General features: G+C 43.5%; 1 protein-coding gene across 1 annotated transcript; it reads left to right on the top strand.

Moving 5' to 3' along the window:
* The first annotated feature begins 14,362 nt into the window (after positions 1-14,362).
* znf330 (zinc finger protein 330) lies at positions 14,363-39,555 on the top strand. The gene is made up of 9 exons (XM_070872122.1): positions 14,363-14,647; positions 25,702-25,721; positions 26,075-26,145; positions 31,729-31,808; positions 32,331-32,457; positions 35,517-35,621; positions 36,500-36,546; positions 36,770-36,887; positions 39,078-39,555. Exons 1-9 carry the CDS (start codon positions 14,528-14,530, stop codon positions 39,362-39,364), a joined length of 975 nt encoding a protein of 324 aa, XP_070728223.1. The 5' UTR covers positions 14,363-14,527; the 3' UTR covers positions 39,365-39,555.
* Positions 39,556-72,089: the final 32,534 nt, after the last annotated feature.

Raw genomic sequence — 72,089 nt, 5'->3', positions numbered from 1 at the left:
ACGACTTTGGGTGAAATTGATCCTCGGGTTTCTCGACAATGTCTTCAAACAATGCATCCTTCGCTTTCCCTGGCACGAGTAGGTTTGTCAATGTTCCGTAGACATCTGGCCCGATCTCCATTAAAAAAATTGCTTTCTTTCATTTGCAAATGACTTCATTTTGAGCTTGAACATTCTCATCTGCACCGTCAGTCTCATGATTATTATTGGCCCTAAAAAACATCTCCATCCGCTCAATGTAAGAACTGAATGGTTCTCGAGCTCGGTCATACATGCCAAAGCTTCCAATGAATCTTGTAGGTATGGCCATGCTTATCCCAATCCCATTGAACAGTGACTTAGCACACTAACTGTGTATTATGAGAATCAACGCCGCTGTTGCTGTGTATACATACACACGAAGGCGAAGCACAGATGATTCTGCACGAGCATTAACAGTAAAACATCGCAAAAATTCAGTTTAGGTGTCACAATTTCACCTTAAACTTGTCCGCTCGAAGGTTGAACACTGTGTCCTTCCCTAAAAATGGCTTTAGGATCCCATCCTCATAAATATAATGTACTTGGGTAGAACAAGTGAAGGACAGAGACACATGTGCTTGTTTTAATAGGCCAGATCAAAGTGAGCATGCTCATACTAAACCACGAGACAAACCATGTGATAATACATTAAAATAACTTAATGGTTTTAGTATAACAAACCTTTAATTCAGTTCTGGAAGTGCTCCCAGGTCAAGCTGTCACTCTCGACTATTTCACACATCAGGGAGATGGATCTGTGCTGCAGTGATGTGGAAACATACAGCTGCAACATCTCTGCACTGCTGTGTTTCCACATGACTAGGTTGCCACTCCAGATTTGATCTATAATATTTCTACGGGGGCATGAGAGGCTATCTTGTTTTAATTATATTGAATTATTTATATTGAAAAGAATTTGGTGAGGAAAGATTTAACTCTGCTGAGTAAGCACAAAAACAATATCATACTCAATTGCTTATGTTACTGTATTCTTTCACTTATACTGTTATTTAATCTTCAGAACCATTTAATATTTTCAATACTTCGGAAAGAAAGAAAGACAGAAAGAAAGACTTACATTTATATAGCACCTTTCATGACCTCAGCACATCCCAAAGTGTTTTACTACCAATGAAGTACTTTTTGAAATGTAGCCCCTGGTGGATTGTAGTAAACATGCAACTAATTTGAGGACAGCAAGGTCACACAAAGAGCAGTGTGATAATCTGAGGTAGATCTATGCACCTCCCATCAGCTGCTCTCTATCTTTATAAAAGTTTTGAACGTGTCCGCCATAAGTGAGATGTAACACTGCAAAATGTCAAAAGTATCAAAAAAGAAAAAGAAAGGCGGATATTTTCTGATCTGGAACCAGAAATTTGTAACCACCTTCCAGTTCTCCCTTGTCCATAAGCAATGCCATCAGAAAGACACTAGTAATAGAACAGTCTTAACTTTGCCAGGAAAAAAGGGTGAACTAATAGGAAGATTCAAGCTCTACAATTTAGAAAGTAGAGGATTAAGCATGAACAAAAGCAAAATACTGCGGATGCTGGAAATCTGAAATAAAAACAGAAAATGCTGGGAAACACTCAGCAGGTCAGGGAGCATCTGCGGAGAGAGAAACAGAGTTAATAAGAGGAACTTTAACCCCCCAAAATGTATGGGTCGGGTGGAATGTTTTGAATCTCAAACCCGAACCCAATCCACCTAAAACCCGCCCGTTTCCAGTTTTAATGGCGTCAGGACAGGGGCGGGCGACCAACCCACTCCCAGGAGGTAGGTCTCTCATTTAAATATTTTACTGAGGCTGTGTGCCTCATATTTTATTCCATTTCAGCTTTAACTGGCTGGCCAGGTTTCCTGGGCCTTGGCGAAACCCAGCAGCTGAAGGGAAGTGAAGACCGCTGTGTGGATGATATAAGTATCTTTCCAGTACTGCTTATGGGCCAGCAAGAGCAGGAGTGTTTCCCCCCAGCCCCCCCAAGCTAACCTGCTTCCCTCCTTGCGATCAGGCCCAAGATCGAAACCTCCCCCCTCCCGTAATCCGGCCCCCCCATGATAACACCGACCCCCCCCCCGCGAGCAGTGACCCCCCCCCCCCCCAACCCCTCATCTCGGCCCTCGATCAGACTCTGACCCATTGTGATCACCCCCAACCCTACAAGCCACCTCTCCCCATTACAATCTCTACCCTCAGCAGCAGTGCAATATTGAGTGAGAGCTGCATTGGTGGAGGTTCGTTCTTTCAGATGAAATGTTAAACCAAGACCCCATTCTCCTCATGTGAATGTCAAAGATCCCACTACTTGAAGAAGAACAGGGGAGTTCTCCCAGTGTCTTGCCCAACATTAATCCCCCATTCCCCATCCTCCAGCCAACACTAGCAAAACAGATTATCATGTAATTTATCACATTGCTGAATGTGCGACTCTGCTGTGTGCAAATTGGCTACCATATTTAACTACATAACAACAATGACTAAACTTCAAAAAGTGCTTTGGGACATCCTGTACTCGTGAAAGGTGCTATATAAGTGCAAGTTCTTTTTTTCTTTAGATAAAATAAAACTTCAAGGAAAGTCAAGGAAGTAGGACATTAAATTAAATTAATAGTAGAAAGTAAATTTAAAATTGATATAAGGAAGAACTTGATGGTTCGAGGGTGATAAATGTTTGGAATAATTTGCCAGCCATTGCAGTAAACACAAAAACATTAGAGGTGTTCAAACTGTAGTTGGATGTTAGGACAGCTTTCTAAAGCACATCAGCATCATGAAAATGGAGGAGTAATGTTTAGTATTTTCATTATTTTGATTAATTTGGTACAATTTTATGGTCTTATGACATCAGGCATCCTTGCATTAACCACAAATAATCCTTCTGATTAGCCTTATATAATAAAATAAAAGTACAAATGTAATCCTTTCTAAAGTTTCTGAAAATACAACATTAAAAATTAGTGATGCCAGCAGGCAGAATAATTGCATTTGCACTGCATTCAGGATCCTGATTTTTCCAGCAGATTAATCTTATCAGAGCTGCCAGATCATGATCAATGAACTATGCCAAACCACTGCATTAGATGTTAAACATGCAGAACCAACAACTTGCACATTCTCAATGAATGGAATTGTCCAGTTGCCCAGCAATTTGCTCTGCATTTCTCATAGTGCTGTTCATCTCCCTTGCTGACAGGGTCCCATCTGACTGCCAGGAGCAGTGACATTCAGGTGTTTAAATATTGCAGAGAATCCAGAATCATAACACGGGCATCTCAGGCTGTGAGCTTTTACCAGCATTAACAGGAGCAACAGATTCTAGGCTCCTCACCAAGGGCTCATGGGATTGGGGGTAATATATTAGCATGAAACATCCGTGCCTTTGTTACCTCTAGACTTGACTACTCCAACACACTCGTGGCTGGCCTCCCACATTCTACCCTACGTAAACTTCAGGTCATCCAAAACACGGCAGCCCATGTACTATCTAGCACCAAGTCCCGCTCACCCATCATTCCCGTGCTTGCTGACCTACATTGGCTCCCGGATAAGCAACACCTCAATTTCAAAATTCTCATCCTTGTTTACAAATCCCTCCATGGCGTTGCCCCTCCCTATCTCTGTAACCTTCAGCCTCACAACCCCCCGAAATGTCTGCCTGCACTCTTCAAATTCTGCCCTCTTGAACATCCCTGATTATAACTGCTCAGCCATTGGTGGCTGTGCCTTCAGCTGCCCAGGCCCCAAGCTCTGGAACTCCCTCCCTAAACCTCTCTGCCTCTCTTTCCTCCTTTAAGACGCTCCTTAAAACCTACCTCTTTAGCCAAGCTTTTGGTTATCAGCTGTAATTTCTTCTTATGTGGCTCGGTGTCAAATTTATTTGTTTTGTCTTAAAACACTCCTGTGAAGCATCTTGGGACGTTTTACTACGTTAAAGGTGCTATATAAATACAAGTTGTTGTAGTTGGATTGAGGATTGGTTAACGAACAGGAAACAGAGAGTAGGAATAAATGGATCATTTTCAGGTTGGTGGGTTGTACTTAGTGAAGTGCCACAAGGATCAGTGCTTGGCCTCACCTATTTACAATCTATATCAATGACTGAGATGAGGGGACCGAGTGCCTTATATTCATGGCCCCTAGTGTTTGACGTCCCCAGAAGTGGAAACATCATCTTTACGTCTACCTTATCGAATTCCTTCATAATTTTAAAAACGTCTATCAGGTCACCTCTCAGTTTTCTCTTTTCTGGAGAAGAACCCCAATTTGTTAAAATGTTCCTTATAGTTGTACCCTTTCAATTCTGTATCATCATTATAAATCTATTTTGTACTTTCTCCAGTGCTTCTGTTTCCTTTTGGAATATGGCACAGTACTCTAAGTTCATTAAGTATTCTAAGTATGCTAAGTATTCTATTGGTATTAAAACATGTTAGTATCCACAAAGTAAACATTTTGGCTATTAATGACTTTTTAAAAGTTATGTTAAAACAGTTGTATGGTTTTAATTTGTGACATTCATATAGGCCAGTGTGATATACATTGGGTTGGCATGGTTGTAGTAGACATCACAGCCACAATTTGCTTTTGTAGATTAAACAATTATAGAATCATACAGCACAGGAGACGACCAATCGGCTCATCATATCTGTTCTGGCTCTTTGAAAGAGCTATACAATAAGTCCCACTCCTTTGCTCTTTCTCTAAAGCCCTGCATTTTTTTAATACAGTATATCCAACTCCTTTTTCAAAGTTACTATTGAATCTGCTTCCACCGCCCTTTCAGGCAGTCTATTCCAGATCCTAATAACTCACTGCATAAAAAAAATGCTCCTCATCTTTCCTCTGGTTCTTTTGACAACTATCTTAAATCGGTGTCCTCTGATTATTGACCCTCCTGCCAGTGGAAACAATTTCCCCTTATCTACTTTATCAAAACCTTTCATAACTTTGAACACCTCTACTAAATCTCACCTTAACCTTCTCTGCTCTAAAGAGAACAATCCCAGCTTTTGTAGTCTTTCCACATAACTTAAGTTCCTGATCCCCGGTTCCAGTCGAGGAAATCTCCTCTGCACCAATGTTCCCTTTAAGCTGTGTGGCCATGCAGTGCTCTGGACCTCCCGTGCAGCTGGCTCACCAGCTTTTCAATGGGAAAATCGCGCATAGACAGTATTTTGAAGAGACCATGCAGCCCCTTAAAAGGGGCTGTGCACTCAAAAAAAATTGAAGGGAGCATTGCTCTGCATCCTCTCTGTAGTGTACACCCGGTTACCCTCCTTATCTGTAACATTGCCCAGGAGCCACTTGGGCCCTTGACCTTGGTTAAGTACATACACTGGGTCATTTACAGATATGTCGCGTGACAGTGCAGCACAGTTGTGATACCATTGCTGGCGTTGACGTCGGGTTTCGACATGATCGTTAAGGTCAGGATGGACTGGAGAGAGCCTGGTTTTGAGGCTTCTCTTCATCAATAGTTCCGCAGGCGGGACCCCAGTGAGCTGGTGAGGCCTGTAACTGAGCAGTATGCATGACAGGTATGTCTGCAAGGAACTGTGAGTTACGCGTTTCAGGCTTTGCTTGATGGTTTAAACTTGACCATTGGACGCGGGTTTGAACAGGGTTGACCTCACGTGTTTTATGCCATTGAGTTTCATGAACTCTTGAAACTCCAGGCTCGTGAAACACGGTCCGTTGTCGCTGACAACGCTGTCTGGCAGACCATGTGTGGCAAACATGGCTCTCAGGTTCTCAATAGTGGCAGTGGAAGTGCTGGATGACATGATCACACATTCTATCCAGTTGGAGTATGCATCCACCACCACAAAAAACATTTTACCTAGGAAGAGGCCCACAAAGTCGATGCGGATTCTAGACCACGGTTTGGATGGCCATGACCACAGACTGAGCGGAGCTTCCTTTGGGGCATTGCTTAACTGCATGCAAGTGCTACACTGATGCACGCTTAACTCGAAGTCCGAGTCAATGCCAGGCCACAAAACATGTGACAATACCATGATGCGCACTATGTAACTCCCGTACAAATCTCGCCCTGCCTTTCTTGGGCATTACAACACAATTACTCCACAATAAACAGTCGGACTGGATAGAAAGCTCATCTTTGCGATGGCTGTAAGGGTGGGTTTCATTACCCATTTCCTTGGGGATGGTTGACCAGTCCCCGTTAAGAACAGAACGTTTTACAACCGATAGGGTCGGATCCTGGCTGGTCCAGGTCTTAACTTGTTGAGCAGTGACAGGCTTCACTCTCAAAGGCATCCATGACCATGAGTAGCTCTGCGGGCATTGGTGTTTCCACCTCTGGTGTGGATAACGGTAACTGGCTCAATGCATCAGCGCAGTTGTCGGTGCCTGGTCGATGGCGAATGACATAATCATAAGCAGATAATGTCAGCGCCCACCTCTGGATGCGGGATGACGCGTTGGTATTGCTATCTTTATGTTCCGAGAACAACGATATAAGTGGCTTGTGATTGGTTTCCAGCTCGAAGCAAAGCTCAAACAGGGACTGGTGCATTTTTTTTTACCCCACAAACACATGCTAAAGCCTCTTTCTCTACCATGCCGTAGGCTCTTTCCACCTTGGACAGGCTTTGAGATGCATTTGCAACTGGTTGTAGTTTGCCTGACTCATTGGCTTGCTGGAGTACTTAGCCGACCCCATAGGATGACGCATCACAGGTCAAAACTAGATGATTGCATGGGTTATACAGTACCAGTAGCTTGTGGGAATACAACAGATTTCTAGACTTCTCAAAGGCTCTGTCTTGAAGTTCACCCCACACCCAATCATCTCCTTTCCTGAGCAGCTTGTGCAAAGGCTCTAATACTGTGCTCAATTTGGGTAAGAAGTTACCGAAGTAGTTGAGAAGACCCAGGAACGAACGCAGCTCTGTCACATTCTGGGGCCTGGGCTCATTTTTGATGGCCTCTGTTTTCACCTCTGTAGGCCTGATTCCGTCTGCAGCAATCTTTCGTCCAAGGAATTCTACCTCTGATGCCATGAAAACGCACTTCGAACATTTCAGCCTGAGTCCCACTTTGTCCAGATGATGCAGAACCTCTTCCAGATTGTGCAGATGCTCGGCGGTGTCACGACCTGTGACTCGGATGGCGTCTTGGAATACCACGGTCCTGGGGACAGATTTCAATAGGCTCTCCATGTTTCTCTGAAATATGGCTGCCGCTGAACGAATGCTAAAAGGGCACCTGTTGTAAATAAACAGTCCTTTGTGCGTGTTGATGCACGTAAGTTTCTTTGATGATTCAACCAGTTCCTATGTCATGTCGGCCGATGTTAGATCCAATTTGGTGAATGATTTTCCCCCGACTAGCTTTGCAAACAGGTCATCAGCTTTCGGTAGCAAGTACTGATCTTGTATCGAAACTCGGTTAATCATGACCTTGCAGTCTCCACAAATCCTAACCGTGCCGTCTCTCTTTAACACCGGGGCTGGCTCATTTATTAAGTTCGACCGGTGAGATGACCCCCTCGCATTGTAGCCTATCCAATTTGAGCTCGACCTTTTCACTCATCATGTGCGGGACCACCCTGGCTTTGTGATGGAATGGCCTTGCGTCTGGGCCTAGGTGAATCAACACCTTGGCTTCCTTGAAGCTGCCAATTTCTGATTCATACAGAGAGGGAAATTTGCGCAGGACTTGAGCACACAAATCATCATTTGCTGATAACAAAGCTTTGATATCGTACCATTTCCATTTTATTTTCTCGAGCCAATTCCTGCCAAATAACGATGGGCCGTTGCCCAGGATAATCCATAACAGTAGATCATGAACCGCTCCCTCGTACGACACTCTTACTGCTGCACTACCGATCACTAGTATGAACTCTTTGGTGTAGGTACACAACTTCACATTTATTGGACTCAGCTTGGGTCTCTCTGCCTTGGTCTCCCACAGCTTTTTGAAAGTTCTCTGGCTTATTATTGATTGACTTGCACCCGTGTCTAATTCCATGGATACCGGCACGCTTTTTAAATTAAAAAGATGGACCTCAAAGGTAGTAATCTCAGGATTGCTAACCGTGCCATGTGCTAGTCAGAGTAGGAATCACAGGATAACTCAGATGAATTCGTGGCTTGAGGAGTGGTGCAGAGGGGAGGAATTCAAATTCCTGGGACATTGGAACCGGTTCTGGGGGAGGTGGGACCAGTACAAACCGGACAGTCTGCACCTGGGCAGGACCGGAACCAATGTCCTAGGGGGAGTGTTTGCTAGTGCTGTTGCGGAGGGGTTATACTAATATGGCAGGGGGATGGGAACTTATGCAGGGAGACAGAGGGAAGTAGAATGGGGGCAGAAGCAAAAGATAGAAAGAAGAAAAGTAAAAGTGGAGGGCAGAGAAACCCAGGGCAAAAAGCAAAAAGGGCCACATTACAGCCAAATTCTAAAGGGGCAAAGTGTGTTCAAAAGACAAGCCTGAAGGCTCTGTGCCTCAATGCGAGGAGTATTCATAATAAAGTGGACGAATTAACTGCACAGATAGCTGTTAACGAATACGATGTAATTGGCATCACGGAGACATGGCTCCAGGGTGACCAAGGCTGGGAACTCAACATCCAGGGGTATTCAACATTCAGGAAGGATAGACAGAAAGGAAAAGGAATGGGGTGACGTTGCTGGTTAAAGAGGAAATTAATGCAATAGTAAGGAAGGACATTAGCCTGGATGATGTGGAATCGGTATGAGTGGAGCTATGGAATACCAAAGGGCAGAAAACGTTAGTGGGAGTTGTGTACAGACCACCAAACAGTAGTAGTGAGGTTGGGGACAGCATCAAACAAGAAATTAGGGATATGTGCAATAAAGGTACAGCAGTTATCATGGGCGACTTTAACCTACATATTGATTGGGCTAACCAAACTGGTAGCAATGCGGTGGAGAAGGATTTCCTGAAGTGCATTGGGGATGGTTTTCTAGACCAATATTTCGAGGAACCAACTCGAGGGCTGGCATCCTAGACTGGGTGATGTGTAATGAGAAGGGACTAATTAGCAATCTTGTTGTGCGAGGCCCCTTGGGGAAGAGTGACCATAATATGGCAGAATTCTTTATTAAGATGGAGAGCGACTCGGTTAATTCAACGACTAGGGTCCTGAACTTAAGGAAAGGTAACTTTGATGGTATGAGACGTGAATTGGCTAGAATAGACTGGTGAATGATACTTAAAGGGTTGACGGTGGATAGACAATGGCAAACATTTACAGATCACATGGATGAACTTCAACAATTGTACATCCCTGTCTGGAGTAAAAATAAAACGGGGAAGGTGGCTCAACCGTGGCTAACAAGGGAAATTAAGGATAGTGTTAAATCCAAGGAAGAGGCATATAAATTGGCCAGAAAAAGCAGCAAAACCTGAGGACTGGGAGAATTTTATAAAACAGCAGAGGACAAAGGGTTTAATTAGGAGGGGGAAAGTAGGATATGAGAGGAAGCTTGCTGGGAATATAAAAACTGACAGCAAAAGCTTCTATAGATATGTGAAGAGAAAAAGATTAGTGAAGACAAACATAGGTTCCTTGCAGTCAGATTCTGGTGAATTTATAATGGGGAACAACGACATGGCGGACCAGTTGAACAAATACTTTTGTTCTGTCTTCATGAAGGAAGACACAAATAACCTTGCGGAAATATTAGTGGACCGAGGATCTAGTGAGAAGAAGGAACTGAAGGAAATCCTTATTAGGTGGGAAATTGTGTTTGGGAAATTGATGGGATTGAAGGCTGATAAATCCCCGGGGCCTGATAGTCAGCATCCCAGAGTATTTAAGGAAGTGGCCCTAGAAATAGTGGATGCATTGGTGATCATTTTCCAACAGTCTATCGACTCTGGATCAGTTCCTAGGGACTGGAGGATAACTAATGTAACACCACTTTTTAAGAAAGGAGGGAGAGAGAAAATGGGTAATTATAGACCGGTTAGCCTGACATCGGTAGTGCGGAAAATGTTGGAATCAATTCGTAAAGATGAAATAGCAGCGCATTTGGAAAGCAGTGACAGGATCGGTCTGAGTCAGCATGGATTTATGAAAGGGAAATCATGCTTGACAAATCTTCTGGAAATTTTTGAGGATGTAACTGGTAGAGTAGACAAGGGAGAACTAGTGGATGTGTTGTATTTGGACTTTCAAAAGGCTTTTGACAAGGTCCCACACAAGAGATTGGTGTGCAAAATTAAAGCACATGGTATTGGGGGTAATGTACATACGTGGATAGAGAACTGGTTGGCAGACAGGAAGCAGAGATTCGGAATAAACGGGTCCTTTTCAGAATGGCAGGCAGTGACTAGTGGGGTGCCGCAGGGCTTAGTGCTGGGACAATATACATTAATGATTTAGATGAAGGAATTGCGTGTAATATCTCCAAGTTTGCAGATGACACTAAGCTGGGTGGCAATGTGAGCTGTGAGGAGGACACTAAAAGGCTGCATGGTGACTTGGACAGGTTAGGTGAGTGGGCAAATGCATGGCAGATGCAGTATAATGTGGATAAATGTGAGGTTATCCACTTTGGTGGCAAAAACACGAAGGCAGAATATTATCTGAATGGCGGCAGATTAGGAAAAGGGAAGATGCAACGAGACCTGGGTGTCATGGTACATCAGTCATTGAAAGTTGGCATGCAAGTACAGCAGGCGGTGAAGAAGGCAAATGGTATGTTGGCCTTCATAGCTAGGGGATTTGCGTATAGGAGCAGGGAGGTCTTACTTCAGTTGTACAGGGCCTTAGTGAGGCCTCACCTGGAATATTGTGTTCAGTTTTGGTCTCCTAATCTGAGGAAGGACGTTCTTGCTATTGAGGGAGTGCAGCGAAGGTTCACCAAACTGATTCCCGGGATGGCAGGATTACATATGAGGAGAGACTGAATCGACTGGGCCTGTATTCACTGGAGTTTAGAAGGATGAAAGGGGATCTCATAGAAACATATAAAATTCTGACGGACTGGACAGGTTAGATGCAGGAAGAATGTTCCTGATGTTGGGGAAGTCCAGAACCAGGGGACATAGTCTAAGGGGTAAGCCATTTAGGACTGAGATAAGGAGAAACTTCTTCACTCAGAGAGTTGTTAACCTGTGGAATTCCCTACCGCAGAGAGTTGTTGATGCCATTTCATTTGATATATTCAAGAGGGAATTAGATATGGCCCTTACGGCTAAAGGGATCAAGGGATATGGAGAGAAAGCAGGAAAGGGGTACTGAAGTGAATGACCAGCCATGATCTTATTGAATGGTGATGCAGGCTCAAAGGGCCGAATGGCCTACTCCTGCACCTATTTTCCATGTTTCTATGTTTATCTCTATCATTATCAGTTGGCTCTTTGTTAGTATTTTACCTCCATCATTATCGGTTGTCTCTTTGTTAGGAACGCACGTACGCTATACACTTCCTCCTCGGAGTTCTCAAATGCCTCGGGGTGCATCGCCCAATCCACGCTAAATTGATCATCATCCACGTGGTGTGTCGCAGCTCGCTTGCTCTGCTGTGGGCACGTCTGCTGAAGATGCCCCGTCTTCGCACACCCTCTGCATACATAGTGCCTGAAGCGGCACTGATGGGGTCGGTGATTGCCCTCGCAACGCCAACATGTTGAGCTCGGATTTGCGCCTGATGGCGGGCTTTGAGCGGCTCCCGTTCTCGCATACGCAATCGAGTAGGCCATCAATGGCGAACTTTGAACGGCTCCCTGTCTTGCAGACGCAGTCACGTAAGCCCTGCCGGCCGTCGATACAATTTTGTGCACAGTACTTACTGTGGAGTTCCTGTTTTGTCGCGATATCTGGTTTGTGTGATTTTCTGCGTGGACATGCAAGCCTGGGCGATGGTGATGTCATTGCTGAGGTCCGGCGTCTCCGCAGCCAGCATCTTACTTAAGATCGCCTCGTGGTTGACCCCGATCACGAAAAAGTCAGGCAGCTTGTCTTCCAACGCAGGCCCAAATTTGCAAGGCTCTGCAAGACAGCTCAGGTCGGCAACAAATGCCGCAACGTCCTGGCCTTTTGGACGAACGTGCACATAGAATCGATATCTGGATATGAGGATTCCTTCTGTGGGCTAAAGGTGTTCCCGAACTAGAGCACACAGTTGTTTGTAATCCTTTTCAATAGGAATAGTGGGTAAGAGCAGATTCTTGATGAGTGCATAGATCGTGGGACCACAGACAGTAAGAAGAACTGCCCTGTGCTTCTCTGCATCCTTGTCTTTGTTTAGGTCGTTTGCCACGAAAAACTGGTCAAGACGATCCGTGAAATTTCCCCAATCCTCTCCCTCATTGAATCTCTCGAGAATTCCAACATTGCCCGATCGTGCTGTGCTCGCCATACTTTTGCGTGGGTTCGTAATTGCCTCGTCGGCAGTTATTATGTATGAAATGATACAATGAACTCCGTACTGTGAGCCAGTGAATAGGTGTAACCTGATCAGTCTTTAATGGCTTCCAGAAGTGAAGATACAAAGGTGAAGTTCAGGTTATATATCAGGTCCAGCACGTGTGTACCTATGACCCTAGGACCTCTGACGGTAGTGCCCCCTGTTGGTGGGCAGACCTTATGTACATACATTACACTCTCCAAGGCCTTCACATTCTTCCTAAAGTGTGATGCCCAGAATTCCATATAATATTCCGGCTGAGGTCTAACCAATGATTTCGCGCATCCTCGATTTTAATCGTGCCACCATCAGTAGCCATGCCTTCAGCTGCCGAGGCCCTGTGCTCTGGAATTACCTCCCTAAACCTCACCTCCTCTCTATCTCTTTCCTCCTTTAAGATGCTCCTTAAAACCTACCTCATCTGCCCTAACAACTCCTGTGACTTGGTGTCAGATTTGTTTGATAACGCTCCAGTGAATGCCTTGGGACATTTTACTATGTTAAAGGCGCTTATATAAATGCAGGTTGTTGTTGATTTTATAAAGGTTTAGCACAACTTCCTCACTTTTATACTCTGTCTATATTTATAAAGCCCAGGATCCTGTACGCTTTTTTAAAGTCTTATCACCTTGTCCTGCCACCTTTGAAGATTTGTGTATGAGAACCCCGATGTCTCTCTATTCTTGCACCCCTTTATAATTGTACCATTTACTTTTATATTGCCTCTTTTTTTTTATCCCTCCAAAAAGCATCACTTCACACTTCTCTGTATTAAATGTAATCTGCCATGTGTTTACCCATTTCACCAGTCTGCTCATCTCTTCCTGAAGTCTGCGACTGTGCTCTTCACTCTGTACTTACTACATTTCCAAGTAAACAATTCACAATATAAATGCTTGCAGCAGTGTCCAGATTTACATTTAATTCCTGGAAACTCCAGGACAATTCTGGAACGTTAGCAATGCCAAGTGCAACAGCATAGGTAATCAGAACAGATCCATTCTAAATAGTGTTGCCAACTCTGGTTGAACATATTCCTGGAGGTTTCATCACATGACCTCCTGTCTCCAACTGCCCCACCCGGTCAAACAGCTGTCTTCCCCCATCTGTAATAGTTTTATAAATAATAAATGAAAGTGTTCCAAAAAAAACTTTGTTTTTAATGCCCCCTATGATGTTTACCTTCAGCAGTGAATGGGAGATTAAACATTAATTCCTGGCAATGCCAGGACAATTCTGGAAATTTGGCAACCCTAAATCTGAAATGACACAATTCACCACACCAGAGCCTGGCCAAGGTTGCCATCTATAAGCCCAAGTTGGAGGCAGCTCATTAGGGTGGTTGCTCTGGTTGTCCTCTGCGGCCGGAGCAGGAGAAGGTGGTGTTTGCTGATACGCTGGGCACCGCAGGGACAGGAGTGCAGGGTGGATAATAATATTTAAGTTTATGTTTCCCTCTGTGTGTAATCTCCTTCAGCTTTACCCCCCTCCCCGCCCGAGATATCTGCGCTCCTCCAATTCTGCCCTCTTGAGCATCTCTGATTATAATCACTCAACCATCGGTGACCGCCCCTTCAGCTGCCTCGGCCCTAAGCTCTGGAACTCCCTCCCTAAACCTCTCCGCCTCTCTTTCCTCCTTTAAGATGCCCCTTAAAACCTACTTTGACCAAGCTTTTAGTCATCTGCCGTAATTTCTTCTTATGTGGCTCGGTGTTAAAATTTTTGTCTGATAATCCTCCTGTAAAGCACCTTGGGGGTGTTTTACCATGTTAAAGGCGCTATATAAATACTAGTTGTAGTTGTTTCCTTTGGTTTTGTGGTTAAGTTCTTGCACTTAGTTTCTATGTTTCTATGACCTGGAGCTCAGTGAGGTGTCACGAGCGCGCCGGAAGCACGAGTGTTGGCTGCGCGCGGTGACGAAACGCGCGACGTCATAATCGCGTGTGTTGAGGGTGGGATGTAGTGCTGTGTGCCGCGAGCTCCGGGGGCGCTGGCCGAGGTGTGCGTGTGCCTGGGACTCTGAGCTGCACCGACCCTCTCCGCTAACTCTCACAGCTCCCCCTCCATCCTCTTCCCACCCCCCTCTACAAGATGCCGAAAAAGAAGACCGGGGCGCGAAAGAAGGCGGAAAGTCGCAAAGAACGCGAAAAGTTAACCCGGGCGGCCAGAGACAACGTGGATGTGGCGAAACAGCCCTGCAATGCCTCCATGGTGAGCAAGTCCTGCAGCAAACAGACTGTCAACCTGCAGTGACACATTGAAATAGAGCAGGCGCGGCCCAAGCATTAACCAACCTTTGAAGCAGTTTCTTGTTTTTCACTCAGTTTTTAATTTCAGCCTCTTGTGTCGTGCATCGTTTTCATTTTGTTTGAGGTTTTTGGATAGAAACTCATTCTCAGACTTTTCACGAGTGTGTTTCCCTGTATTTGACTACTGGGATCTGTCATGACGAAGAATAATTTCCTTTCCACTGGGCCTTCCTGACCATTAGCCTGTTAAGTCGTAACAGTAGTGATTGTCATTATGTGTAAACAGTTAACTCGGGTATTGCAGCAGCGAAAAGTGCATAAAGTGAGATGTCTTTAGCGACGATTTTGCGTGCATTATGTAATTATTTGCAAAAGTGTAAATACTTGGGACTTGCAATGATCCGTTATCTCTGCTCTACTATTCCAATGATGTCTGGCACGCCTCCCACCTTACTCTCTGTAAACTTGAGCTCGTCCAAAACTCTGTTGCCCCTATCTTAACCCGCACCAAATCCTGTTCATCTCTCCGATGTTCGCTGACCTGCTCCTGGTCCGTTAATGCCTCAATTAAAAAATTATTTTCAAATCGCTCCATGTCCTCGTCCCTCCCTATTTCTGTAACATCCTATAACCCTCCAAGATTTCTGACCTGTTGAGCATCCCTGATTTTCATCGTTCCATTATTGACAGCTGTGCCTTCAAGCCCTAAGCTCTGGATATCTGTCCCTAAACCTGTGTTTCTCCTACTTTAAGCCACTTCTGAAAACCTACCTCTTTGAACCAAGCTTTTGATCACCTATCCTAATATCTCCTTATGTGGCTAAGTGTCTTTTTTTTTTTGATAACACTCCTGTGAAGTGCCTTTTAAGATGTTTACTACATTAAGGATGCTATATAAATGCAAGTTGTTTGTCAGAAAATGAGTTCAGAGATCGCTTGACATTTACTTTATACAGTTTGATAGCAAAGGACCAGACTATGCAGCACAAGTGCTGGGATATAAACCACTTGGTTTTCTGTTGCCACTTTTATGTTGAATTCTTGTTTCTCTCATTTTCTAGGGCAGTGCTGATAAGGGTACTGACTTTTATATTGGCCTGGAATTTCCTATAACAGCGAGATCGGTAGCATATGCCATAAATGTCATTTTACTTGCCGATCTTGCCATTGTGAACTTACTCCAAAATTTCCTAGATTTCTAATTAATTAGAATATGCTGTAGTGAGCATAGTGCCGGATCTGAAGCAATGCAGCCAACGGCCAATTCACTAACATTATAGAAAAAAAACTTAATCTGTGAAACTGACAAGGCCAGTTTTTAAAGGACACTGCAGGTTCATGTGCAATTACACACACTTGTACAATCACTATCTTTCAACAACTGGTACTGTGTATAATTTTTTACCATTGCTGAATTTCTGAACACTTTGGAACAATGCTGATTCGCATTCAGATTCAAGCTAAAGGAGAGCGCACAAACAGAAGATGTGTGACAACAACAACTTGTATTTATATAATGCCTTTAACATAGTGAAATGTCCCAAGGTGATACACAGGAGTATTGAGATGACAATTTGACAGTCACATAAGGAGAAATTAGGGCAGGTGACTAAAAGCTTGGTCAAAGAGGTAGGTTTTAAGGAGTGTCTTGAAGGAGGAATGAGAGGCGGAGAGGTTTAGGCAGGGAATTTCAGAGCTTAGGGGCCTAGGCAACAGATGGCATGGTCACCAATGGTTGAGTGATTATAATCAGGGATGCTCAAGAGGGCAGAATTAGAGGAGTGCAGATATCTCTGGGAGGGTTGTGGGGCTGGAGGTGATTAGAGATAGGGAGGGGCAAGACCATGGATGGATTTGAAGACAAGAATGCGAATTTTGAAATCGAGGCATTGCTTAATCGGGAGCCAATGTCAGTCAGTGAGCACAGGGGTGATGGGTGAGTGGGACTTGGTGCGCGTTTTGGATCACCTCTAGTTTACGTAGGGTAGAATATGGGAGGGCATTGGAATAGTCAAGTCTAGAGGTAACAAAGGCATGGAGCGCTTCAGCAGCAGGTGAGCTGAGGCAAGGGTGGAGACGGGCGATGTTATGGGGGTGAAAAAAGGCAGTTTTGCTGCGGATATGTAGTCGAAAGCTCATTTCAGGATCAAATACGACACCAAGGTTGCAAACATTGACACTTAATTGTTGGATGCATCTTGAGTAAACGGCCTGCATATTCCGAAAGTGAGTTACAATGCCAAATGCATCCCCGGTGTCCTTGATATGGACTTCCAGAAGGCATTTGATAAAGTCTCATAAAAAATTGTTAACTAAGGTTAAAGCCCTTGGGACTGAAGGCAAATTATTGACCTGGTTATGAAATTGGCTGAGCAGCAGGAGGCAGAGAGTAGGGATAAAGAGCAAGGACTCTAATTGGCAGGATTTGATTTGCGGTGTCCCGCAGTGATCTGTTTTGGGACCTCAATTATTCACTATGTTTATTAACGACTTAGATGATGGGATAGAAAACCACATACCCAAATTTGCTGATGCCGCAAAGATAGATGACATTGTAGGCAGTGTAGAGGGAAGCATAACATTTTAGAGATGTTGATAGATTTGCAAAACTGTGGCAAATTTAATTTCCGTGTAGACAAATGTGAGGTCATCCACTTTGGACCTAAAAAAGATAGAACGGTATTTTCTAAATGGTGAAATGCTTAAAAACAGTGACCTCCAACTCCCAATCCCCATATCCCTTGATTCCCCTAGAGTCCAAAAATTTATTGATCCCAGCCTTGAGTAGAGAATTCCAAAGATTCACAACCCTAGTGAAGAAATTCTGCCTCATCTCAGTCTTAAATGGCTGACCCATTGTCCTGAGACTATGCCCCCTAGTTCGAGACTGTCCAGCCAGAGGAAGCAGCCTCTCAGCATCTACCCTGTCAATCCCCCTCAGAATCTTATATGTTTCAATGAGATCACCCCTCATTCTTCTAAACTCCAGAGAGTATAGGCCCAATCTACCCGATCTTTCCTCGTAAGACAGCCCTCATCCCAGGGATCAATCTAGTGAACCTTCGTTATGCCGTCTTTAAGGCATGTATGTCCTTTCTCAGATAAAAGACTAAAACTGCATAGTACTTCAAGTGTGGTCTCACCAAAGCCCTGTACAATTGTAGTAAGACTTCCTTACTCTTGAACTCCAACCCCCTTTAAAGGCCAAATTAGCATTTGCTTTCCTAACTGCTTGCTGTACCTGCATGCTAACTTTCTGTGCTTCCTGTACGAGGACATCTAAATTGCTCAACACCGACATTTAATAGTTTCTCACCATTTAAAAAAAAAAATACTTTTTAAAAAATTCTTCCTACCAAAGCATTTCCCCACATTATACACCATTTGCCACCTTATACCCACTCACTTAACTGGTCTATATCCCTTTGCAAGCTCTTTTTGTGTTCTCACAGCTTACTTTCCCACCTAGATTTGTATCGTCAGCAAACTTGGATACATTGCACTAGGTCCCTTCATCTAAGTCATTAATATAAATGGTAACTAGCTGAAGCCCAAACACTGATTGATAGAATCATGGAATGGTTACAGCACGGAAGAAGGTCATTCGGCCCGTCAAGCCCATGCCGACTCAGCTAGTCCCTTTCCCCGTGACCCTGCAAATCTTTTTTCTTCAGATACTTGCCCAACTCCCTGTTGAAAGATAAAATTGAGTCTGCCGCCGCCTTCACCACCCTTTCAGGCAGTACATTCCAGATCTTAACCACTCGCTGCGTAATAAAGTTTTTTCTTGTCAACATTGGTTCATTTGCCAATCACCTTTAATCTGTGTCCTCGGTCTCTTAACCCTTCTGCCAATGGGAACACTTTCTCTACCTACTCTATCCAGACCCCTCATGCTTTTCAAATCTTCTCTGCTCCAAGGAGAACAACCCCAGCTTCTCCGGTTTATCAACGATACTGAAGTCCCTCCTTCCTGGAATCATTCTTGTAAATCTTTTCTGCACCATCTCTAAGGCCTTCACATCCTTCTAAAATGTGGTGCTCAGAATTGGACACAATAGTCCAGTTGGGGCCGAACCAGTGTTTTGTACAGGTTCATAATTTTTTTTTTGTATTCTATACAGTTTGAGCATCCGAAATCCAGAGTTCCAAAATTTGGAATGTTCCAGAATCCGGATACCAGGCCGATCCGTGGTGGGATCGTCCGGAAACCGGAAAATGTTCTGAAATCCGGACTCCCCCGCCTCGGCGGCCCGACTTCGCCGCCCCCTTACCTCGGCTGCCCGACGCCACCTACCTCGGCCCAGGCAAAGACGTTCCAAAATCCGGAACGGCCTCAGTCCCAAGGTTTCTGGATTTCGGATGCTCAACCTGTACACTTCAGGCGGTAAAGAAGGCAAATGGTATGTTGGCCTTCATAGCTAGGGGATTTGAGAATAGGAGCATGGAGGTCTTACTGCAGTTGTACAGGGCCTTGGTGAGGCCTCGCCTGGAATATTGTGTTCAGTTTTGGTCTCCTAATCTGAGGAAGGACGTTCTTGCTATTGAGAGTGCAGCGAAGGTTCACCAGACTGATTCCCGGGATGGCAGGACTGACATATGAGGAGAGACTGGATCAACTGGGCCTTTATACATTGGAGTTTAGAAGAATGAGAGGGGATCTCATAGAAACATACAAGATTCTGACCGGATGGGACAGGTTAGATGCGGGTAGATTGTTCCCGATGTTGGGGAAGTCCAGAACCAGGAGACACAGTCTTGGGTTAAGGGGTAGGGCATTTAGGACTGAGATCAGGAGAAACTTCTTCACTCAGAGTTGTTAAGCTGTGGAATTTCCTGCTGCATAGAGTTGTTGATGCTAGTTCTTGAATATATTCAAGAGGGAGTTAGATATGACCCTGACGGCACAAGGGATCAAGGGGTATGGAGAGAAAGCAGGAAAGGAGTACTGAGGGAATGATCAGCCATGATCTTATCGAATAGTGGTGCAGGCTCGAATGGCCTACTCCTGCACCTATTTTCTATGTTTCTATGTTTCTAACCCTAGGATCCCGCAAGCCTTTTAACTGCTTTCTCAACCTGCCCTGCCACGTTCAACAATTTTGCCACTGTTCTGCCCACCTGACCAGTTCATTGATATCTTCCTACAGTCTACAGCTTTCTTCTTCTTCAATTACACAGCTGATTTTAGTATCATCTGCCAACTTCTTAATCATACTCCATTCATTCAAGTCTAAGTCATTGATATATACCACAAAAAGCAAGGGGCCTAGCACTGAGCTCTGCAGAACCCAATTAGAAACAGCCTTCCAGTCACACAAACACCCATCAACTATTGCCCTTTGCTTCCTGCCTCTGAGCCAATTTTGGATCCAACTTGCCACTTTGCCCTGGATCCCATGGGCTTTTACTTTCATGAAGTCTGCCATGTGGGATCTTATCAAAGCCTTGCTAAAATCCATGTGCACTACATCAAACACACTACCCTCATCCACACTCCTTGTTACCACCTCAAAAAATTCAATCAAGTTAGCTAGACGTGACCTTCCCTTAACAAATCCATGCTGATTGTCCTTGATTAATCAATGTCTTTCTAAATGAAGATTTATCCTGTCCTCAGAATTTTTTCCAATAATTTTCCCACCACTCTGGTCTGTAATTACGCGGTCTATCCCTTTCTCCCCTTTTAAACAAAGATACAACGTTAGCTGTCTTCCAGTCCTCCAGCACCACACCTTTAGCCAGAGAGGATTGAAAAATGATGGTCATCAGTAAATTTTGAAATTGTGCCTGTGCACCCACGTCCAAGTCATTAATATATATTAAGAAATGCAGTGGTCCTAGAACTGACCCCCCCCCCCCCCCCCCCCCCTGGGGAATCCCACTGTATACCTTCCTCCAGTCTGAAAAACAACCTTTCACCACTACTCTGTTTCCTGTCACTGTCACTTAGCCAATTTCATATCCACGCTGCCACTACATTTTATTCCATGGGCCTCAATTTTGCTGGCAAGCCTATTGTGTGGTATTTTGTCGAACGCCTTTTGGAAATCCATGGGCACTACATCAACCACATTACCCTCATCGACCCTATGTTACCTCATCAGAAAATTCGATCAAGTTGGTTAAACACGATTTGCCTTTAACAAATCTGTGATGGCTTTCCTTAATTAATCCACACTTGCCCAAGTAACTGCTAATTTTGTCCCTGATTGCTGTTTCTAAAAACTTCCCCACTACTGAATTTAAACTGACTGGCCTGTAGTTGTTGGGGTTATCTTTACACCCTTTTTTGAACAATGGCGTAACATTTGCAATTCTCCAGTGCTTTGGCACCATCCCCATATCTACGGAGGATTGGAATATTATGGCCAGTACCTCCGTGATTTCTGCCCTCAATTCCGTCAGCATCCTCTGATGTATCCGATCCGCTCCTGGTGATTTATCTACCTTAAATACAGCCATCCTTTCTAATACCTCAATCAATTTTTATCTTGCCGGCACTGACACAATGGGCCGAATGGCCTCCTTTTGTGTCGTAATTTTCTTTGATCAGTGTCTCCACTACCTCTTTCACTGTCTGTGGCAGCATCCTCTTCCTTGGTGAAGACCGATGCAAAGTACTCATTTAGTATCTCAGCCATACTCTCTGCCTCCATGCATAAGTTTACTTTTTGGTCCCTAATTGGCCCCACCCCTCCTCTTACTACCCTTTTTACTATTTATGTATCTCTAGAAGACGTTTAGATTACTTTTTATGTTGGCTGCCATTCTATTCTCATACCCTCTCTTTTCCCCCCTCATTTTCTTTTTCACTTTTCCTCTGATCTTTCTATCTATAGCTTGATTCTCAGATGTATTTGCAATCTGACATCTGTCATACCCGCTCTTTTTCTGCTGCTTCATAGTCTCTATCTGTTTCGTCATCCAGGGAGCTCTGACTTTATTCGCCCAACCTTTTCCCCAAGTGGGAATGTACCTCGACTGTACCCGAACTATTTCCTCCTCAAAAGCAGCCCATTGTTCGACTTCAGTTTTGCCTGCCAATCTTTGATTCCAGTTTAACCGGGCCAAATCTGTTCTCATCCCAGTGAAATTGGCCTTCCCCCAGTTAAACATTTTTACTCCAGATTGCTCTCTCTCCTTTTCCATAACTAATGATACTATGATCACTGTTCCCTAAATGTTCACCTACTGACACTTGTTCCACTTGACCTACTTCGTTCCCCAGAACCAGATCCAGCAATGCCTCCTCCCTTGTAGGGCCCGAAACATACTGATCAAGAAAGTTCTCCTGAACACACTTCAGAAATTCTTCCCCTTCTCTGCCCTTTACACTATTACGATCCCAGTCTATATTAAGATAGTTGAAGTCCCCCATTATTACTACTCTGTAGTTTTTACACCTCTAATTTCACTGCAAATTTGCTCCTCCATATCTTTCCCACTATTTGATGGTCTATAGAATATACCTAGTAGTGTAATAGCACCTCTATTATTTCTTAACTCTATCCATATAGATTCTGTTCTTGATCCCTCCGGGGGGACATCCTCCCTCTGTAGCACTGTAACATTCTCCTTAACCAATGTTGCCACACCACCTCCTATCTTATCTTCCCTTTCTTTCCTGAACACCTTATAACCAGGAATGTTTAATACCTAATCCTACCCTTTTTTGCGTCAGGTCTCAGTTATTGCCACAACATTATATTCCCATGTGGCTATATGTGCCTGCAACTCACTCACCTTGTTCGTGCGTTCCCATACGTACACTGTAAACCCATCTTAGACCATCCTGTATTCTCTTAGTTGGACCTCACCTAATACCTTACTATTTCTTGCTTTAATGCTGTCTACCTCTCCCATTCCTTTGAGCACTTTATTTCCCCTTTCTAATGTTGCATCCTGGTGCCATCCCCTGCCAAATTAATTAAAACCCTCTCCCAACAGCATTAGTTTTTCAAGTTATTTTTCACTACTGATAATTACTTAAGTTCCTCACTTTTATTAGCCTCTTGGTTCCCCATCTCTGCAGCCATCTCTTTTAGAACCCTTGGATGTAGGTCATCAGGTCCAGGGAATTTGTTGGCTTTTAGTCCCATTATTTCTTCAAGTTCTTTTTCTCTAATGATTTTAATTACTTTTAAGTTCCTTACTATTTTTTGCCTCTTGGTTCCCCACTGTTTTTGGTATGCGTTTTATGTCTTCTACTGTGAAGGCAGATACAAAATATTTGTTTGAAGTCTCTGCCATTTCCTTATTCCCCATTATAATTTCACCTGTCTCAGCCTCTAATGGACCAACATTTACTTTTGCTACTCTTCCTTTTTACATACTTGTAGAAGCACTTGCAATATTATTTTAAATATTTATTGTTAGTTTTCTCTCAATCTGTTTTCTCCCTTTTTATCAATTTTTTGATTATCCTTTGCTGGTTTTGAAAGCTCTCCCAATCCTCAGGCTTATTCTTTTTTGCTAATTCTTTGCAAAATTATAAGCTGCCTCTTTTAATCTAATACCATCGTTAACTTCTTTAGTTAACTACAGATGGATCACTTTTCCCATGGAGTTTTTATTTCTCAATGAAATGTATATTTGTTGAAAATTTTGGAATGTTTCTTTAAATGTTTGCCAGTCCTTATCTACATGGCTTTTAATCTAATTACAAAGTGAGAAGCTAGGGTTGTATTCCCTGGAATTTAGAAGGTTAAGGGGTGATTTAATCAAAGTTTTCACGATAGAGGGAACAGATAGGGTAGATAGAGAAACTATTTCTGCTGGTTGGGGAGTCTAGGACATAGTAATTTAAGCCCTATGCTACATTCCCTCCAAGGCCATTTTATTCCTTCCTCGGGCGTGGCGCCCAGAACTGCTTTCAGTACTCCAAGTGTGGTCTAATCACAGTTTTGTAAAGCTGTAGCATAACTTTTTGTTTCCTAGAACAATACGTCATGGAACCGACCAGGGATCTGGCTATTTTAGATCTTATATTGTGTAATGAGACAGGGTTAATTGTAATCTCTCCTATAGTAAAGGATCCAATGGGGGAAGAGTGATCAAAATATGACACAATTTCGCATTCAGTTTGATAGCTAAATGCTTCAGTCGAAAATGAAAATCTTAAACTTAAAGCCAATTACATAGGTATGAGATGAGACTTAAAATTATAGCTAGATTTTTCAGGAGTGAAATTAGGAAACACTTCTACGTGCAAAGGGTGGTAAAAGCTTGGAACTCTCTTCCGCAAACAGCAATTGATGCTAGATCAATTAATTTTAAATCTGAGATTGGTAGATTTTTCTTTACCAAAGGCATTAAGGGATATGGACCAAAGATGGGTATATAGAGTTGGGTTGCAGATCAGCCATGATCTCATTGCATGGCAGTATCAGCTCAAGGGGCTAAATGGCCTACTCCTGTTCCTAGGTTCCTATGTTCCTTAGATGAACACATACATTTATTGTTTTGTGAATCAATCAAACACAGCCCTCTTGCCGTGCATAGTTTCCAGCATCTGATCCCCATGCAATCGAGCAGCACTGATGGATTCTGCCTCTGCCTTGGACAACATGCCACTTCTCTGGGGTTAGCCCTGGTCAATGCTCCATCCAGTAGATGAAGACCTGAGCGGGAGACCATAGGATAGAAAGAAGAGCTGTTTTGATTTTGATGCCTCGTCAACAAGAATATTGAAGGACCGCCTATTCTGGATGAATCGTGATCACTTAGTTGTAAATTGTTCAAGGAGCTGCTGCAATATAGCACATTCTTTGAATGCAATCATAGTAAAGTCAATAAATAACACTGCTGCCAGGTTACCAGTGCCATTATTTTCCGGTGTAAGTGGCAGCGGTGAGTAAACAGGGATCAATTAAGGAAATTTGCGATTTCCATTGAATTTTAATGCGGCAGAGCTATGAAGATTAATTTCTCTGTTTCGTGAGAGTATCAGCGGAGTGGCGCAAAAGTCGCAGGAAATTATGGCACAAGTCACTTAGGAGCTCTCCTGGAAATTCTGAGCTTTTGTCACAGTATCATAAGACATGACTTGTAAGTAGCCAATCACTAGATTTTGATCAAGTTGCAAACTACATCAGGACCTATACAAGTCACCTTGGACCTAGTGCAACTTTGTAAAAATTTATAGAATGCTGTGCATGGCTGTCAAATATAATTAGAACCTATGGCTGTTTTCATACTTGTAAATTATTCTAACTATTAAATGGAAATTAGTGAATATTGGAGTAAATTACATATTTGTAATAAATCAGTGATCAAATGATGTACACCAAAAGAGCTGAACTGATCAGAGCATTCCCTACTGCACCAGTGTGACTTTTTTTTCCAGTGAGGTTGCCCATTATTGCCAGTGTTATGCTGCAGACCCATGCCCACTAGGGACTGGATTGAGACTGCCCCAACTCATTTCATACAGGACCCTTATGGTCAGCAGACAGTGGAGACTTTTATACAGCTAGGCTTGACTGAATTTAACACAGATCTTGGAAGTGAAATCCCATCCCTCATAGAAAATGTCTAATTCACTGTTGAATATGATTTTATAATTCATGAGCAGTTGTTTAACCTATTAATAGTTTTTTTAAAGTAAATTACCTTGCTAAATATTATTGCCAGATAGGTGTAGAAATCTGTGATAAATATCACTGCGTTCTGTGCTGCCCATACATGACCACTATTTAGAATTTGAAGGAATTAAAAAAAAAAACTTGGGTATAATACAGAAAATTGTGGCAGAGGTTTGATGCATTTTGTAAAAATATTAATTCTCATGATGTGGGCATCATTGGAATGGCCAGTGTTTATTGCCCATCCCTAGTTTCCCAGGTTTAATTCAACTGAGTGGCTTGCTAGGCCATTTCAGAGGGTAGTTGAGTCCATCATTGTTCATTATTTTGAATGAAAATAAAATGTTATTTCATTGCTAAAATTCATTTGTTTGTGGCTGTGGTTTAATTTTGCTCAAAATGTTTTCTCTTTTGTTTCCAATAAAAACAGGAATGCGATAAATGCCAAAGGTAAGATATACCAGAGAATGAGTGTGTTCAGTTTACGTTGTTTTTTGATTTAATGTCTTTAATCAAGGACAGTATAATACTATCAATAGCCTGTAGTATGTCCTACAATATTATATTAAAGTTTTTCAACCAAATACATTTGAAATTTTGATGCCAAGGAACTTTTTTGTCTCTGTTTCTATTGGCTTTTCTATATAAAATCTACAGTAATCACCTAAACCTGGAATGGCCCTGTTAAATGTCCATGTTAAGGATTCATAAGGCAGCATAGTGGAACAGATGCTTATCACTTGATGTTTCAGGACCTAACTTTGCATTTGTTTCCCAATGTTCACTTTCCTCCTTTGGACAAGACGGCAAAAGAATCGAGCTTTTTGTTACTTCTGTAATTCAATACAAAAGTTACCTATTTGTGCACAGTGTGGTAAGTAGGATTCAGTCCATTCTTGAATTAGTGTCATTGCTTTCGTTTTAGCTTTCTGTCTTGTAGCACCCAGGAATAAATGGGAAGATTATTAGGTGACGATACTACAGAAAATGAAGATTAAGCTTTTTAGATTGGAAATAAAACTATTTTAAAATGTTCTTTGTTGGGAAGGGGGTGGTATATTATGTTGATATTAAGAGCTCCTGAAAGTTCTATGTTGTGTTATGGTATGGTTATCTGAAAATATTTTTCTACACTAGTTTAGGTAGGCGAACTGTATATGTTGACAGTTTAAGCAGGATCTGCTATTGAGTGACCTTTGTACAAATTGATTTTCTCAGCTTTACAGAACATGTAGATAATGCTTCAAAAGTATATTTTTCCATGAGGGAGTTGTCAGCAAATTACAGTTGGAATTTACAGTTTCATAGGCTGCATTTACTGGAACACGTAGGTAGTAAAGTTCCATGAATGTGGGGATCGTGTGAAATGTATCAGTGTCTCCAAGAATCTGTGTGTGTGTGTGTATTTCTAATGTATATTACAGCATGAAGTTATAAGTTTCATGCGTGCTCTCCTGATTTAATGCTCTATACAAAACATGGAGCCTGTGAAAGACCACAGGCTGGCTTTTCAAATGGATAAGGGGCTCAGGTGTAGTGTTTAAATAGTAAATGCATTAGTGACTTGGTTTGTGTCCTGGCTTTCTGCAAAGAAGTTGTGAATAGGTGGCAATTAAGAATGCTGCAGGCTTTAGATTTTGTAATAACTGATTATGATAAAAGATAGTAAGATGGCAAAACAAATTGAGATTGGTCCAGTGATTTAAACTGAGGAAGGAGATCCAGGTATTGGAAGTTGCCTGAACCTATGTGATTTATTTTGTAGAGAATGAGGGTCTGCTGTCTGGAAGGCTGTATTGGAAATGTTTGGATATAAAACATCTTGGAGGTGTTTATATTTTTAGAATTTTTTTTAATGCATGTATGTATTTAATTATCTACCATACTTTGTTTTAAAATATCTAGTGTAGATCAATTGGATCAATGACAGCATGTTAATCAGATGCCAGTGGTTGAGCAAATCGACTTGTGAATGGTGAGCCAAATGCTAGGCAGTTGGGAGTTTGAAAGTCGTAAGTGACCTGGGGCATGTTTTTTTCCCCCCAGTTGTGGATTCAGAATTAAGTGTGGTTAGAAAAATGTAGTGGGGATGTGTGTGGTGATGGATAGAAGGATGTGGTAGAAGGTAAGTGATCGAAATTATGGGGCTAAGAGGCGACAGGGAATATCAAGGGGGTGGCTGAGTGTGGGTAGAAACATAGAAAATAGATGCAGGAGTAAGCCATTTGGCCCTTTGAGCCTGCACCACCATTCAATATGATCATGGCTGATCATGCAACTTCAGTACCCCATTCCTCTCCATACCCCTTGCTCCCTTTAGCCATAAAGGCCACATCTAACTCCCTTTCGAATATATCTAACGAATTGGCCTCAACAACTTTCTGTGGTAGATAATTCCACAGCTTCACAATTCTCTGGGTGGAAAAAGTTTCTCCTCATCTCGCTCTTAAATGGCTTACCCCTAAAACTTGGACTGTGACCCCTGGTTCTGGACTTCCCCATCATCGGGAACATTCTTCCTGCATCTAACCTGTCCAATCCCGTCAGAATTTTATATGTTTCTATGAGATCCCCTCTCATTCTTCTAAATTCCAGTGAATATAAGCCTAGTCGATCCAGTCTTTCCTCATGTCAGTTTTGCCATCCTGGGAACCAGTCTGGTGAACCTTCGCTGCACTCCCTCAATAGCAAGAATGTCCTTCCTCAGATTAGGAGACCAAAACTGTACACAATATTCAAGGTGTGGCCTCACCACGGCCCTGTACAACTGCAGTAAGACCTCCCTGCTCCTATACTCAATTCCTCTCGCTATGAAGGCCAACATGCCATTTGTTGCCTTCACGGCCTGCTGTACCTGCATGCCAACTTTCAATGACTGATGTACCATGACACCCAGGTCTTGTTGCACCTCCCCTTTTCCTAATCTGTCACCATTCAGATAATATTCTGCCTTCCTGTTTTTGCCACTAAAGTGGATAACCTCACATTTATCTACATTATACTGCATCTGCCATGTATTTTCCCACTCACCTAACCTGTCCAAGTCACCCTGCAGCCTTTTAGCATCCTCTGCCACCCAGCTTAGTGTCATCTGCAAACTTGGAGATATTACATTCAATTCCTTTGTTTAAATCATTAATGTGTATTGTAAATAGCTGGGGTCCCAGCACTGAACCTTGCAGTATCCCACGAGTCACTGTCTGCCATTCTGAAAAGGACCCGTTTATTCCTACTCTTTGCTTCCTGTCTGCCAACCAGTTCTCTATTTGTGTCACTTCATTACCCCCAATACTATGTGCTATAATTTTGCACACTAATCTCTTTTGTGTGGGACCTTGTCAAAAGCATTTTGAAAGTCCAAATACATCACATCCACTGATTCTCCCTTGTCCACTCTACTAGTTACATCCTCACAAAATTCGAAGATTTGTCGAGCATGATTTCCCCTTCATAAATCCATGCTGACTAGGACCGATCCTGTCACTGCTTTCCAAATGTGCTACTATTACACCTTTTAATAATTGATTCCAACATTTTTCCCACTACTGATGTCAGGCTAATCGGTCTATAATTCCCTGTCTTCTCTCTCCCTCCTTTTTTTAAAAAGTGGGGTTATATTAGCTACCCTCCAATCCATAGGAACTGATCCAGAGTCTAAAGAATATTGGAAAATGACCACCAATGCATCCACTATTTCTAGGGCAACTTCCTTAAGTACGCTTGGATGCAGACTGTCAGGCCCTGGGGATTCATTGGCCTTCAATCCCATCAATTTCCCTAACACAATTTCCTGACTAATAAGGATTTCCTTCAGTTCCTCCTTCTTGCTCGACCCTTGGTCCCCTAGTATTTCTGGAAGGTTATTTGTGTCTTCCTTAGTGAAGAACCACAGTTTTTGTTCAATTTGTCTGCCATTTCTTTGTTCCCCATTATAAATTTACCTGATTCTGACTGCAAGGGACTTGCATTTGTTTTCACTAATCTTTTTTTCTCTTCACACATCTCTAGATGCTTTTGCAGTCAGTTTTTATCTTCCCTGCGCACTTACACTCCTACTCTATTTTCCTCCTCCTCTGCTGAATTCTAAATTTCTCCCAGTCCTCAAGTATGCTGCTTTTTCTGGCCAATTTATATGCCTCTTCCTTGGATTTATCACTATACTTAATTTCCCTTGTTAGCCACGGTTGAGCCACCTACCCCGTTTTATTTTTATGCCAGACAGGGATGTACAATTGTTGAAGTTCATCCATGTGATCTTTAAATGTCTGCCATTGCCTATCCACCGTCAACCCTTTAAGTATCATTCACCAGTCTATCCTAGCCAATTCACGCCTCATACAATCGAAGTTACCTTTCTTTAAGTTCAGGACCCTAGTCTCTGAATTAACTGTCACTCTCCATCTTAATGAAGAATTCTACCATATTATGGTCACTCTTCCCCAAGGGGCCTCGTACAACAAGATTGCTGATTAATCCCCTCTCATTACACAACACCCAGTCTAGGATGGCCAGCTCTCTAGTTGGTTCCTCAACATATGAGTAGAAGAGTCTATATGGAGAAACCATTTTAGGGAGGACAGGAATGGTGAATTCATAGACACAACAAGGGGAGGTGTGATGGAGGTTGAAATCGCAGGATAAGGAGTCACTCGGGGCAGAGGCTGATGGAGGATAGGAGGGAAGATATCTCGATTGGTCTTGGATGTTGACAATGAGGATTTTAAAGGAGGCAAATGGTGTGCAAGAGGGATCCAGACTCTTGACTTTTTTTCCTCAACATTTCTGACGGATTGTTTCCGCCTGGTCTATGTTTGAACATAGTAGTTGTTTCAAAATTAAGTAAATAAATGTCAGCATTGACCTGAATAAATTAATAAGTGTCAACATTGACAAATGGTCAAATTTGACAATTCTGAACACTTGTCTTAATTATCACTGTTTAAGTTAAAATTTCACTTGATAAAATACAAGAAAACCACGTGGTACAAATTTAAAATTAAAGCCATGCTGTAAGAATAATATGCCATATTATTTGAAAAGTGAAATACAACTCTCTAAACTACACTTTAATTAACTGGCTGTTCCTTTTAAGATTAGACATTGCAGTATAACCATCGCATAAACTAAATCTTCATTTAAGTCAAATCCAGTCTCTCAAGACTAAATCACTTAAATTTTATAACTCGCTCTGTACATTGCTCTGAAGCAAATCTATAAATAAAAAAACGTGACTGTTAATCCGATTGATTTGTCCTATTAGCAACCAATCAGAGCCTGGACCTGCACTCAGTTCCCAGAGCACACTGGCCTATCTAGCTCCTTGCTGTGTTTATCTGGCATCAGCCTGTGTTTCTGTGCTCCCCTCCCTGGTTGTGAGATCCTTGGATAGCTGTTTTCCAACTTTTGCACACCTGCTCCAGGCTGCTCTGACTTTTCGGGTGTCACACTGAATTTGAGTGCTGCTTTTTAATTTGAATTTCATTGGAGGTCAATTCCTGGGTAACTGCAGGCACAAGTTGAAAAAGTCAGCAAAGCACCGAGCAGGTTTAGCAGAAAACAGGAGAAGGCTGAGTAGCGTGAAATCAACATCCTAAGGCTAGGGAGTGGGAAAGCACAATAGTCGGGAAACTATGTTTTTTTTTTAACGTGAATAGGCAAGAAAAATAGCAAAGAAGATAAAAATGAAATGCAAAAGAAGAGCAGGAGTTTATGGAGAAGGTTGGGGAACAGGTGGCACTAAGAGAAGGAAAGAAAGGATAAAAGAAAAGGAATTTTCTTTAAAAGGAGGTGGCCAGGGGAAGGGTGGAATCACTGGATAGGACATGAATGACTGCTAGCAAGCAGATGCAATTTCTGTGCAAGACATCAGGAAAGTAGAACCTCGGAGCACTCTGGTGGCTTCGCCCCTGCTAGTGAATGAACTAGGGCATGAGACCAGTCCTTAGTCAGAATGTTGGGAACGTGGGACGAGGGCCTGGCAATCTCTTGGTGACTGGCTGGGTTGCGAGCTGATGCAGAATTTGCCCCTGTCCTAAAATGACACATTTGGCAGAACCTACCCCTGGACCAGGCTTCCTACTATCATCAAACTGGTGAGAGACACCTGTTCTCAGCAGCATGAAGGCTGCAGTGTGTTCTGCAGTGAGGTGGATCACGACGGAAGCACTTGAGAAGGTGCTTCAGCCCAGATTACTTGACTCTTTTCAGTTGACGAGCAAAGCTGGAGGGCATTGCTAGTAGCTCGATTTAGCAAACATTGCCGATGCTGGAAATGTGAGACAAAAACTGAAAATAGTGGAGACGCTTAGCAGATCAGTTAGCACCTGTGGAGAGAGCAGACAAGTTTGTGTTTTGGATGCAGATCTTGAAGTATTTAGTCACGTGTGTATTGTAGTTTCTTCACACGCACACAAAAAAAGTGTTTTCTTTTTAAGTTGCAGCTTTCTGTCCTCTTTAGGCAAAACAAAATGTATGTTGAAGAGCTCGGACTGTGTTGTTAAGCACCCTGGTGTCTACAGTACAGGGCTCGCCATGGTGGTGAGTATTCACTTGGCTTTTGTACATCAGGATAATTGGAGAAGTTTTCCATTTGGACATTTTTATGCCTGCGATATTTCACTGACATACAGTGCACCTACCTTGCCCCTTGCCTGTATTTAGATTTTTCTTGAGCACCAGAAATGTGGAGTATATTTCTGCATGATTTTTTAACCAGTTTACTGTGCTTCACATATTGAATTTAGTGCAGGTTTTGAATTCGTCCATTATCAAAGAATTGCTTGGAGAAAGATTCTAATTAAGTTTAAGAAAGCAATGGACAAGATTGTTTTTGTGTGTATCAATGTCCAAGCGCTGAATGCAAAGTTTGTTTTGTCACATTGGATAACTGATCTGTAGAAATTTGTTTTTGTGCCTGACACGAGCAATGTTGAAAATGTATTTTTTTAAATTTCTTTCTTCGTAATGGTGAACAATAAATACTAGTTTCCTAAAGCTAAACTACTTCGAATGGTAGACAGGAAGACAATGATATTGCTTCTCTTTCTCTCTCCCTCTTAGGGAGCAGTTTGTGATTTTTGCGAGGCCTGGGTGTGTCATGGGAGGAAGTGCTTGAGCACTCACGCCTGTATCTGCCCCCTTGCTGATGCTGATTGTGTGGAGTGTGAGAGAAGTGTTTGGGAACATGGTAAGGATTGTCTTGAATTACCTCTTTCAGGAAGGGCAAAACGTTTTTTACTGGGTGACGAGCTTGCACAATTGATGGCGTATTTGATGAGTCTTGCTATATGATAATCGCTGTGTGTGGGCTTGCTTGGTGACTAATGGGTGACAAAATTGAGACCAAGTTACAGTAAGTGTCATGAGTGGGTTGTCAATTGTATTCCATGGTCCCTTACCTATATCATCTGCTACAATCCAGGTTAAGTATTGAAAATGAGAAATTGATATTAAATTTGAATGGAAACTAAATTGGCACAGGTGTTTTGGAGTGGGGCTAAACAATTTTCCTCTGACATTGGTTTCTCGCTTTTAAAGTATGTAACGAAAGAATTTCATTAATATATTACTGATGGTATGTTTTTTTTCCTAAGTCTTTCAATTATTTTCTATCCACACTACTGTTACTACATGTCATTTTCTAGTAGCACTTTTAAGACAATATTTATACTGTTAAACTGCTATATAAACATTGACAATGGGAATCCTCATTAACATTTACCTGCCACACTAAGGAGCGCTGCTGCCTTAAGATAGCGTTGTGCAGCCGTCCTGCCCCATTGCCCAGGCGCTGCGTCGCTCCCTGAAAATACCCCGTTCTTCTGCTGACCGATCCTGCTGTATCCTCTGCCTTCAACTAACATCAAGTAAAAACTTTCCAACTGCAAAAAAACTTTTGTGCAAATGTTCTCTGAAACATCAACTGTAAGAAAGGCCTCTAGCCCCACTCAAATTTCTTGGTCTCGAGATTGGCTCCCTCCAAGCCTTCTGGCCTTTAGTTTGCAGCCCTGCTGAAACTTTGCATCCTGTAATCTCCAGCCCTCAGCCCAGTCTCTCTCTCATTGACTCCAGTCCATCTGTTCCCTAACATCTCCAGCTGAAGCATAAGCAAAGTGCGCATCCTACCCTGCTCGTGGCATGATTTTCAGCTTAGTGTATCTTTCTCTGCCAAACTTCCATATTGGGTACTGCTTCCATTAACTCTTGCTCAGTTTTGTTATCACTGATACTTTAAAAGAATGGATACTTGGAATCTTTTGGCCCCTTTTGCATACTGTTCTTCCCATTAGATTAAAAAAAATTATTCCCCACTTGCACTTCCTTTTGGACTCTGCAACAGACCCTGTTCAAATTACATTTAAAACCACATTGGCTGTTATTAACAATCTTAAAAATAAATCTGTCTCTGCCCCAGTGTTTTCCTGGCTCCACATAACTTCCAGCACTCCCCTCCATGCCACCCCCCACACCTTTCACTTACATTTGAACTGCCACACTGAAATGTGTGGTATACTGACAGGGTATTTTGTTTGAATTCAAAGAAGATACCCTGTCAGTACACCACTCGTTTCAGTGCGGCATGTCAAATGTATCAATTATTTGATCCCTGGTATTGGATAAAGAATAGCACTAAAATAGGTTTTGGTATCAAACAACTCCTCTGCAACCTTCGGCCCCATCTTTACACCATCCATGCCTGCTTTTCTCCTGCTTGTCCTTTTATTTTGGATTTGCTTCTGTCTCCACTATCCTTCAGGCTCTTCTATATTCCTATATCTTGTCCTGAATACTGCTCCTGATCTGGACTCACCACCATAGGATATTGACTAGAAAATAATATATGTCTCGAAATAATTAGCACCACCCACCACTAAACCCACCATAACACTATTTCATAAATGTACAAAAATACAGCCGTGTATTGTACCATTCACGTCTGTGAACTTCTGGCCGACTGGGAATCTGAATTGTTTCGTTTTTGTGAGTGGGAGCTATGTTGTAAGTATTGAGATGTATGAATTTTGTTGCCTCAGTTGTGAAGCTACTTACAAATGAGCATTACAGCAATATTTTAAAATTTTCATTGTATATGTGTAGCAATAGCGTGGTAGACCTATAATATTTTGCACATGTAATAGTTATTAAACACTTGGCCAAAATATAACTCAAGGCTATTAACACACAGCACCACCCATTGGCTGCATTCGTGAACTACAGTATAACACTTCGATATAAATAGCAGCATCTTATATTAGGAAACTAGCATTACAACTATAATCAAGATAGCTAGACCTGAGTTTAATATAAAGACCATAATCCCTGTTTCGCAGACCAATGTTGTACTCCTATACATTTACAAAAATTAATTTGAAGCAAATAATGTTGCTATTTCTGAATTACACAAAACTTGGATTACGTTGTATGAAGTAGATTATCATGTAGTGTGCTCCTTATGCACTTAGCCGACTGGTTTGCGAGCACTGAGCATATTTTTTCTATTGTGCATTAACGCATACTTTGCATGTCTATACATGTTGCTTTTTGTCTCTGCAAACTGCTCGGTGGCACCTGGTTAATCAATTTCTTTTTAAGGGATACATTCATTAGCATAAGTACTTCAGAAATAATATTGTGTGGGATGTACTAAGGGCTCCGTATGTAAACGTGCCAATTGGGGTGGTACCAAGCCATATGCACTAGAAGAACTTGCATGGGAATTCTTGTCTCCATAATAGCCACTCCGACAAGATACCATTTGCCTGAAAAGCAATTCAGGTGTGAATACATAATGAGTCACAGGAGCTTACAGTTCAGTTATGGAGGACACGACACCACAGCCTGGCCTGACCCTAATCCTTTCCTCACCCAACGTTCGCAGAGATACTTTCCTATAGGGGTGCCTGGATAGTGCTCAGGAGCAGGAACCCTGGCTGATTTTCCACCCCGTATGTGGGGTAAATTATGTTGGGAAGAGCTCATAGGATAGTTGACTTTTTAACCTGCCTTTTAAAGTTTAAAAAAAAAAGTGTTCCAGATGATCCAGGGCTTGACCCGGGGTTGTTTTCCAAAGTTCAGTTTACACCAGCTTGCAGCTGATGCGAAGCTGAAGTGGCATCAGCTTAATTCCTTAATTCTCGCATCAATTACCAAAATTCAACACACCACTAAATAGTCGTTCACTCCCTATTTGTATATTGCAATTTACTGTATCTATGGAACCATCATTTACATTGTGTTGGGTTACAGGAGGGAGACTGTTCCGTTGCTCTTTCTGCCACAACTTCCTCTGTGAAGATGATCAATTTGAGCATCAAGCCAGCTGCCAAATCCTGGATTCTGAAACTTATAAATGTGAGTTATTTTTGATATATCTGATGCAGACCTTGGTTATAAAACCCCTGATTTAAAAAAAAATGGATCTCTGAATTTGTTTTTTCTTTAAAGTTGCTTTGCATTAATGGTAGTCCAATAGCATTTTAATACAAAGTATCTAAAGTACTGTAGTATCTATCACCTTTACACTGGAAACTGGGTTGAAGTCCAGCCGGGATTGATGGATTGGATGAAAATCTCATCTGTTGCCTGGAAGGACACCCCATACCTAGTAGGTATTTTCACTAAGTCAAAAGCACTGCAATCATTCCAAATGCAGTTAGATGCTATGATGGGAAGGAAACTATGTTTCAATGGAAAGATGGGCTGAATGGCCTCCCTCATTAAATCTTTCCTTTGTGAAGTCATGGAGGTAGCTAGTGAGAGAAATAAAAATGTTACATGGGTCTATTAGAGGATGCTTTTCTAAATAGTGTGTGTGTTTGTGGTGGGGGGTGGGCAGGAGAAGGAGATGAAGGGGGTGATAAAGTCAAAATTGAGGCCCTGTTGAGATCTTTGCTCTGCATCTAACCGGAGCTGTCATAATATAGAAAGACCTTGCATTTATACAGTGACTTATCACGGCGCTGAGAAATGTATTAAAGTGCTGCTCTCAAATTACTCCATTGAAGTGCTCACTGTGAGGTTATGGTGCAAGAACCTTTCCCTGCAGTGACATTTCTTGCCTTGATGACCATAGTCACCCAGCAAAATAAGCTTGGTGGTGAGTGGCTTGATGAAATTATAAAATGATTTATGTGTGACCAGAGAAAGGCCTAGGTCAGTTACTAGATCAATTTATGATTTGTTTATTATGATGTTTCTACCTTACTGATCAGAACTTAATTTCTTGCCAGGCATCTCCTGTAATCGCCTGGGACAACATTCTTGTCTACGTTGTAAGGTAAACAATTATTTTTCTTTGTTCCATTGATGAGATTTCGATTCCACAGAATTGCCAGTTAAATTCACCCGTTGTAATTTAATTGAGTAGTCACATCTATTTTGCTTTCTAAATGGCAATTTCAACTGAAATGTAAGCCTGTTTAATTTTAATGCCATTCTTAGTGAATTCTGTTGTGCAACAATTACACTTTTTAAAAATCCTCTCCTTCCCTTCCCTCCAGGCCTGTTATTGCGATGATCATGTTCGCAGCAAGGTCTTCAAACAGGAAAAGGGGAAAGTGCCACCTTGTCCTAAATGTGGTCATGAAACACAGGAGACAAAGGATCTCAGCATGTCCAGTAAGTTCAATCATTTCTTGAAATGGCTTATCCATATGTGTTCCAACAGCCCATCATTTTGAGATGAGATCATTGCACTATCTGTACTATATTCAGATATTGGGTTGGTCTATTTTTATTCAAAGACTACATTATTCAACATTGTTTAGAAAAAGGTAATTTAAATGGTAATAACATTTTATTAGAAAGTGACTATAGGATAACATTGTACTGTCACAGGATGTTTTGAGTCATGGGCCACATACATTACCCCCCTCCCCCCCAGCAGTCCCTGCTCACAAGATTCTGACTGGGTTCTCCCACCCTACATCTCAGTCTGTTTCCTCTGCTCCACCATCAGTGGCAGAGCCTTCAGCTGTTGTCCCTCACTCTGCAATTCCCTTCTGCCTTGTTACTTTGTTGCCCACCTTCAAGAAGCTACTTTGTGTACACCTTCCCCCAACTCTTGTCCTTGCTTGGCATTTGGTCCCCCTGTAGTATCTTTTGGATGTTTTCCTGTGTTGGCCTTTAGTACATGGCATGTGTGTTTTCAAATTCCTAGAAAACATTCTTAGAACAGTTCTGAACATAATATAAAGCAACTGAATTAAAAGCTTGCTATTTGAATTAAACTTTTTTTTCTTGTTCGTATAGTAAAGGGGGTGGATGAAATATTTTGTGGATCATGTGCACATTGTATTGCCATCTTGGTGATACCTACTTGGAACAGTATATTAGTGCACTGTTCTGTAACTTCAAAGATTGGGGTTTGAAATACAGCTCTTCAAAAGATTTGTTTGAAGTCATCCTAGACTGATGGGATAAAGTGTGTTCTGTCTATATCTTGTGGACTTAAAGTTTCTGTGTGAAATTGTTTGGGTATTGTTAACCAAATTGGGTAGTGGTTCTTGAGTCAATAGCATAAAACTGCTCACTGTTTGAAGCTTTACAAAGGGCCTGTAAGTGTTGGCTGGTCTTGGTAATACAAATTACCAACTGGTGTAGTAGTAAGGGAATGAACTTTTCAAGTTAACTCAAATTAATGGTTGAATTAGAGGTTTTGTTTTGTATCTGACTTTGCCATATGTGATTTGGGAGTTGCTGATGTACATTAACAGTGGAGAGTTGGTTTGTTCCCTCATACTGATGTTCCTGGATGTGAATACAGAACTCTCATACTTGAGCATTAGTTTCCATCAATAGGGTTGCGTGTGACACTCGATGAATTCAGGCTTGTCTCTGCAGTTATGTCCTTCAAAAAACTAAGTATTTTTTATCTTTTTCCTCGTGCAGATCTGGTTTGGAGGGACTGTTTAATTATCGTGTGATGCTGTTTGTTTCTAATATGAAGTAGAATTAGAAAAATTGTGTTGAACCACGTTATTTTTTACTAGGTTTAAATGTAATATTTTCTCTTGTATAAAAGGTTTACCATCTAAGGTCACAGATGAGTTATCTCACCTGGGCCGATCAACTTGCTGCACCACTGATAGCAGGGGAGCTTTTGTAATTTGAGGTGTAGAAATTGACCTGGTCTTTATGATGCAACCAAATGATTCTTCACACTTCGACATCCCAGTTGTCTAAGAAATTACGGTTAAGACCTTGTGGCTAACCTATTTAGATGTGGATCCCACCTCTAAAATGGGTGGTGGGATTGAGGAAGAAGAGCAAGTGAGTTTATAGGAGGGGAGGGTGGGGGAGTGGGAGGGAGAGAGAAACAGTTATAACAATTGATAGGTTCTGTTAGTTAGAAATTGCTAAATAAAAATGGGGATACTGGGAAGACAAATGTTTCACTTATGTTTTTTTTTACATGTTTGTTTCAATTATATAGTGTTGATAAAACTACAGCTGACAACTGGACAGCTTTATTACAACTAGTAAGAAAGACTTGCATTTATGTAGCGCCTTTCACGACCCCAAGATATCCTAAAGTGCTTTACAGCTAATGAAGTACTTTTGAAGTATAGTCACTTTTTTTTGTAATGTTGGAACAAGAGGATTTGGTATCTGAATACAAGTGCCAAACTTAAAAAAAAAAAAAAAAAAATAATAAAATGGCTCAAGCAGGGTGGCCTGGAAACTCCACATCCTGGCATTGTACTGTTTAAAATGATGCTGGATATTTGGCTTCATCAACTGCAGACCATTAGTTAAAATAACAAATCCGATTTTTGTAAATCAAATGGACTGTGTTTTGTGTTTTAGCTCGCACATTGAAGTTTGGCAGACAGACTGGTGCGGACGATGATGGTGCATCTGGTTATGGTGACTACTGGAAAAATTTGCCATCTGGAGGAGGCGGAGCATATGTTGATGAAGATGATGAGTATGGTGAGGATGATGAGGAATATGATGAAGAGGAGGATGAAGAAGCGGACGAAAAAATGGAAAAAGAGGCTGATGGCACCGTTAAAGGCTATAGCGACACTTTTGCTGGTCTAAATCTGGGGAGAACCTATGCAAGTGGCTATGCAGACTATGAAGAATCGTAAGGCTATGATCACGATGGACACTCATTGAGGATGGTTTGTACTTTATATTTAAAAATGTACCTTCAGGTGAACCATTAAAGTAAGGTGGATTGTAATTATGCATTTTGAAGTGCAAATATGTTTGGTTTTAAAGCTACATCTCAATGAAAACTTTCTTCAAACCCTTTCAATAAATCTCATTTGCTAATTCACTTGTGTCCCAGTTTGCCTGAAAATGACTCGCTTGTAATTTCCCAGACATTTTGCATTTTAGTTTTTTTAAATTTTAATTTTAACCCATGCTGCTCTCAAGAAACCTGTCTACTCATGGACATCGCCACTGATGCCATTCTTTGGTTGGCTTAAGAGGAATGTCTAAATAATAATTCTTGCTCTTAATAGTATCATTTAAAAAAAAAAAAAAAAATTCTTGGCATGTGGGTGTCACTGGCAAGGCCAGCATTTATTGCCCATCCCTAGTTGCCCTTGAGATGGTGGTGGTGAGCTGGGGCAATCTGGCCCAGCTGGCTGTGTGGCCCTAACAAAGGCATTGGTAGAGTTGACATTGGCAGGGGAACAGACATGCTGTTGTCCTGAGAGAACAGCAGTTGCCTGTCCCAAGGAGTCATAGGCACTCCTGGGACTGCGTCTCAGCACTCCGACGACTCTGCTTGCAAACAGTGTACCATAGTGAGGTGATGGTAATGCTCTGAAAGCTCCCGTCAACACTGACCTTCAAAAGTCAAGACGCCGTCTGAGGTTCCATGATAGCTGAGAGAGTTATCGAGAGGCTGGGGATGGGGTGCTACTGTGGTGTTGATGGAGCTTACCACTATGTCCATGTTGGACAGAATGGTCCCCATCAGGGCAATTATTTGGGCTGGCGGCTGTTAAACAAGTTTTGGCGAGCGGTTGAGAGCTGCACACCAATGTTCCCCCGCCTAAGGTGCGCAGTCGTGCACTAATTGTGAGGTTCCACGCAGGTTGCTCACCAGCTGCTGCCACTGGAAGAGATAGTGTTAACAAATTTAAAGGGACTGCGTATGTTGGTGAGGGCAAAGTGTTAAATTGCTAAATTTGAAACAGGCCAACTCAATTTATCTGTGGAGTCCTTGCGCTGCGGGATCCACTCCCGTATCTAAGACAGCGAACCCCTCCTGTCGTTGTACTCTGGGTACCGGGAGAGGAAAGACACAGTGCTGGTCTCTTTCTTCAGGTAAGAGTCGTCAAGATGAGCAGCCGTGACTCTGACTAATGTGCAGCTCGAGCTCTGGCTTGTGTTCTATTTCTGTCCTGTCTAGTGGGCCATATTTTGCCCACCACTTTACTGAGGAAACTCACAGAAACGGCAGGGACCCCATGTAACTGGGTCTGTGTCAGAGTTATGCTGGGAGACTGATGGTACCCCCGTGGAATTCAAGCAACACCGTTATAATTCACTGGGATGAAATGGAGCCCAGGATCAATTTTGAATTCATCACTAAAATTCCTTCAGATGAGTTTTATGGAAAAAGAAGTGTTCCAAGTAAACAGTCTTCCAATCGATTTAATTGTGTTAATTCTGAGTCATGCTGCCAATGGTATTTTATATATTTAAAGTATTTATGTTATCGTGCATTTATCTGGAAAGTTTGCACAGATTTATGGAAACTGGACCCGCAAACCGCAAGCAACTCACCTTTCACGTTGTAGTAAAGGAGCAGAAACTGAGATTTTGGGTGTGAATAACTTTGTTGATTTACAAGCTGCAGATAATGCAGTAAGTTTCTATTTCCCCGTAATTGTTTCAGACACTTCGGAGTCTGCTGCTGCATTTATTGCTGTAAACAGTAGGTGTCCTACACTGCACAGTGTTAATATTGTTGATTTTATTTTTGCAAACTTGAATGGGGAGGTTACAGTAACAATACATTGTTGCAGCAAACGGCAGATTCGATTTGCCCGCCTCTCTCTTTTTGGAAGGGGTTATGACTCACTACCCTGCTGCTTCGGCGGCAGTGACCTGCCTCCTGGCGTTATGTGGGACGTCAGGCCTTGGTGAGCCAGACTGAATCAATTGACGGCCCATAGATGGCCCGCCACTGGTCTCCAAGCTCTGCATATGAGGCCTTGACATGTTGCTGGACTCCTCCATGCCCTGTGACATTGTGCTCAAGCTCACCTGGCAGACTGCCCAGTGTACCTAGCGTTTCTTGGTGTACGCCCAACAAACTTCGTCAGTCTGCTGGGCTCTTGAAGTCAGCATCTGAGTCCTCTGCAGCAGAGCTGGTACACGAACTTGCCGTGAGGTGAGCTGGCACCTGTGGCATGCTTTTCCACTGCTCTAGCTCCTGTCCACCTGTGGTCAGTGATCCACCATGTAAAGGCACGTCCTTTAACCTAGCCTCTAAACTGCGCGTGATGGCAGTATCTGAACTGTTGCTTGCTAGGATGAGATTGAGTGCCGATGCATCTTGAAGGCTGGCCACCTCTTCCTCCATTGGCGCAGGGGCTTCCACAGCTTCAGCAGCTGAAATGAAAGAGGGGGACAAGGGTTAGCTTCTAGTGTGAAAGGAGGGAAGTGAATGAGAAGTGGCTGCTGAAAGCTGCTGAGGTTTGTCATGCAGACTATAAAGTGAGATGGAAGTAATAAGGAAAAAGAGTACATGTTTAGAAACCCTGCGTGACATCTGCAGTTTTAAGTGGCCATGGCCACAACTCTTCCCTTGCCTGTGATGGCCAACACACTTTAAGGGAGAAGAGGGTGTGCAGACATGGTCTTACTCCTCCGCTGGCAGCTTTCTGGTGCAGGTCAAACACAACCTTCTCCAAAAAAGAATGGAGTGTGTTACGGAAAGTCTTAGGTATATTCTTTTTAAATAAAACCTCTATCATGCTGGGATAGACGGTATGCTATGTGTCCGATTTTTGAGTTGGGAGTAGAAATAGTGTGTGTGAGTATGAGGAGATATAGAGGTCTATTGAAGAGCAGTACCGTGATCATTGGTGAGTAGGTTGGGAGGAGAGTGTTGTGAGCAGTGAGACTGTCGGTGCTGCAGAAGTGAGCAGAGAACGAGGAGTTTTCTTACCTTGATGACACTAGTGTGGTCTGTGAAATGTTGTCATTGCAGCCATGTCCTTGGTACTCAGCTGCTGGCATTTACATGCTATCCGACCTCTTTCCACTGTCACCGGAGTTGATGCATGGCTTCCTGCCCCCAAGGGGGAATAGGATGTCCCTCCTCTTGTAACGAGGCATCAGAGAACCGAGGAACCTTGTCTGGAGCTCTTGCAGTCGTCATCTTGAATCTGTGCAGATCCAGTTTGGCTGCAGTCAGAATGCTGCACCTCTAAGAGGTGCTGGCTGCCTTTAAGTGGCATCAGGGATGCCTGATCTCCTGTTCTGAGGTTTGTAGCCAATGGGTAGCACAGGCTGCTTGCCTGAGTGATTATAATCAGTCATCATCATAGGCAGTCCCTCGAAATCGAGGAAGACTTGCTTCCACTCTAAAAGTGAGTTCTTGGGTGACTGAACAGTCCAATACAGGAATTCGTCTTTGTCACAGGTGGGACAGACAGACAGTCATTGAAGGAAAAGGTAGGCGGGACTGGTTTGCCGCTTGCTCCTTCCGCTGCCTGTGCTTGTTTTCTGCATACTCTCGGCAACGAGACTTGGTGCTCAGCGCCCTCCCGGATGCTCTTCCTCCACTTAGGGTGGTCTTTGGCCAGGGACTCCCAGGTGTCGGTGGGGATGTTGCATTTTATCAAGGAGGCTTTGAGGGTGTCCTTGAAATGTTTCCACTGCCCATCTGGGGCTCGCTTGTCGTGTAGGAGTTCCGAGTAGAGCGCTTGCTTTGGGAGTCTTGTCAGGCATGCGAACAATGTGGTCCACCCAACGGAGCTGGTCGAGTGTGATCAGTGCTTCGATGCTGGGGATGTTGGCCTGATTGAGGATGCTAATGTTGGTGTGTCTGTCCTCCCAGGGGACGGGCAGGATCTTGCGGAGACATCCTTGGTGGTATTTCTCCAGCGATTTGAGGTGTTTACTGTATATGGTCCACGTCTGAGCCATATAGGAGGGCGGGTATCACTACAACCCTGTAGACCGTGAGCTTGGTTGCAGATTTGAGGGCCTGATCTTCGAGAACACACTTCCTCAGGCGGCCGAAGGCTGCGCTGGCGCACTGGAGGCAGTGTTGAACCTCGTCGTCTATGTCTGCCCTTGCTGATAATAGGCTCCTGATGTATGGGAAAGTAGTCCACATTGTCCAGGGTCGCACCGTGGAGCTTGATGACTGGGAGGCAGTGCTGTGTGGCAGGGCCAGGTTGGTGGAGAACCTTTGTCTTACAGATGTTTAGTGTAAGGCTCATGCTTTCGTACACCTCAGTGAAGATGTTGACTATGACTTGGAGTTCAGTCTCAATGTGCGCAGACGCAAGCGTAGTCCGCGTACTGTAGTTCAACGACATAGGTTGGGACGGTTTTGGATCTGGCCTGGAGACGACGAAGGTTGAACAGGTTCCCATTGGGTTTTATAGTTTAGTTCCACTCCAGCAGGGAGCTGCTTGTGAGGTGGAGCATTGCAGCGAGGACGATAGAGAGTTGGCGCGATGTCACAGCCCTGCTTGACCCCGGTCCAGACGACCAACGGATCCATCACACCCATTCCATGTCCGTATAATTAGTAGGCAGCAGTCGTACCCAGAGAATCTCCTGCAATGGCTTATCTTCCCACTCCTGCACTATTACCTCTAGAGTTCCCAAGAATCTATCCTTGGACCCCTCTTATTTCTCATTTATATGCTGCCCCTCAACATAATCCAAGACACCAGGTCAGGTTCCACATGTACACTGACAATACCCAGTTCTACATCATTACCACCTTTCTCAACACACAGGCAGTGAAGGGATTGTCAGACTGCTGGCCCAACATCTAGTCTTGAATAAGTCAAAACTTCCTCCAATTAAACATTGAGAACATGGGAACAGGCCATTCAGCCTGTTGCACCATTCAATTGGATCATGACTGATCTGTATCGTAACTCCATCTACCCGCCTTGGTTCTGTAACTCCTTGGCTAACAAAAATCTACCAATCTCAGTTTCGAAATTCTCAATTGACCCCCCAGCCTCAACTGCTTTCTGGGGAGAGAGTTCCAGATTTCCACTACCCTTTGTGTGAAGAAGCACGTTCTAACTTCAACCCCGAGCAGCCCAACTCTGATTTTAAGGTTATGTCCCCTTGTTCTGGTCTTCCCCCACCAGAAGAAATAGTTTCTACCTACCCTATCTATTTCTTTAATCATCATCATCATCATCGGCAGTCCCTCGAAGCAAGGATGACTTGCTTCCACGCCGAAAAGGGATGAGTTCACAGGTGTTTCAATGAAGGATCTAATATTCCAGATCCTGAACTACATCTTGAAGGGTGGAAGATGCCGGTGCTTGGATTTTTTTTAATGTGTGGTGGCCGTTGCACCCCAGCCACCACACGGGCTTGACAGAGCTAGGTCTTGGTCCAGTGGCAAGGATTTGGCAAGGCGACTGGAGACCAGCTCTGTTGTACAGACCTAGTGCGTGCACACATCGCAGTGTGGGCTGCCCCTGAGCCCTCTCCTCTTCTGGACCCCTGAACTCTCGTCTCTCCTGAGCCCCAATCACATCCCTCTACGAACTCTTGCCACTCCTTTGCCCCTGTTAATCATAAACATCTCAATTAGATCACCCCTTAATCTTCTATATTCAAGACAATACAAACCTAGTCGATGCAACCTGTCCTCATGATTTAACTCCTTTGGGCCCTTTAATCTTGAAAACTTAGATCATCTCAAGATCGCCTCCGATAAATTTGGCTTATGTTTGGCAAAGTAGAAACAATGATGTTGTGCGGCTGGCTACAACTGTTACAAATAACGCATCTGATTTTCACTGTCTTGTTTGATAAAATTAGAGAGGAAAAGGTAGATTTTCCTGCCTGCCCTTCCTGTCCCAATGCTCCAGGATGGAGCAGTGCAGCCAAATTGTATTGCTTGCAGTCCCAGGATTGCCTGGCTTCCTGTTCTTCCTTCTAAATGCAGTGGATAGCCCAGGTGTTGGCCAGGTCTCTGTCGAAGATTAGCACAAGAAGCACTTCCAGGAAAATCAGGGGCAGCTGTAGGTCTTGGGCCTTTACGGTTAGGATCTTCTGGCTGCCGATGAAGCTAAATGAATTTAAAGCCAGTGCTCACCAGCAAGTCGTCAGCCTACCCTGGAACACCTGTGGATCTCTTGGTTGGCAGGGGTCTGGGGGCAGGCCACAGTGCCATGTTCTTCAAACACCTCTCCTGGTACACCCACCTGACAATAATACAGCAGAATGAAGTGAGAAGCCACAAATGCTCGCTTGCACCTTATTTGCATGGGATTGGCTGGCCTGCACCTATTGCATTGATAGGCCAAGCACACCCACTCCTCTCTGCCAGGCAAGCTACTGAAATCCTGGTGGGTGCTCTAAAAAGAATGGAGATATGGTGATCTAGGTTATCCAACCCTTTTTCCTAACCTTAGTGGGGAGAGAGAGACACACACATGCACGTGGGGAGGGGAGGGGGGGAGGGGAGAGGAAAGGAAAGGAAAGGAAGAGAGAGGGGAAGCGGAAGGGAATGCAGGGAAGACTGATCATGTTGTTCCAACCCCATTTACACCCACACCTGATTTCACGGAAAGCTCGGTGCGTGTGTGACAAGTGACATCATTGGAGTGGATGAAATCTGGAAGTCATGACACTGTCACTAATCACTTCATACCCAATAAACCTGTTAACAATCTGTGACCCACACACAATGCCCCATCTATGACCGGTAGGGGAAAGTTCAGGAACTTGAGCTGGTGGAGCATGAACGTGGGTGGGTGGGGGGAGAGGTGGAATGTACTTGGGCTGGGGTCAGGAACCTGGACTAGGGGAGACTTGCACTTGGGCTGGGGAAGGAACTTCGGATGGCATGCACTTGAGTTAGGGTGGGGTGAGGAACTTGGGAGACTTGCTGGTTTGGTGAAGATCTATTCTCTCTGGCTTCTGAAGTCAGTATGGCTCGAATTACATTTTGCAAAATCACTCGCAACTTGGTCTGGGTGTGTAAGGGGGTAGAGGGGATAAAGTATTGTCACCAAAGTGGAAGTAGACCGACACATGGTCACTAAAATGGATACTGAAGGTAGTGAATTGATCTGACACACAAAATGGTCCAGATTAAAGGGCTTCTTAGTATTAGGAGGTTGTCAGGAGTTCCTCCACCTCATGGTAGGGATTGTAATATTGCCTATTGACTGTATTTAAAGCTCGCTTATAAAACTCACTTACAAATGATGGGTTTTTGGAGAAAGGCTAAGAAGCAAAGCTTGATGGTAAATGAACCAGCAAATGTGTTGAACTTTAGTACAGACTGATAGAAGCTTACATTCAGCACAGACCAACACCTACCAAGGACAGTAGGGAGTAAGCTGTCTGGAAACATAGATTGTGGCAGCAGCTGCACTCATGGGAATGAGAGTTTTGGCTGGAGCTCTTGGGAAAGGGATAATATTGGCTGATAAGAAACCAGGTGCATAGTAAACCCTGGGAAGCATGGTTAATCAACACGTCATGAGAAACTGAGGCAAAGTTGACACTGTAGACCAACACATTCCAGAAGGTTGACGTGATGGGAGATGAACAGGATAGGAAACCACTCAGCAGCCAGTCTGATAAGGGCCTACGAATCAGTGAAGCTCTGCTGATAAGCTATAGGCCAATCGGTGATCGTAAAAGTTTTGTAGGAGGGCCGCACATCTCGCAAAACTCTAAATGTGCATGTAGAAACCCTTGTACTTTGAAGGTTCATTCCTGAACTCTTACCCTGTATATGCTTGAATAAAGATTGGTTGGACCGAAGTTTCGTCTGAGTGATTCTGTGGTCGCTATACGGGCGGGTGTCGACTCCTTAAATCAGTGAGTCCACCTTGAAGAGCAGTCCTTTTACTCCCAACAGGGTGGTTCCAATTACACATTCCAGAGAAACTGGCTTATCCTCTAAGGGGACCAATCGGCAATCAGGTCATGTAATAATGGAAAGCCAATCAGATCATTTTCACAGTGCAAATAGCTGAGTCTTTAAAATTATTGTTTGCCAGTCTGATTATTTATAGCCAGGCATAAACCAGAAACTGTTCTCGAAATTGGCTTGCCTAGGCACCCATATCTCACCTGCCTGGAAAACTGGAGCAGTGATAACAAATTTCTCCACCTGTTTTTTCAAAGAAGGATGCTTTACTCACAAACCTTTCCTGCCTCTGGTAATGCACCAAACTCTCAATGATTAGTACTTCTAAAAGTACAGGTAATAGTTCAGCTTGTACATCTGATGGGTAAAGGACCAAGAAATTGGATTACTCAAGGGTCCATCATGGCATACTGTATTATATGCACACTCATTCTGCACCGCATGCACTATTAGTTTGTGCGACCTGTAGTTGGCCCATTGCCTATACAAATCTGGGACCTAACTTCCTGTAATATCCCTCTATTTTCTACTTCATTCTTTTGCTGTCCTATTTTGCTTATAATTTTTGATTTTTTTAAATTTAAACTTTCCTATATCGTTTATCTTTTTTTAAAAAAAAAACTAAACCTCAAACACTTTAGTCATCTTGTTTTGTCTTTTGACTCCCACTGTGCACTTGAGGGCGAAGAGCTGCTTCCAAAAAGATTGGGCTTGAAGTGCATGAGAACGGGTTCCAAAGGGCCTTTTCTTCAAATAATCAAAATGTGCTCTCTGACACCAAAGAATTGGAAAGGCTGCCAACGGATTAGTAAACCCATCAATGGACCACAAAACAAAAATCACACCAGATCAGTAAGTTCATCTGTGGATTGATAAGTGTTAAACCACAGTATATCATTACTGATTTAAGGTATGCAGTCAGTAGGTTGAGTCATGTTACTTGTGCTTGGCATATTTAATTTATTGGGTTTTAATCTGGTTATTACTGCACTTTAAATAGCTGCCCAAAGGCAGACATAATCTATTCTGCACATTGATTTCATCATAATTATTGTAAGTAGCCACCTATATTCTGCATGCCTTTAAAATTATTTATTACAGATGCCATCAAAACCTTACAAAAAAGGCTGATTTCTGTAAAGGTAGTATTCAAATGTAACCCAGAACCATAGCTATATTACCTCCTGTGCTGTAGACTAATAAGAAACATATTCTGCATTGACAGCACTGTTTTACTTCGTGTCGCTGATATTTTTCCAATTGTTACAATGGGAGTCCTGGGAGCATGTCAATATTTGCAAGGAGTTCGTAGGAACATACCGATATCCACAGGGTTTGAAAAGCAGCAATAAAACTGTCGGGGAATTATCTGTGTTTATGTTTTGTGGGCAAACCATGTTTTTAAAAAAAGGAACTTCCCTCAGTGAAAACCTCTTTCTAAATATGTCACGAGAGTTCGACACAGCTGCTACTTTCAGGATTACATTGAATATTACAGGAATATGTCAACAAACTGCATCCTGAATTAGCGAGTAACACCTAAAAATGAAACCAACTCAGCAAACAGACTTTTGTGATATCCATAAATTCTCTAGCTCCAATGTGTTTCTTTGGCTCAGTAGCACTTGAAGTCAGAAGGTTGTGGGCTCAAGCCCCACTCCAGGACTTGAGCACATAATCTAGACTGACATTTCAGTGCAGAACAATCTTGCAGTGTTGGAGGGCTTGTCCTTTGCAATAAATATAAAACCAGTTTGCTTAGATTTAAAACTTCTTATGTTGCAGTTTGGTGTCCTGTTCTTCCCTCAACAAATACTACCAAAATAGATTATTCCTCTCATCTCCTCCTCTTCTATTTCTCAGCTATGTGCTGCCCCTTGGCAACATCATCTGAAAACACAGTGTCACTTTCCACATGTACACTGATGACACTGAGGTCTATTGCACTGCCTCTAAATTGTCTCACTGCTTGTCCAAAATTGAGACTTAACTATTCCAAGACCTGGCCGCCCTCCTGCGTGTTCAACCCTCCATAAACTTGAGGTTATCCAAAACTCTGCTGCCCGTGTTCTAATTCACACCAAATCCTGCTCACCCATCACCCCTGTGCTCACTGACCTACATTGGGTCCCGGTTAAGCAACGCCTTGATTTTAAAATTCTCATCCTTGTTTGCACATCCCTCGCCCCTCCCTATCTCTATCACCTCCTCCAGCCCCACAATCCTCCGAGATATGTGCTCTCCACCAATTCCTGCCCTATTGTGCACCCCCGATTTTAATCGCTCCGCCATTGCCAGCTGTGCCTTCAGTTGCCAAGACGCTAAGCTCTGGAATTCTCTCCCTAAACCTCTCTTCCTTAAAACCTACTTCATCGACCAAGCTTTTGGCTATCTGCCCTAATTTCTCCTTATGTGAGGTTTGATTCACTGGTTGATTCCTGCGGTGAGTCGAGGGCACAGCTCTGACAGGTGGGAATTCCATGTCTGCGGGCACTGATTCATGACTTTCTGAGAAACTTCTTGTGTACAGTTTTGGTCTCCTAACTTGAGGAAGGATATTCTTGCTATTGAGGGAGTGCAGCGAAGATTCACCAGACTGATTCCCGGGATGGTGGGACTGACCTATCAAGAAAGACTGGATCAACTGGGCTTGTATTCACTGGAGTTCAGAAGAATGAGAGGGGACCTCATAGAAACGTTTAAAATTCTGACGGGTTTAGACAGGGGTTAGATACAGGAAGAATGTTCCCAATGTTGGGGAAGTCCAGAACCAGGGGTCACAGTCTAAGGATAAGGGGTAAGCCATTTAGGACCGAGATGAGGAGAAACTTCTTCACCCAGAGAGTGGTGAACCTGTGGAATTCTCTACCACAGAAAGTAGTTGAGGCCAATTCACTAAATATATTCAAAAGGGAGTTCGATGAAGTCCTTACTACTCGGGGGATCAAGGGGTATGGCGAGAAAGCAGGAAGGGGGTACTGAAGTTGCATGTTCAGCCATGAACTCATTGAATGGCGGTGCAGGCTAGAAGGGCTGAATGGCCTACTCCTGCACCTATTTTCTATGTTTCTATGTTTCTTTAACCATTGAATGTTGTGTATTGTCAAAAAAAAAAAGCTGCTCCCTGACAATGGAGGCAGTGTGAGCCTGGAGCCATAAAAGGTCCTGACAAGGGGACAAAATGATTACTCAAAAGTAATAATATTATGACATCACAAGGATGGAGGATTGTGATTAGTTCTTCCATATTCATTGAATCAATGGACAGGGAATTAATTTTAAAGAATGAAAAAAACCTATTTACTTTTCTTCAATTGCTGATTTTCTCATTTTAAGTTAATTTATAATTGTATATTTAATTTTGTTTAATTATAATTAATCTTTATTATACTGATTCTGCTATTGTATACTCCTTATTGTAATATTTACAATGTAATTTGAATTTCTTTTTTAGTTTTTTTTTCACTTGTGTGCACATTTTGGCTGCCGCTTCAGACCCGAACCTTTTAACTCTTTTTTTACAGTTCCTTCTCACACTTCTTCTCTCCCTCGCTTATCAATATCTAACCTGTTGTAAGACTGTTGTGAGACGCCTTGGGACATTTTACTACATTAATGGCACTATATAAATAAAAGTTATGTGGCTCGGTGTTAAATTTTGTTTGATAATGCTCCTGTGAAGCACCTTGAATTGTTTTACTGCATTAAAAGCATTCTATTAAAAACAGGTTGTCGTTCTCATTTGCTGTTTGTAGGACATAGATTGGTCGCTGAATTTTTTTACATGTAATACCAGTAGCTACACTTCAAACATTCATTGGATGTGAAGCACCTTGGAAGGCCTGAGAGATAATGATCAGGTACTTTCTAAGTACTTTACAAGTTATTTCTCTTTTTTTTACAGTCAGTGCAGGATTGTATTCCTCATATGTGCTCTATGAACCTACGAGCTTCCTTTAATACGTACCCTGCTACTGCAGCTTATTTTTGGATATATTGAGTTGCAGCAGATCATGGATGTTCTTTTATGCTTAAGCATTTTGTTCACTGAATTGAATCTCTACATGCTTAGCAAATGTTAGATTGTATACAGTGAGTTCAGCTCATATGTGCACTTTGGCATCACTAGATGATAGTATTGCTCACAGACAGGTGCAAAGTAGCTGGTGCTGCATTGGGGAAAAAAAGCACAAATCTGGGGTTACTACAGACTCGGCACAAAGCAACACTGGCAGAATTTAGAGAAAGGGTTTATGCTTGCCCACACATTCCGTCAATCATAGTATGGAGCACGCAGCCGCAGAAAATATGAAGAAGATAAAATGTGAATAAACTACACAATAATAAAATACAAAGGCATGCAGTTCTGCTGGGAGGGTGATCAGGGTACACACAACGGACTGCTAAGGAATGCCACTCATCACTGCCCCCAAACACAGCACAGAAAGTCAAAGTTCTTTTTGCTGAATTAGGCACATTTTATTCGCAATGGAATAAAAGACAGTCACCGAAGGTTGATCTGCAGGAGTACAGTATCAAGACCAGTTTTAGGCAGGCAAAAGGCAAAGGCAAGCATGAAAAACTGGAAAAGCAGAACTGTCTGTCCTAGGAGCTTTCTGAGATGGTATTGCCCCGACATCTAAGTTCTAATTTTTATCCGAAGAGGGTTCTACATGAATGACAGCTAGTGGATTGCTCATATTTGGAGAAAGCAAACTAGAGTAATTGGTTGATACTAGAATTATGTTAGAATGTGAAGTGTGTTCCATTGACTTTTATACTGTGGTCACACAGACATGGGGGGTGGGGGGCGCGGTGCGGGGCGGCGGAGAGGAAGAGAGAGACATGGGGAGGGAGGTGGAAACATAGAAGCATAGAAAATAGTTGCAGGAGTAGGCCTTTCGGCCCTTCGAGCCTGCACCGCCATTCAATGAATTCATGGCTGAACATGCAACTTCAGTACTCCATTCCTGCTTTCTCGCCATACCCCTTGATCCCCCGCGTAGTAAGGACAACAGCTAACTCCCTTTTGAATATATCCAGTGAATTGGCCTCAACAACTTTCTGTGGTGGAGAATTCCACAGGTTCACCACTCTCTGGGTGAAGAAGTTCCTCCGCATCTCGGTCCTAAATGGCTTACCCCTTATCCTTAGACTGTGACCCCTGGTTCTGGACTTCCCCAACATCGGGAACATTCTTCCTGCATCTAACCTGTCTAAACCCGTCAGAATTTTAAACGTTTCTATGAGATCCCCTCTCATTCTTCTGAACTCCAGTGAATACAAGCCCAGTTGATCCAGTCTTTCTTGATATGTCAGTCCTGCCATCCCGGGAATCAGTCTGGTGAACCTTCGCTGCACTCCCTCAATAGCAAGAATGTCCTTCCTCAAGTAAGGAGACCAAAACTGTACACAATACTCCAGGTGTGGCCTCACCAAGGCCCTGTACAACTGTAGTAACACCTCTCTGCCCCGTACTCAAATCCCCTCGCTATGAAGGCCAACATGCCATTTGCTTTCTTAACCACCTGCTGTACCTGCATGCCAACCTTCAATGACTGATGTACCATGACACCCAGGTCTCATTACATCTCTCCTTTTCCTAATCTGTCACCATTCAGATAATAGTCTGTCTCTCTGTTTTTACCACCAAAGTGGATAATCTCACATTTATCCACATTATACTTCATCTGCCATGCATTTGCCCAACCTATCCAATCCTACCCAGATCCAGAGAGAGAGACACGGGGGGCGGGGGGGTGGGGGTGGTTGGAGGGAGAGAGAGATGGGCGGGGGGAGGGAGAAGAAGGGGGCTGGAGAAAGAGAGATATGGGGTGGTGTGGAGAGAGAGGGACACAGGGGGAGGGGGGGGAAGAGAGAGAGAGAGATATGGGTGGGGGGGGGAGAAGAGAGACACGGGGGGAGAGAGAGAGACACGAGGGGGGTAAGAGAGACACATGGGGAAGGAGGAAAGAGAGATACACGGAGGGTGGGGGGAGAGATGGAGACACACCGGGGGAGATGGGGGAGAAGAGAGAGAGAGAGAGACACCAGGGGGGGAGAGAGAGAGAGAGACACACACACTTGGGGGGAGGGGGTGAGAGAGGAGAGAGACACCGGAGGGTACAGAGAGAGACATTTTGAGCGGGGGGGGGGCTGTGGAGAGAGAGGCACAGGGTGAGGTGGAGAGACACAGACATGGGGAGGAAAGAGAGAGAGGCATGGGAGGAGAGAGTCACGGGGGTGGGGAAGAGAGAGAGAGAGACACACGGGGGGGGAGGGTGAGAAGAGAAAGAGAGACATGGGGGAGAGAAGAGAAAAAGAGACACAGGGGGTGGGGGGGGAGAGAGAGAGAGAGCCATGGGGGGGAGGGGGGAGAGAGAGCGAGAGACATGGGGGGGGAGAATAGAGAGAAAGACATGGGGGAGGGAAGAGGGAGAGAGAGACATGGGGGGGCAGGGGAGAGAGAGAGAGAGCCATGGGGGGGAGAGAGAGAGAGAAATGGGGGAGAGAGAGAGAGAGACACGGGGGGGGTGGCGGGGGGGGAGAAGAGAGAGAGACACGGGTGAGAGAGAGAGGGAGAGAGAGACATGGGGGGAGAGAGAGAGAGAGAGAGAGAGAGACATGGGTGGAGGGAGAGGGAGACATGCGGGAGGGAAGAGAGAGAGAGACACGGGCTAGGGACGAAAGAGAGAAAAACACGGGGGAAGGAAGAGAGAGAGAGAGAGACAGGGGGTGGGGGGGAAGAGAGACAGAGAAACGGGAGGTGGGGGGAGAGAGAGAAAGAAAGAGACCAGGGTGGGGGGGGGGGAAGAGAGAGACACCGGGGCGGGGGGTGGGGGGGTGAGAGAGACACGGGGTGGAGGAGAGAGGGAGACATGGGGATTGGGGAGAAGAGAGAGAGACACGGGGAAGGGGGAGGAACGAGAGAGACACGGGGGGTTGGTTGGGGGGAAGAGAGAGAGAGACATGGTGGGGGGGGGGAGAGAGAGAGAGACACGGGGAGGGGGAAGAGAGAGAGAGACACAGGGGGTTGGGAGGAAGAGAGACACTGTGGGGGTGAGAGAGAAAGATATGGTGTGGGGGGCGGGAGAGAGTCACGGGGAGGGGAAAAGAGAAAGGTAAATGGGGAGGTGGAAGAGAAAGGGGAAGCGGGAGGGGAGAGAGGGAACGCAGGGAAGATGGATCATGTTCTTCCAAACCCCTTTGCACCCACACCCGATTTCTCGGAAAGTTCGGTGCGTGTGTGACAAGGGACATTGTTGGAGTGGATGAAATCCAGAAGTCACGACACTGTCACTATTCACTTATATCCAATAAACCTGTTAACAATCTGTGACCCACACACAATGCCGCATCTATGGAGGGGAGCACAGGGGTGGGCGGGGTGTAAGATTAGGAACTTGGGCTTGGGGGGCATGAACTTGGGCTGGAGGGGTCGAGGGATGAACTTGGGCTGGGGGTGTCAGTGAACTTGGGCTGGGGGGGCATGAACTTGGGCTGGAGGGGGGGCGAGGGATGAACTTGGGCTGGGGGTGTCAGTGAACTTGGGCTGGGGGAGGCATGCACTTGAGCTGGGGTGGGGTGAGGAACTTGAGAGACTTTTGCTGGTTTGGTGAAGATCTGTTTTCTCTGGCAGTCGGGAGACGGAGGTCGAGGATCGAGGATCGAGGCCTACAAAAGGCCAGGAGCAGCGGCAGTCGGAGAGGCAGTCGGGAGCGGGAGGTCGAGGATCGAGGATCGAGGCCTACAAAAGGCCAGGAGCAGCTGCAGTCGGAGAGGCAGTCGGGAGCGGAAGGTCAAGGATTGAGGACTATAAAAGGCCAGGAGCAGCGACAGTTGGGAGGAGGCCAGCTGGTGCAGGGACAAAAGTAAACAAAGAAATAATAAGAAATCGAAGTGTGACATCACAGCCAAGCAGGTAAGTGATTGGCTGGTGGATTGGTGAGTATTTAATCTTTTTCATTTTCTTTTTCTTTTCTTATCAGTAGGTAACCTTTGACATTGTTGCCAAATTAAGTTAATTTAAGGGTTAAGTCATGGCAGGAGAGCCCAGACCCGTGTTATGCTCCTCCTGTGCTATGTGGGAAGTCAGGGACGCTTCCAGTGTCTCTGACTACTATGTGTGCAGGAAGTGTGTCCAGCTGCAGCTCCTGAATGACCGCACTGCGACACTGGAGCTGTGCATGGATTGACTCTGGAGCATCCGCGGTGCTGAGGATGTCGTGAATAGCACGTTTAGTGAGTTGGTCACACCGCAGGTAAAGGTTACACAGGCAGATAGGGAATGGGTGAACATTAGGCAGAGCAGTGGAAAGAAGGTAGTGCTGGGGTCCCCTGCGGTCATCTCCCTCCAAAACAAATATACCATTTTGGGTACTGTTGGGGGAGATGACTTATCAGGGGAAGGCAGCAGCAGCCAAGTTCATGGCACCATGGGTGGCTGTACTGCACAGGAGGGCAGGAAGAAGAATGGGAGACCTATAGTGGTAGGGGATTCTATTGTAAGGGGAACGGACAGGCGATTCTGTGGCCGTAATCAGACTCCAGGATGGTATGTTGCCTCCCTGGTGCAAGGGTCAAGGATGTCTCAGAGTGGCTGCAGGGCATTCTGGAGGGGAAGAGTAAACAGCCAGTTGTCGTGGTGCATATAGTTACTAACGATATAGGTAAAAAACAGAATGAGGTCCTACAAGCTGAATTTAGGGAGATGGAGGTTAAATTAAAAAGTAGGACCTCAAAGGTAGTAATCTCAAGATTGCTATCCGTGTCACGTGCTAGTCAGAGTATAAATAGCAGGGTAGTTAAGATGAATATGTGACTTGAGGAATGGTGCAAGAGGGAGGGATTCAAATTCCTGGGACATTGGAACCGGTTCTGGGGGAGGTGGGACCAGTACAAACTGGACGGTCTGCATCTGGGCAGGACCGGAACCAATGTCCTAGGGGGAGTGTTTGCTACTGCTGTTGGGGAGGGTTTAATCTAATATGGGGGATGGGAATCTATGCAGGGAGACAGAGGGAAGTAAAATGGGGGAAGAAGCAAAAGGTAAAAAGGAGATAAGGAAAAGTGGAGGGCAGAGAAATTAAAGGCAAAAGTCAAAAAGGGCCACATTACAACATAATTCTAAAAGGACAAAGAATGTTAAAAAAAAACAAGCCTGAAGGCTCTGTGTCTCAATGCAAGGAGCATTCGTAATAAGGTGGATGAATTAACTGCGTAGATGGCTGTTAACGGATATGATGTAATTGGGATTACGGAGACATGGCTCCAGAGTGGCCAAGGCTGGGAACTCAACATCCAGGGGTATTCAATATTCAGGAAGGATAGACAGAAAGGAAAAGGAGATGGGGTAGCATTGCTGGTTAAGAAGGAGATTAACACAGTAGTAAGGAACGACATTAGCTTGGATGATGTGGAATCTGTATGGGTAGAGCTGCGGAACACCAAAGGGCAGAAAACGCTAGTGGGAGTTGTGTACAGACCACCAAACAGTAGTAGTGAGGTTGGGGATGGCATCAAACAGGAAATTAGGGATGCATGCAATAAAGGTACAGAAGTTGTCATGGGTGACTTTAATCTGCATATAGATTGGGCTAACCAAACTGGTAGCAATGCGGTGGAGGAGGATTTCCTGGACTGTATAAGGGATAGTTTTCTAGACCAATATCTCGAGGAACCAACTAGAGGGCTGGCCATCCTAGATTGTGAGATGTGTAATGAGAAGGGACTAATTAGCAATCTTGTTGTGCGAAGCCGCTTGGGGAAGAGTGACCATAATATGGTAGAATTCTTTATTAAGATGGAGAGTGACACAGTTAATTCAGAGACTAAGGTCCTGAACTTAAGGAAAGGTAACTTTGATTATATGAGACATGAATTGGCTAGAATAGACTGGCGAGTGATACTTAAAGGGTTGATGATGGATAGGCAATGGCAAACATTTAGAGATCACATAGATGAACTTCAACAATTGTACATTCCTGTCTGGAGTAAAAAATAAAATGGGGAAGGTGGCTCAACCGTGGCTAACAAGGGAAATTAAGGATAGTGTTAACTCCAAGGAAGAGGCATATAAACTGGCCAGAAAAAGCAGCAAACCTGAGGACTGGAAGAATTTTATAATACAGCAGAGGAGGACAAAGGGTTTAATTAGGAGGGGGGAAATAGAGTATGAGAGGAAGCTTGCTGGGAACATAAAAACTGACTGCAAAAGCTTCTATAGATATGTGAAGAGAAAAAGATTAGTGAAGACAAACGTAGGTCCCTTGCAGTCAGATTCAGGTGAATTTATAATAGGGAACAAAGAAATGGCGGACCAGTTAAACAAATACTTTGGTTCTGTCTTCACGAAGGAAGACACAAATAACCGCCGGAAATACGAAGGGACCAAGGGTCTAGTGAGAAGGAGGAACTGAAGGAAATCCTCAATAGGCGGGAAATTGTGTTAGGGAAATTGATGGGATTGAAGGCTGATAAATCCCTGGGGCCTGCATCCCAGAGTACTTAAGGAAGTAGCTCTAAAAATAGCGGATGCATTGGTGATCATTTTCCAATAGTCTATCGACTCTGGATCAGTTCCTATGAACTGGAGTGTAGCTAATGTAACACCACTTTTTCAGAAGGGAGGGAGAGAGAAGGCAGATATTTATAGACCAGTTAGCCTGACCTCAGTAGTGGGGAAAATGTTGGAATCAATAATTAAAGATGAAATAGCAGCACATTTGGAACGCAGTGACAGGATCGGTCCAAGTCAGCATGGATTTATGAAGGGGAAATCCTACTTGACAAATCTTCTAGGACTTTTTGAGGATGTAACTGGTAGAGTTGATAAGGGAGAACCGGTGGATGTGGTGTATTTGGACTTTTAAAAGGCTTTTGACAAGGTCCCACACAAAAGATTGGTGTACAAAATTAAAACACATGGTATTGGGCGTAATGTACTGACGTGGATAGAGAACTGGTTGGCAGACAGGAAGGAGTGAGTCGCGATAAACGGGTTCTTTTCACAATGGCAGGCAGTGACTAGTGGGGTGCTGCAGGGCTCAGTGCTGGGACTCCAGCTATTTACAATATACATTCATGATTTGGATGAGGGAATTGAGTGTAATATCTCCTAGTTTGCAGATGACACTAAGCTGGGTGGCAGTATGAACTGTGAGGAGGATGCTAAAAGGCTGCAGGGTGACTTGGACAGGTTAGGTGAATGGGCAAAAGAGTGGCAGATGCAGTATAATGTAGATAAATGTGAGGTTATCCACTTTAGTGGCAAAAACACAAAGGCAGAATATTATCTGAATGGCGGCAGATTAGGAAAAGGGGAGATGCAACGAGACCTGGGTGTCATGGTACATCAGTCATTGAAAGTTGGCATGCAGGTACACGCAGGCGGTGAAGAAGGCAAATGGTATGTTGGCCTTCATAGCTAGGGGATTTAAGTATCGGAGCAGGGAGGTCTTACTGCAGTTGTACAGGGCCTTGGTGAGGCCTCACCTGGAATATTGTGTTCAGTTTTGGTCTCCTAATCTGAGGAAGGACGATCTTGCTATTGAGGGAGTGCAGCGAAGATTCACAGAATGATTCCTAGGATGGCAGGACTGACATATGAGGAGAGACTGGATCGACTGGGCCTGTATTCACTGGAGTTTAGAAGGATGAGAGGGGATCTCATAGAAACATATAAAATTCTGACGGGACTGGACAGGTTAGATGCAGGAAGAATGTTCCCAATGTTGGGGAAGTCCAGAACCAGGGGACATAGTCTTAGGATAAGGGGTAAGCCATTTAGGACTGAGATGAGGAGAAACTTCTTCACTCAGAGAGTGAATTCCCTACCACAGAGAGTTGTTGATGCCAGTTCATTGGATATATTCAAGAGGGAGTTAGATATGGCCCTTACGGCTAAAGGGATCAAGGGGTATGGAGAAAAAGCAGGAAAGGGGTACTGAGGTAAATGATCAGCCATGATCTTATTGAATGGTGGTGCAGGCTCGAAGGGCCGAATGGCCTACTCTTGCACCTATTTTCTATGTTTCTATGTTTGCCTGCCTCTCCGGTAGGTCGTCTGGTTGCCATCCCTTTTTCTTCATTCCCTCAATTAGTTTTTATCTGCTCACATTTTCCCTATAGATCCTTCGGGTCCCCAGTCCTATTTGCCGGCCATTTCTAAGATCACTAAGGAGCTACCTTCCCCTTACTGGGCTACTCTTGTACCTCCGTCGTGTCTACTGACCGATATTTGTTCAGTAGTACCGCGCCCCAGTTGACTGCGTTAAAGCCTCTCCATGGCTCATTTATTTGTTCTTTCTACAGATTTCCTCCTTTCCCGTGAACAGTGTTTCATCTCTATCTTGTAGGTGGTATTAAAAAGATACTCATCCCAACAGCTGCCACATCGTTTCAGGTCAGCGAATCTGTATCCTGCCGACTACACCAGTTGATGGGGAGAATTGCCCTTCTACTCTCTTAACAAGCTCGGATTCAACAGACAGATACCTTGGATAAGTTTCAACGATCTTTTATTCTGACACGTGCAGGGGGAGCATCTCACTTCTCAGCCACCTGAGAGGATCTCCAACGTGCTGTTCAAATTACATCTTAATTATATGGGTTTTGGCACATGAGGGTCCTCGTGGATGGACCTTAACAGTGACGTGATTGGTTGTACCAACGCATGATTGAATACCCATTTGTTATTAATTCCTCTTTGGATTTTTTTTACTGCTCTCTTGAGCCCGAGGTCAACAAGTGGTCATCTCCTGGCTCTGTTGTGTTTTATGCGTACATGTGGTTTTAAGCATACTTCTTGTTTAGCCAGCTCAGTGCCTTCACAATAGCCAGATAATATCTTTGATAATCAATCTTGCCCTTACATATATTGTTTATTTTTTTAAATAAAAAACTAAACCTCAAACACTTTAGTCGCTTTGTTTTGTCTTTCATTTGACTCCCACTGTGCATTTGGGTCAGGCAGAGTCAGCATGGATTTATGAAGGGGAAATCATGTTTGACAAATTTTCTGGAGTCTTTAAAAATGTAACAACTAGGGTGGATAAAGGGGCATCAGTGGATGTGGTGTATTTGGACTTCCAGAAGGCATTTGACAAGGTGCCATATAAAAGGTTATTGCACAAGATACAAGTTCACGGGATTGGGAGTAATATATTAGCATGGATAGAGGATTGGCTAACTAACAGAGAACAGAGAGTCAGGATAAATGGTTCATTCTCTGGTTGGCAACCAGCAACTAGTGGGGTGCTGCAGGGATCAGTGCTGGGACCCCAACTATTTACAATCTATATTAACGACTTGGAAGAAGAGACTGAGTGTAACGTAGCCAAGTTTGCTGACGATACAAAGATGGGAGGAAAAGTAATGTGTGAGGAGGACACAAAAAATTTATATAAGGACATAGACAGGCTAAGTGAGTGGGCAAAAATTTGGCAGATGGAGTATAATGTCGGAAAGTGTGAGGTCATGCACTTTGGCAGAAAAAAATCGAAGAGCAAGTTATTATTTAAATGGAGAATGATTGCAAAGTGCCGCAGTACAACGGGACCTGGGGGTACTTGTGCATGAAACACAAAAGGATAGTATGCAGGTACAGCAAGTGATCAGGAAAGCCAATTATATCTTGGCCTTTATTGCAAAGCGGATGGAGTATAAAAGCAGGGAAGTCTTGCTACAGCTATACAAGTTATTGGTGAGGCCACACCTGGAATACTGCGTGCTGTTTTGGTTTCCATATTTACAAAAGGATATACTTGCTTTTCAGAGAAGGTTCACGAGGTTGATTCCGGAGATGAGGGGATTGACTTATGAGGAAAGGTTGCGTAGGTTAGGCCTCTACTCATTGGAATTCAGAAAAATGAGAGGTGATCTTATCGTAACGTATAAGATTATGAGGGGGCTTGACAAGGTGGATGCAGAGAGGATGTTTCCACTGATGGGGGAGACTAGAACTAGAGGGCATGATTTTAGAATAAGGTTCCTCTCATTTAAAACAGAGATGAGAAGAAATTTCTTCTCTCAGAGGGTTGTAAATCTGTGGAATTCGCTGCCTCAGAGAGCTGTGGAAGCTAGGACATTGAATAAAGTTAAGACAGAAATAGACAGTTTCTTAAACGATAAGTGGATAAGGGGTTATGGGGAGCGGGCAGGGAAATGGAGCTGAGTCCATGATCTTATTGAATGGCGGAGCAGGCTTGAGGAGCTGTGATGCCTGCTCCTGTTCCTATTTCTTATGTTCTTATGTGCTTATGAAACATACACAATTCTTACAGGGCTTGACAGGATAGATGCAGGGAGGATGTTTCCCCTGGCTGGGGAGTCTAGAACCAGGGGTCACAGTCCCAGAATAAGGGGTTGACCATTTAGGACTGAGATGAGGAGAAATAGCTTCACTCAGAGGGTGGCGAATCTTTGGAATTATCTAACTCAGAATTACTGTGGAAGCTCAGTCGTTGGGTATATTCAAGATCGATACTAAGGGAACCAAGAGATATGGGGATAGTACAGAAAACTGGAGCTGAGGTAGAAGTTCAGCCATGATCTTATTGAATGGCGGAGCAGGCTCGATGGGCCAAATGGCCTACTCCTGCTCCTATTTCTTATGTTCTTATATTCTTATGTAAGAGCTGCTTCCAAGAAAATTGGGCTTGAAGTGCTTGAGAACAGGTTCCAAAGGGCCTTTTCTTCAAACAATCAAAACACGCTCTCTGACACACAAAGAATTGGAAAGGCTGCCAACGGATTAGTAAACCCATCAGTGGCACACAAAACAAAAATCACACCAGATCAGTAATTTAATCTGTTGGTTTCTCAGTGTTAAACCACAGTACAGGGTATATCATTATTGATTTAAGGTATGCAGTCAGTAGGTTGAGTCATGTTACTCGTGCTTGGCGTATTTAATTTATTTGATTTTAATCTGGTTATCACTGCACTTTAAATGGCTTCCCAAAGGCAGACATAATCTATTCTGCACATTGATTTCATCATAATTATTGTAAGTAGCCACCTAGTAATGAATCAATATGCAGTATTCTGCATGCCTTTAAAATTATTTATTACAGATGCCATCAAAACCTTACAAATAAGGCTAATTTCTGTAAAGGTGGTATTCAAATGTAGCCCAGAACCATAGCTATATTACCTCTGTGCTGTAGACTAATAAGAAACATATTCTGCATTGACAAGCACTGTTTTACTTTGCGCAGCTGATATTTTTCCAATTGTTACAATGGGAATCCTGGGAGCATGTCAATATTTGCAAGGAGTTTGTAGGAACATACCGATATCCACAGGGTTTGAAAAGCAGCAATAAAACTTTCGGGGATTTATCTGTGTTTATATTTTATGGGCACTATAACGTGTCTGCAAACCATGTTTAAAAAAGAACTTCCCTCAGTGAAAGCCTCTTTGTAAATATGTCACGAGAGTTCGACACAGCTGCTACTTTCAGGATTACGTGGAATATATCAACAAACTGTATCCTGAATTATCGAGTGACACCTAAAAATGAAACCAACTCAGCAAACAGACTTTTGTGATATCCATAAATTCTCTAGCTTCAATGTGTTTCTTTGGCTCAGTAGCACTTGAAGTCAGAAGGTTGTGGGCTCAAGCCCCACTCCAGGACTTGAGCACATAATCTAGACTGACATTTCAGTGCAGAACAATCTTGCAGTGTTGGAGGGGTTGTCCTTTGCAATAAATATAAAACCAGTTTGCTTAGATTTAAAACATCTTATGTTGAGTTTGGTGTCCTGTTCTTCCCTCAACAAATACCATCAAAATAGATTATTCCTCTCACCTCCTCCCCTTCTATTTCCCAGCTATATGCTGCCCCTTGGCAACATCATCTGAAAACACAGCGTCACTTTCCACAATGTACGCTGATGACACTAAGGTCTATTTTAACACCACCTCTCTCGACCCCTGCACTGCCTCTAAATGGTCACACTGCTTGTCCAACGTCAAGACTTGGCTATTCCAAGACCTGGCCGGCCACCTGCATTCAACCCTCTGTAAACTTGAGGCTATCCAAAACTCTGCTGCCCATGTCCTAACTCACACCAAGTCCCATTCACCCATCACCCCTGTGCTCACTGACCTACATTGGGTCCCAGTTAAGCAACGCCTTGATTTTAAAATTCTCATCCTTGTTTGCAAATCCCTCCATGGCCTCGCCCCTTCCTATCTCTGTCACCTCCTCCAGCCCTCTAACCCTCCGAGATATGTGCTCTCCACCAATTCTGCCCTACTGTGTATCCTCGATTTTAACTGCTCCACCATTGGCAGCCGTGCCTTCAGCTGCCAAAGCCCTAAGCTCTGGAATTCCCTCCCTAAACCTCTCTTCCCTAAAACCTACCTCGTTGACCAAGCTTTTGGTCATCTGCCCTAATTTCTCCTTATGTGGCTCGGTGTCAAATTTTGCTTGATAATGCTCCTGTGAAGCGCCTTGAATCGTTTTACTCCATTAAAGGCATTATATAAAAACAGGGTTGTTGTTGTCATTTGCTGTTTGTGGGACATAGATTGATCACTGAATTTTTTACATGTAATACCAGTAGCTACACTTCAAACATTCATTAGATGTGAAGCACCTTGGAAGTCCTGAGAGATAATTGTCAGGTGCTTTATAAATGCAAGTTCTTTCTCTATTTTTTTACATTCAATGCAGGATTGTATTCCTCATATGCTCTATGAACCTAAGCGCTTCCTTTAATATGTACCCTGCTACTGCAGCTTATTCTTGGATATATTGAGTTGCAGCAGATCATGGGTGTTCTTTTATGCTTAAGCATTTTGTTCACTGAATTGGATCTCTCTACATGCTTAGCAAATGTTAGACTGTATACAGTGAGTTCAGCTCAATGTAAACTTCAGCTGATATGTGCACTTTGGCATCACTAGATGGTAGTATTGCTCACAGATAGGTTACTAGGAGCTGGTGCTGCATTGGGGAAAAAAGCACAAATCTGGGGTTACTACAGGCTGGGCACAAAGCAATACTGGCAGAATTTAGAGAAAGGGTTTATGCTTGCCCACACATTCCGTCAACCATAGTTTGGAGCACGCAGCCGCAGAAAATATGAAGTAGATAAAATGTGAATAAACTACACAATAATAAATTACAAAAACATGCAGTTCTGCTGGGAGGTTGAGTAGGGTGCACACAACGGACTGCTAAGAAATGCCACTCATCACTATCTCCAAACACAGCACAGAAATACAATGTTCCTTTTGCTGAATTAGGCACATTTTGTGCACAATGGAATAAAAGACAATCACCGAAGGTTGTTCTGCAGGAGTACAGTATCAAGACTAGCTTTAGGCAGGCAAAAGGCAAGCATGAAAAACTGGATAAGCAGAACTGTCTGTCCCAGGAGCTTTCTGAGATGGTATTGCCCCTACATCTAAATTCTAATTTTTATCCCGAAGAGAGGTTCTACACGAACGACAGCGAATGGATTGCTCATATTTGGAGAAAGCAAACTAGAGTAATTGGTTGATACTAGAATTATGTTAGAATGTGAAGTGTGTTCCATTGACTTTCATACTGTGGTCACACAAGACTGCTTAGCTGACAGACAACCAGTAACCTCTACACACTAGATAATGTGAAGTTAGCCTATTTGCTTAATTTGCCAGTACTCTATTTGATTTTTCCATAATGCACCCAGAGTATCAGGGCCTCATTGTTGGGTGCCAGCAGCAGGGATATTGATGATCTGGGAACCAAAGCAAAAACGCATCTGCAATAGTTCCAATTTTTTCCCCCAAAACGGGTTCTACACGAATGACAATTAGTAGATTGCTCATATTTGGAGAAAGCAAACTAGAGAAAGTGATTGATATTTGAATTATGTTAGAATGTGAAGTGACATCAAAAGGGCTGATCTGAACTGGTTATGATTAGAGGCCAGATAGAGAAAGAAAGAAAGAAAGAACTTACATTGATACAGCACCTTTCACAACCTCAGGATGTGTCAAAATGCTTTAAAGCCAATTAAATACTGTTGAAGTGCAGTCACTATTATAATATAGGAAACACAGCAGCCAATTTCTGCAGAGCGAGGTCACACAAACAGCAATGAGATAATGGACAAGATAATCTGTTAGTGACATAGGTTGAAGGATACATATTGACCAGGACACCGGAGAGAACTCCCCTGCTCTTCGAAATAGTGATATAGGATATTTTACATCCACCTGGGAGGGCAGACTGCACAGTGGAGATTAGTCCGAAAGATATTTCAGTCAAATGTTTCTTAGTGGTTTGAAAGGATGAACAGAATCCCTGACGGGGTGGAGCACTCTCTGGGGAATGTGTTTCCCGATAACACAATTATGAGTCAGAAAAAAGCGCTACAAGCTTCTACATGTCTTTTACTGAATCCAGAATATTCCTCAGGAGAAAAAAATAATCATGCTATACTTTTTGTAGTCTTACACCATTTCCGAGGACATATTAAGGGGAGAAATTGGGACAACTGGATGCTGCCACCAAAAAAGTAAGTAATAAAAAATAACGTATCTTTTCTGAGGAGCCGGGGGGGGGGGGGGGGGGGAAGCAGGGGTGCTTTTCCTGGTTTCACAGCACCCTGAGAGCCATTGTCGGCCCACGGTCGCCACTCTCCCATTGTCCTCCTGTTCTCCCCCACCCCTTGCGACCTACCTGACAGCTGCTGCTGGAAAGGCAGATGGCCCAAATTCATCCTAGTGAAAATAGCAAGCTGCTTCTGGACATCTGCGTGGCACCCGCAACTCATCGGGATATGCAGATGAGGTGCGAGGTCCAATTTCAGATGAGCCTCGGACCTCCTGCTTCTGGTGCACTGCCTATTTCAGGCCAGTAAAATGGCCTGGGCCACGGTTTAGCTCATAGGGCTAGTACTTGCACTTTTTTGCATGCTTAATGCCCAGTTAACGCTCATTTTACTGCTGAAATGACGTAAAACGCCCATATATCGCCCATTTTGGCACCAAATGGAAACTGACGGCCATTTTTAGGAAACTTATCACCGAGTGTTACTTTCCCCATGTGCTTAATGCCGGCAAAAAATATTACCACCCGCCCACTTTTTTGGGGCGGAATCATCAGAATGGGCAAAATCAACACCCATAGTATCGTTCAGCGTTAATTTCCGCATTGATTTAACGCCGCGATTCAATATTAACACCCGCCCATTTTTTTTTGTCGTGGAGATACATCACCAACGATATCTCCGCAAGATCCTGCAAATCCCCTGGGAGGACAGGCGCACCAACATCAGTGTCCTCGTCCAGGCTAACATCCCCAGTATTGAAGCACTGACCACACTCAATCAGCTTCGCTGGGCAAGCCACATAGTTCGCATGCCAGATACAAGACTCCCTAAGCAAATGCTTTATGCGGAGCTCCTTCATGGTAAACAAGCCAAAGGTGGGCAGCGGAAACGTTACAAGGACACCCTCAAAGCCTCCCTGGTAAAGTGCGACATCACCACTGACACCTGGGAGACCCTGGCCGAAGACCGCCCGAGGTGGAAAAAGTGCATCCGGGAGGGCGTTGAGCTCTTCGAGTCTCAACACAAAGAGCGTGAAGAGGTCAAGCGCAGACAGCGGAAGGAATGCGCGGCAAACCAGCCCCACCGATCCCTTCCCTCGACGAATGTCTGTCCCACCTGTAACAGGGTCTGTGGCTCTCATATTGGACTGTTCAGCCATCAGAGAACTCACTTTGGAAGTGGAACCAAGTCTTCCTCGATTCCAAGGACTATGATGATGATGAGAATCTAGGTTCCCATATGCTCTTTTTACAAACTTGTCAGCCTGTCCTCCTATTTTTAAAGATTTGTGTGCCCGAACTCCTAAGTCTATTTTTTTCTTTTCCTTTTAATTTGTTACCATTTAGTGTACATTTCCACTCTTTATTCCTCCTCCCAAAATGTATCAACATTTCTTCCTATAATATTTCCTCAATTTAAGTTGGTACATGTAAAAGTGTGAGGATTGCTCTTGTAATTTCCTGATACACGCTCCTGATGTGTCAGGCTGCCCGCTGACCCATTCATAAATTTGGCCGTTACGTATCAACAAGCCATCAAGTATCACACATTCAGTACTATTAACTGTAATGCCTCCAGAGAGAGTTACAGATTCCATCTGCCTACAGTTGCTCAGCCTGAAAGGACAAAGGAACGTATAGCAGAAACAGCGGCCATGGCTCCAGTTTTAAAAAGTCCCAGTGCATAGACCTAGCTAAAGCCCATATAGAATGTTATACAGACTAACTTTATAACATACAAAAGCAAAATATTGCGGATGCTGGAATCTGAAATAAAAACAGAAAACAGTTAATTTTATAACATGATAGCTGATAGAACCTGCATCTGTCTCATTGCATATCAGGTGATTTGAGTCAGGTTTAGATAACTTCTTCCTGCAAGTTGTTTTTGCCTAAGAGCCTTGAGTACTTGGAAATTTCTAAGTGACTTTAATAAATGCAGAAGAGAGCTCAATTTGAGCAAGGCATTAATGGCTATATGTAAAAATCTGGTAAATTGAAAGTCAATACCTTTGCGCCCTTTAAATATTTATTTTATAGGCCCTGAATTTCCTCGGACTTTCTCCGCTGCTCTATAACTTCACCAGAAACCCCGGTTAAGTGTAAAGAATCCAATGAAATTTAGGGCCGTAATAGTCTACCCAGTACTTCCTCCACATATAATGGCCCGTAATTTGCGGTCAGTGGCGAAGCAAAGGCCATCGCCACTGGCCCTGAAGAAAGCTTCTCACAAAGATCTTGCAATCTCTGTGGCGGAAAGTTTGGCTTTTCTGACGTGCAACTAAGATCAGTGCAGTGTAGTGGGAATCCCCAACGTGAGCTGCTGTGACATCAGTAAGCTGTGTAAGCAGCCAATCACAATGCAGAATTCTCACAGACCGAGAACCAGGAAGTGAGTAAGCTTCTTTGATTATAACTTTTTAAAAATGTTAGAGAGCAAAACAAAGATTGAGGCTCTCACACATGGGGAAAAGATAAACCTGAAATAAAGATGAACAAACTTTTAAAAAAATCGTTGAAGTTTTTTTAAAGTTAAATTTTTATTAAAATGACTAAATTTGACAAACCACAAAATTAGTTTTTCAGGGCCATAATGTTTGTTTAACAGTTAATACACTGTTAAACTCCAGTTACACCTAATCCAAAAGGGTCTAACTTTTAATGGTGTATTTAACAACGATATCACTGTGGAAAAGTCCAAGTTTTTGTCAATTTCCCTGATTTCACAGATTTAATTGATTGCCGGCTGTGTGTTGCTGGGGTCCACAGCGTAGCCAGTGTCGGTGTAGTGAATGACTGACCGCAACTTCAGGATTTCTGCGTTCGATGCGCGTGCCCTAAATCCTGAAAGTGCAGTCAGTTTCAAAAGGGTAATAACAACGAATGCTGTTCGTTCATTGTTATTACCCAATGCAAATTCCGGGCCATAGACCTTTTCTGAATTTTTTTATTCAAGAGACAAGAATAAACTTTTTATGAATTTGCCTAAGCTTCAGCACCAAAAATGAAAAGGCATACTGAGTGCACTGGACTTGTGATTGTCTAACTCTCAAATTAAAATAAACAAGCGGCTTTTGCAGTTTCCATTGAAAACAAGGGTTCATTCATTGGGACGTGGAACTCTTCAGAGGACATTGCCTTTGTTTTTTAATCTCCCCTTAGATATGTGCCATTTCTCAAAATCTTATGTATCTGTATCTGTCTGAGCATAATTACTGTAGCTGTTGGATCTGGAACTTACATATTCTGTTCGTATCCAGATAGTGGTAACCAAAACTTAGACCTAGGGCTTATGCTCATTCAGAATATCTGTGCTATTATTCTATAATGCAATACAACATCATATTCGCAGATTAGTGACCGAGACGTCAACAATATGCAAATTATCTCAGAATGTCCTAAAGCATATCATTTTGAAAAGTGAGTGAAATCTTTAATTAAACTATATATTCTTGGAGATTTGATACAAGTAAATTATCCCAAACTATCACAGCCGAGCAGACCATTGTATCACAGAACATTCATTCTACAAGAAAATTGCTGTGTAAAATAGGTGGCCGGGCGGGAACAGTTAAAATCGACCCCAGAACCTGTTTTTCTCCAGAAGAGTGGCACAATAATCTGTATACAATGTGAAAACTTTGATTATACAGTTTATCTGTATAAGTCAACACATGGGCGTCGATTTTAACTACTTCCCCCTCGGTGGGAAACAGGTGGCAGTGGGCTGGCCACCCATTTTACACCCAGTCTGATTTTCCTTTCCATTAACTTGAAAGTGGACTCACCACTACCTGTCTCTTGCCCTGGGGGAACACTTACCATCAGTTCTGTGTTTTCAAAACCTGTAGGTTTCTTGATACATTTAGCATTAAAGCTAACAAGGCCAGCATAGCTCTTTCATTTATTAGTCATAGGGAAATCTGTAGCAGGATTGCAAAATTGTCCCCAGCACATGATTAATGTTTAATAAATCTTAGTGTGGTTGGGATTACATTTTATCACTATTTGTCACTTGGATACAGAATAACAAAACATTACTATGTTTATAAACTGGAAGAAAACAAACATATATAAAGCTACAGGCCCCTATATTAATTTGAAGGAGGCTTCTGAGGGAGGGGGAGGGGTTGCAATTGTGTGGCCGAAACCCGGAAGCGGGTCGGAATCCGCGCTTGTAACTCAATTGTACCAAATAATTTTGATTTCCGGGTTTTGCGTCCCCAAGCTGCGCAGCGGGTGAGATGCGCAATCATATGACGCAATCTCAGCTGTATTTAAAGTGGCAGTGCACAGGTGGAAATTGGAGATGCTCCTGATGGATGCAAATAGAGCAAGGGCAGCACCCAGATTCAATGATGCATCACTGGAATTACCACTAGGTGCAGTCAGGATCGGGAGGGACATACTTTTCCCCAGCAATAGGAGAAAGAAACCTGCAGCTCTCTCCAAGAAGGCATGATTGGAGATAGCTAAGGAGGTGAGCAGCAGGAGCATTGTACTTGAATGGAATGTAGGAAGTAGTTTAATGACCTAACCAAGTCAGGATATGTGAGTACATTTGCTGATTTACCTACACCCTGTGGTTTAAGTGCACCCCACCCCCTTCACTCTGTCTTGCCAGGCGTGCTCCATCACATCACTCCTCACATCCACACAACTTTCAGCACCAACCAGCCTTCACTTTCTATGCACTTCATCACCTCCCCATTTATCCATCCACAGTTTTCACTCCCCCCAATCCTTATGCAATGTGATGCACCTGTCTCATTGTCTCCCTCACTGAATGACTGCATCCCTGGGCATGGCGAAGGGGGCCATCAGCCGGTCCAGGCAGCGGGCGGTCGAGGGGGTCATTCAGCCCGACTGCCTGCCTCTCTTCTGTGGTTAAATCTGAGCCAGGGTGTCCCTGGGGATGGAGCACGTGGTGTCCACCGGTACGCTCGCGGAGGGACTGGAGTGCATCATCACCGCCGGCAACCAAATATTAATTTGATTTTAAATGTCTAAAGTTTACTTTGTTTATTGTGCTGGTTTTAGTGCCCCCCCCCCCCCTTTTAGCCAGGGGGAACTTGTATAATTTGTGTTTTTAGTGCTCGAAAAAAAAAACAAGGGGGCACTTGGTGTATTTAGATTTCCAAAAGGCATTCGATAAGGTGCCACACAAAAGGTTACTGCAGAAGATAAAGGTACGCGGAGTCAGAGGAAATGTATTAGCATGGATAGAGAATTGGCTAGCTAACAGAAAGCAGAGAGTCGGGATAAATGGGTCCTTTTTGGGTTGGAAATCCACAGGGATCGGTGCTGGGACCACAATTGTTTACAATATACATAGATGACCTGGAAGAGGGGACAGAGTGTAGTGTAACAAAATTTGCAAATGACACAAAGATTAGTGGGAAAGCGGGTTGTGTAGAGGATACAGAGAGGCTGCAAAGAGATTTAGATAGGTTAAGCGAATAGGCTAAGGTTTGGCAGATGGAATACAATGTCGGAAAGTGTGAGGTCATCCACCTTGGAAAAAAAAACTGTAAAAGGGAATATTATTTGAATGGGGAGAAATTACAACATGCTGCGGTGCAGAGGGACCTGGGGGTCCTTGTGTATGAAACTCTTTTGAGTTAAACTGCAAAAACATAAAACATGTATCCGTGCCACCCGACCTGGATGACACACACAAGACATTTACAAGGCCCCTTTTTTATTTATTTTTTTTTGTGGTTTTTTTTTTTTTTGGGGCACTAAAATCAAATTTTTCTTTTTTCCAGTGCCCCCTATAAAAGGAGAGGGGGACACTAAAAGCACCGGCAATTAAAACAAATTAACTTTAAAACGTAAAATCAAATTAAAATTTGGTTGCCGGGCGTGATGATGCACTCCAGTCCCTCCGGTGCCCACCTCTCGCGGAAGGCCGCGAGCGTACCGGTGGACACCGCGTGCTCCATCTCCAAGGACACCCTGGACCGGATCCTTGTGTATGAATCCCAAAAAGTTAGTTTGCAGGTGCAACAGGTAATCAGGAAGGTGAATGGAATGTTGGCCTTCATTGAGAGTGGGATGGAGTACAAAAGCAGGGAGGTCCTGCTGTAACTGTACAGGGTATTGGTGAGGCAGCACCTGGAGTACTGCGTGCAGTTTTGGTCACCTTACTTAAGGAAGGATATACTAGCTTTGGAGGGAGTACAGAGACGATTCA

Source organism: Pristiophorus japonicus, chromosome 2 (genome assembly GCF_044704955.1).
Source record: "Pristiophorus japonicus isolate sPriJap1 chromosome 2, sPriJap1.hap1, whole genome shotgun sequence".
Taxonomy (NCBI): domain Eukaryota; kingdom Metazoa; phylum Chordata; class Chondrichthyes; family Pristiophoridae; genus Pristiophorus; species Pristiophorus japonicus.
The sequence above is the reverse complement of the archived record's forward strand: the minus strand, read 5'-3'. Positions and strand labels throughout refer to the sequence as shown.

Bases quoted from the DNA above. Each gene is read 5' to 3' on its own strand.
- znf330 (XM_070872122.1), top strand. From the start codon at position 14,528: ATGCCGAAAAAGAAGACCGGGGCGCGAAAGAAGGCGGAAAGTCGCAAA. The intron at 26,146-31,728 runs GTAAGTAGGATT...TGTCCTCTTTAG, and splicing joins ACCTATTTGTGCACAGTGTG to GCAAAACAAAATGTATGTTG. The intron at 32,458-35,516 runs GTAAGGATTGTC...GTTGGGTTACAG, and splicing joins GAGAAGTGTTTGGGAACATG to GAGGGAGACTGTTCCGTTGC.